The following is a 55,252-nucleotide window of genomic DNA, read 5'->3' on the forward strand; positions in this document are numbered from 1 at the left end:
TCCTGTGGAGGGTTGCTGCACAAGGCAAAGGGAGCTCACTCAAGAGGGATGTGGAAATCCTACAGTTGTCTAAGGACACAAAGTCCCTGTTTGCAGGTCATTTAGGAAATTGAGTCCTTGGAGGGTTATCAGAACTGGTTGAATTGAGTCTGAACCTCATCTGTTGCAACAACAGGCTAGGCTGATTTAGTAATAATGCCGCAGATTCAGTGGCACAGCTCTCCCCTTCTTGAGCCTGCTGCAAGGGACCTGACCTGACATCTCCAGAAAACCCCAGGTAACACGTCAACTCACCTCACCCAAGCCAGGGCAGATGTCAGAGAAAGGCCCCACTACACTTTGAGCCAAGATCTTAGATTGTGAAATAAAACAATTTGTTTGAAGTCAGTTCATAATTCCAAGATTCCCATCTGTCCTTCTTGCTACAGAAGTGTGCAAGCCAATTGTGCCAGTGGCGGGGCCCCAGGCCAGAGGCTCAGAGACTGAAGTCTTGCACCATGCTCAGTCTGGAAGGCTCTGTGGGTCTTCTAAAGATGAGGAGGGGTAGATGTGAAAGTTAGTGCTTCTTGCATTTCTGAATACAAGATTTCTGAATGACATAGCAAATTAATGAATAAGTGAATGCATGGGTAAATAAAGGTGGGAATGGTCGGTAAGTCAGGCGGGTGAGAGTGGGGTCAAGGAAGGCTTTGTAGAGAAGATGCTGGAGCTGAGTGTGAAAAAGCTCAGAGCAACGCCTGAAGCTGGTGAGGGCGCTGTGATCATAGCTAGATGCTTCTTTCTGAGATTTCTCCTGGTCCCCGCCTCTTCCTCCCACATGACCAAGCTCTGGCAAGTGCTAAAGCCACTCCCAGATGTGTCTTGCCAGGGCTATTTGCTATAACTTGCAGCAACAGGGCAAGGTCCGGAAAGACAGCTTTCCCGTCCCAACTTGTCAAGGCCTCCCAAAAGCTCCCTGGCATCCAGAGAACAGTGTGTCCAGAGCTTAAGCTGGAAGAGCACAGCCATGGTGCCCTGGGGTCCGGTGCTGGGAGCTCTGCTGGTGGCCATTGTGGGGTACCTGTGCCTGCTGAGGCTGCTCCGGCAACGCAGGCCCCAGGAACCGCCTCTGGACAAGGGCTCTGTGCCCTGGCTGGGTCATGCCATGGCTTTCCGGAAGAATATGTTTGAATTCCTGAAGCACATGCGAGCCAAGCATGGGGACGTGTTCACGGTGCAGCTAGGAGGTCAGTACTTCACCTTTGTCATGGACCCCCTCTCCTTTGGCCCCATCCTCAAGGATGCACAAAGAAAACTGGACTTTGTGGAGTATGCAGAAAAACTGGTGCTAAAGGTATTTGGATACCACTCAGGGCCAGGAGACCACCGGATGATACACTCAGCCAGCACCAAGCATCTCATGGGGGATGGCTTAGAGGATCTCAACAAAAGCATGCTGGACAGCCTTTCCTTGGTGATACTGGGGTCCATGGGCCAGAGTCCTGATGCCAGAAGCTGGCGCGAGGATGGCCTCTTTGACTTCTGCTACAATGCCTTGTTCAAGGCCGGCTACCTGAGCTTGTTTGGCTACACAAAGGACAAGCAACAGGACCTGCTACAGGCAGAGGAGATATTTGTGCAGTTCCGCAAATTTGACCGCCTGTTCCCCAGATTTGTTTACTCCTTGCTGGGGCCCCGGGAGTGGCTAGAAGTGGGCCGGCTCCAGCGTCTCTTCCACAAGACGCTCTCTGTGAAACATAACTTAGAGAAGGATGGAATAAGCAACTGGATATCCTACATGCTGCAGTTTCTGAGGGAGCAGGGAGTTGCCCCAGCCATGCAGGACAAGTTCAACTTCATGATGCTCTGGGCCTCCCAGGGGAACACAGGCCCTACCTCTTTCTGGGCCCTCTTGTTCCTCCTGAAGCACCCAGAAGCCATGCAGGCTTTGAGAGAAGAGGCTGCCCAGGTCCTGGGGGAGGCCAGGCTAGAGGCTGGGAAGTCTTTCAACTTGGAGGTCAGTGCCCTGCACCGCACCCCAGTGCTGGACAGCGTGATGGAGGAGACACTGCGGCTGGGGGCCGCGCCCACCCTCCTCAGGGTGGTGAAAAGCGACAACGTTCTGAAGATGGCCAGTGGGGAGGAGTACCGGCTCCGCGCTGGAGACATCGTGGCCCTCTTCCCGTATCTCTCAGTGCACATGGACCCTGAGATCCACCCCGAGCCCACTGCCTTCAAGTACGACCGCTTCCTCAACCCCAATGGCAGCCGAAAAATGGACTTCTACAAGGCAGGCAAAAAGGTCCACCACTACACCATGCCATGGGGCTCGGGCGTCTCTATCTGCCCCGGGAGATTCTTGGCCCTCAGCGAGATGAAGCTCTTTGTCCTGCTCATGATCATGCACTTCGACCTGGAGCTGGTGGACCCTGACACACCGGTGCCGCCCGTGGACCCCCATCGCTGGGGCTTTGGCACCACACAGCCCAGCTATGACGTGCGCTTCCGATACCGCCTGCGGTCTCCTGAGTGAACCCTACCAAGGGGGCCACAGCCTGGCCGGAGGGCCTCCTGTGGGGACTCCACCTCCTCTCACCCCTCTGAAGCCCCGGACACCCACCACTACTCCTGCCTCTGCTTCTGTGGGACCCCCTACCTCCATCCTGGTTGAACTCCTTGCTCTCTGGCCTCCTTCTGGTCACCTCTCAGGCTTATCATTCTCTCTTCAAAACACCGTCTCTCACAGTGGGTTCTATAAAACCCTCGTCTCACAGGAAGTCCAGGGGAAGAGGAAATATGTGTGGGCACGTCGGTTTGGGAGATACACGTGCCTGGGCAAATCTGGAAGCATGGAAACGCGTTACCATGAGTAGCGCAGCGTCCTGCAAATGTCAGCCTCCACCCCCACCCATGCTGCTTTACGTTTTCCTTCAATACCTACTCCACGGCCTGTGGGATTCACATTCTAGAACAGTGTTGTCCAATAGTAATACCGTGTTTCCCGGAAAACAAGACCTAACCAGAAAATAGTTCTAGCATGATTTTTCAGGATGACATCCCCTGAACATAAGCCCTAATGTGTCTTTTGTAGCAAGAATTAATATAAGACCTGGTCTTATTTTCGGGGAAACATGGTACAAAGCAAGCCACATGTGTAATTTTTTAATTTCCTAGTTGATATATTTTTTAAAAAGTAAAACAAGTAAAATGCATTTGTATAGTATATTTTACTTAACCCCCTATGTTCAAAGTATTAGCATTTCAACATGTAATCAATAAAAAAAAATTAACAAACTATTTTTACATTTCTTTTTTTGTGTTGTCTTCAAGATCCAGTGGCCTTTTTATCCTTGCAGCATGTCTCAATTCAGACAGCCACATTCCAAGTGCTCGAGGCCACGTGTGGCCAGTGGCTCCCATATTGGATAGAGCGGGTCTCGGGAAATGCTGCTTTTCATGTAGGTGTTAGTCAAGGGCGTCCTCAGTGCCCTCGTCTCCCTCTGCACAGCCACCTTGGGGTGGGCTCAACCCTCCCCTTGGTTTCCACAATCATTGCTGAGCTTAGAGCTCACCCCTACCCCGAGACGCCCCCCCGCCGAATCTCCCTATGGGGGGTGGGTCTCACAGCATCTCTGACTCCTTTGGCCCACGCAGAACTCAGCATCTGCGCCCCCATCCCCGACCTCTGCTCTGAACCACCCCTTCCCCCAATTTCCCTGCCTCTCTCTGCTCAGACCACCACCACCCACCCCATCCTCCCAGGCAGATAGGGAGGAGACACCCTCACCGCCTCCTTCTCCCTCATCCACATACTGTCAGGCACCAGTTCTGTCAGCTGGACCCCCTGTGGTGCCTCTGACACCGCACCCCCTCCTCCCCACCCATGCTGTGATTCTTAGACCTGAGAACTCAAGCGTTTCTCTCCACCCTGGGCCCACCAGGCTCTCTGTCTGCCCTGCTGCCAGAGACCTTTTTCCAAAAGTACCTCTAATTGTTACTCTTTTATTTTCGGGCTCCCTATCCCGTCCACTCACCTAACACTTAAGTTTTGCCACACTTGGTCCCCAAAGTTTTCATCCAGTGCAATTCAACTTGGCCAACCTTGTTGAACCTTCCCCAGTGGAACAGTTTGTAAAGCACAGTTGCTTGCTTTTACTGCCAACCCCAGTGCCAGCTATTCCCGGAAGATTTCTTCCATCTTATCCATTCCATCCTCTGGCCAGAAATGGCCTCCATCCCCCGGGGGCTCCCTTAGCACTGTTTTTATCACAGCACATCTGCTATGTACGTGCCCTTGCTTTCTGTGTCCTGGTTTCCTCCTCCTGCCCCTTCCCCAGACTGGAGCCCATAGGGCTTGTTATCTTATCCCTTCATCTCTGACCCCCAATTTCCTAAATGTAGATTAAATTATAGAACCTTGACTTCCAGTCTCGGCTAATTTACTTCGTGTCTTCAAATCATGATCCCTGGTACGTGAGGGAGCCAGCAAGCACAGAAGCAGAGGTGGGAACGTGCAGGAAACAGCCAGGGGTGCCTGGCATCCCGGAAATGAAACACGGAGTACGGCGGGTGTCAGGGTGAAACGATGTACAGCATTCTACTTGTGAAAGCGCCAGCTTTGAAGTTGGACAAAGATTTTGAACTTGATTGGGCAGACCCCAGGGAGCACTGAAGGGTCCTGAGAGGGGCCAGGGGAGGCAGAGGGAGACGGTGTCCAGGACTGCCAGGAACACGTGCTCACTCTGCCTCCCCCGCCCCCGAGACCTCCCATATTCCTGAGCCATTCCCAGGTGGACCGTCTCCAGCTCCTTCTGATTGCCAGACCGGAGTCACCACCATGGCTGGGATATTAAACAATATTTCCCTGGCTGAACTAGAGGGAAGGGAGCAGCCTGGCGGGTGGAGGGCCTCAGGCTTCTCTGCGGGAGACGGGAGTGGAGAGTGACGGATGAGGCGGTTGTGGTCACTCTGGCTGTTGGATGCAGATTAGATGATAGGGGAGAGTGACGACAGGAAACGCTGGGAAACTATTACAGCAACTCACGCAAGAGAAAGAAACAAGTAAAAAGTTCAGTTTTATATTATATTTTACTTAACCCTATATAACCAAAATACTAGCATTTCAACATGTAATTGATATAAAAAATATTAATGAAATATTTTTACAGTTCTTTTTTTGTGTTGTCTTCCAAATCTGGCATGTACTTTTACCCTTGCAGCATGTCTCAATTCCAAGTGCACGCGGGCCATGTGTGGCCAGTGGCTCCACACTGGATCGAGTGGGTCTAGAGAAACGCTGCCTTTCATGTAGGCGTTTTGGTCCTGCAAGGCAATAAAGAAAGTGGAGGAAGGAGGCAGGACTGAGCTAATGCTGGTCGGGGCTGAGAACTAAGAAGTCACCACTGAGGCCCTTGGAAAGGAAACCAGGCGGATGCCCACCTGAGCTGCATCCCCTCCACTCTCGCCAGCCTGATGTGGCCACTTAGGCTTCACTTTTCCCCACGTCCCTCTTGTTGGGGGCGTCCTCAGTCTGCCTCTCCCCAAGGTCATTCATGCCGGTCACTTCTTCTTGGGCAGTGAGGCTGCTATTCTCAGAACAGCTGGACAGTGGGGCCTGGGCAGGGCCGGGGGCTTGGTGCCGTCCAAGCGTCGTGGCCAGCAAAGCCTTCAGGTAGTGGCGGAAGCGGCGGCTGGAGAAGGCATAGAGGATTGGGGTGAAGCAGCAGTGAAGGAAGGCGACACTCTCCGTCACCTGCAGGGCATAGTCCAGGCGCTGGCTGATCCTGCAGTCCCCAAACACGCTCAGGTCCATCAATGAGTGCAAAAACAAGGTGAGATTGTACGGGAACCACAGCACGAAGAAGGCCAGCACGAGCGCTACGGTGATCCTTAGAGCCCGGCCCTGACCGGGGGTCTTCATCCGGACCAGGACAGAGCCAATGCGGGAGTAGAAGAAGAGCATGACCAGGAGTGGGAGGAGAAACCCCAGGAGGTTCTGCTGGAAGCGGAATACGAGTTTCCAGATGGTCGCATGCCCCCCGAAATCCGGATAGCAGCTCCACACACCCAGGGGGTGCTCATGTGTCTGCACAAAGACCATTTCAGGGATGGAGACAGCCAGGGCCGCCACCCATACCATGGCAGTGAGGTGCCAGCGCTTGGCCCGGGTCCTCAGCCTGTGGTGTGGCTGAGCGTGGACAACCTCCAGGTACTTGTCCAGGCTCATGCAGCTGATGAAGAAGATGCCACTGTAGAGGTTCGTGGTATAGAGGGTGCTCACCATCTTGCACAAGAAATTCCCAAAGACCCAGTGCCAGACCACGGAGATGCCCCAGAAGGGCAGCGTCACCACAAACAGGAGGTTGGACATGGCCAGGTTCAGCAGGTAGACCTCCGTCATGGGCCTGCGCGGCATGTATCGGAGCAAGACCACGAGCAGGAGGAGGTTCCCGCCCAGGCCCAGCACAAAGACCAGGCTGTAGAAGACGGGCAGGAAGACTTTGCCGAAGGAATGCACCTCGTCCTTCCTGCACAGCATGAAGGCCACCTGGTCCAGGTAGTACTCATAGTCGTAGAAGGAGCTGCTGTTCTCAGAAGTGGCCACCTCGGTGGTGAGCGGCACAGCAGAGGCGCTGGCGGCCATGTCGGGAGGAGCTCTGGGGACCAGAGAGTAAGTAGTGGGAGAGAAATCAGACAAAACCAGGCGTGCCCTACCTCTCTCCAAACCCACTTTTGCTACTGCTCTGGGATGTCCAACAGACTCTTCACATCGTCGTCACTATCTGCAGTCTAGCGAGTACGAGCACAAGCAAGGGGAACCCCAGTCTACCACTGAATAGTTATGTCCCCTTGGGTGGGTGACTTGTTTCATTATGGTTTCTCTTCCTTATTTCTCTCTCATCATTTATAAAGACTGATAATGTCTTTCTGATTTTTACTATTTAGTGCTACCAATTCACTTATTTGTTTTGTCTCCATCCTCTTACTCATGTGTGGCTTATAAATTATTCTTCTTTGTGTGGCTTAATGCTTTCTTTTTAATGAGAGTTTCTCTTCAGTGGGGCTTGTTTTATCTATAAATATCTAGTGGGTCCACTCTGGCTTTGAACTTTCTTTACTTCTATCACCTCAGGATTTCTTATTTTTGTTTAAAGTATTTTATTTATAAATATTTAGTTTTATATCAATATTTTCCCATAAATATTTAACATTTTAAAAGTATTTCATCCAGTAGTTCTAGGTTTGTAGGAGAAAGGTGTGATCCATCATGTTGACAGACTCAGGCCCTACGAAACCTTTCCACCCCTCAGACTCTCCATCTTTAAAATGATAATGACATAGTACCTATTTCACGGGGTTCTTGTTAAGCTTAAAGGTAGGCATTCATACGAAGCCCTCAAGCCCTAGGAAGACTGTCCAGAACACAGTAGGCACTCGATAAATGTAAGTTTAAATTATTGCTTTGCCCAGAACTGAGTCCATCACCTTCCACTGATTAAACACCAGCCTCTTTTCCGCTCCTGTTTCTATCTAACTGAATAGCACGACCACCTACTCAGTCACCTAAGACTAAAATGTGGGAGACATCCCAGATCCTTCCTCACCCCACTCACCATAACCCTGTGAGTCTCTACTTCCTACTGCCTTTTGAATATGTCCACTATCTCCAAGTTCCAAAAAATATATACACGATACTCTTAATAAAATTAAGAATACATGCGCGCGCGCACACACACACACACACACACACACACACATTGAAGGAGTTTGAAGAAATGAAAGGGAAAGCCAGTGAATGACAAGCACAGGATTCAAGATGGTGGCTGCCTGGGCAGGAGAAGGCCTGAGATGGGGGCAGGTCACTGTCCATGGTCAAGTTCCCTCTGGACAGTGGTTTCCCAAGTTTTAATTGTATTATTAAAAATACTTTTTAAAAGAGAGCCTCTCATGAACCAGTGATAAAAGACTGTCATGAACCAAGGATTATGTTCAATCTTGTTCTGTGTTCCAGAAGGAGAAAGACTTCACATTCAATATATTAGATTGTTCACCAGTGGGGACCAGGGTTTGGGAAGGGGAGAGGAAGGAGATAAAAAAGACTGTGGCCCAAGCAAGCGATCATGCACAGCCACCAGAGTGGAGGCTTGTAGGCTGGCCCCTATGATAATGGGCTACAAATAGAGAAATACAAATCAACTCCACTTTGTGCCTCTGAACTTTATTTTTTATTTGTTGATTCAAGTGAGATTGAACTTTTTAGGATATTCAGTGCCAGTATGCATTTCTTCTGTGAATGATTTATTGTTTTAATGGGTGGGATTTTATAAGAGGTTTTCATATAGTAAGGATTTTAGCTTTTTACATAGATGTTGCACACATTTTCCCCAGCCCTTGCTGGTAGAAGTTTATTTTTTTTCCAAGTAGAATTTTGACATAGATGTTGACTCAGGCCCTCATCTGACCCTTCTAGTATCCTTGACACTGATCTCACAGCTAATGGAAATATCCAGTCCTGCTGGGGTGGAAACTCTTCTAGGGAAGCCCTGGGGTCCTCTTACTCCTCGCACCTCTCTCCCACGCTTGGGTTCCCGTCATATGGCATCTGGCTATGTTAGGGGAAATCACACATACACCCTGTCCGCACCCCAAAAGCTCAGACTGGGCAGCTTAATTTGGGGCCAGACTCTACTCCTGACTGGCCTCAGGAGCTTGACCCTCTGTTTTCTTTTCCCGGTCCTCCATTCCATTCTTGTGCATCTGGGGTCTCCTCTCCCTGAGCCCGTCCATTTCTGGGGCAGCTGTGAGAACACCCCCAACACACATGGGCTGGTGTGGGAGTCTGTGAGCTACTGGGGTAGGGAGGAAAGAAATGCTCTTCTGGACCTGGGCCTGATTAAGGTTTACTGGTAAGGAGTTGCCACTAGTTAAACACCAGTAATTCCGGTCTGTCAGCATTGAATTTGATCCTGACCTGGTTTTACAAAATCCTTGACTTTTGCTTTAACAAACAAACCAGTCTGATGACAACATTGATCAAAGCAAGATATCAGGATCAGCAAGCCCCAGGTTGGACCCCGCCTCCTTTACATGTTCCCTCCACCTGGACACTCCACTGGCCCCTCCCGTCACTTTCACCCATAGTACCAACAGTGACAACAGCCACCAGCACCCCCACGTGCACGTGACAATTGGCCAGGCACCTTCATAGCCACTGTGGTAGTCCTGTAAGGCAAACCAGCAAGAACCTGCCAGGCCCATTTGACCCAGGGGCAAAGTAACTTTTTCACAATCACATGGAAAGTCACTGGCTGAGCTGCATCTGAACCCTGGGTCTTCAGACTCCAGGAACAGTGCCTTGTTCCCAGTGCCATCTCATCCTTGGCTTCTGTGCTGACACCTCCAGCAGTTACCTAAAGGGCCACCTGAGAGAGGTGTGATTTGGGCTCAGGAGACCTTAGTGGCCCAGGACGTCGCCCTCTGGCTGGCCCAGCCTCTGTAGGTCCCCATTAGTTCCTCCTTGGAGGACGCAGCCTCCCTGTGGGTAGCAGATAATGGCCTCCCAAAAACATCCACGCCCTAACCCCTGAAACCTATGAATATGTCACTTTATACATCAAAGGGATTTCACAGAGGTTGAAGTTTAAGGATCTTGAGATGGGGAGGAGATCCTGGATGGCCCAGGTGGGCCCAATGTGATCACAAGGGTCCTGATAAGGGGAGGCAGGTGACAGTGTCTGAATCAGAGAAGGTGTGACAATGGAAACAAAAGTCAGAGTAACACAGTTACAAGACAATGAGTGCAGGCATTCTCTAGAGGCTTCAAGAGGCGAGAAACAGATTCTCCCCTGACCCTCCAGAAGGAACGCATCCCTGCTGGCCCATTTTAGACTCCTTTCTAGAACACGAAGACAATAAATTTGTGTTTTTATAAGTCACTGAATTTGTGGTATTTGACACACTGCCAATAGGTAATATACTTCCTGTGACCCTGGGTGCCCTCAAAATCTCAGGCTGAGGGAGCAGGAGTGCATCACGTCTACCTTCTTCAACTTATAGGTGGGGAAACTGAGGCTCAAAGACGGGGAAAACTTGTGCAAAGCATACAGTGAGGAGTCAGTAGTTGTACTGAGTCATGAACCTCATTTTATTGGCTGCCCTTCAGGTCTGTTACCCCATCCCTGACTGTCCCTCTAGCTTGTTCTGTTTGTCCTTATTGCCTGAATTCATTTCGTTTATCCAGCAACACTTTGAGAGGAATGAATGGGGTTATTCTATCGTAGTATGAATCAGCAGGTGGTAAGGCAACCCCAGACAAAGCTCTGCAAAGGAACTTTTGGGGAATCCAGAGAACTATATAGAGGCTAGAGAGGCAAGCTTTAAAACGCAGGGATATCAAGGGCAAGGTCAGCTGGGATTCCCCTACAATGAAGCCCAGGGCCCAACGGCCAACCACAACTTATCCATAGGGCAGTTACATCATCCTGGTGGTGACTTCCCGAGGCTGCTTCCCTAGGCTGGCTCCAGCTTTGACTTAGCAAGAATCTCTGGCTCAAGAGTAATGTCTCCTCCTAAGGATCCAGGGCTCGCCTCCCAAGGCCTCTTACAGAAGTCTCAGTTGAGGCAATGAGAGAATATGGCTACGTGCATCTAGACAGGAAGGCAGCCGTGTTAGCTGAACTCCTTCTACGAGCCGAACACTCACGTACAATTTTCTCATTTAATCCTCACCATATTCTGGGAAGCAGTACTATTATGATCCCGTTTTCCGGATGAGGAAACTGAGGCTTGGAGACGTGAAGCCCAGTTGTTAACAGCTTCACATTAGCAAATGACAGCCAGGATTGGAATACAATGTAGAACTGGTGACCCTTTCTCCCCAGCTCCCCTTCTCAACATGGACCAAACTTGAGTTTAAAAGATGAGCCTCTGATAGTGGGACTTCCAGCCTCAGCAACAAGTGGCAGGGAAGATTCAAAGTCAGTCATGAGCTGGAGCCAGCTCCTATAAGCTTATGGAGCCAGTTGTGCAATATCTGGGAGGCATTCGGCAAACAGTCATATGGAGTTAACGGATTCAGAGATGTTCGGTTGGTAGCTTGAAATTGGTTTTGGTGGGAATGTTTACACCATAGCAAATGGTACAAACTAGAGCCCCCCCCCTTCCTGGGTGTGCCCCCCAACCCCCTACTGCTGACAGCTGGTTGTTAAACCTTTACCTGTATAACCCTGCTCAGCGCCTTGTGGAGCTTGACCAAACCCTGACTGTCTCGCTGTCTCCCTGTCTGTGTCTCCCGCCACCTTCCCTCTTCCACCTTCCACATCAATCCCACAGCTGCCCTCCTCCCCAGCCAAGAGCCCAAGGACAGGGTCACGTGTAGGTGCCCCTCAGGTGTCCATGGCACTCCCACGCTGGGTATGCTGCCAACAGTGTAGCTGAGACCAGTGAACAAATAAACAAGATCAACTGTGACTCCAAGAGGCCACACTAGCTTTCAAAATATAAAACGAAGAATAACATTTGAGGTCACTTCTAGCAGACAATCATTGCTGGCTTCCTTACAACTTCACAATCATATCCTGTAAAACGTAATCCACACCGTCCCCTCCCAGAAGCCTGCCCAGGCCACTGGCCTGGTGCAACCCCTCTCCCAGCCCGGCAAGCACTCACAGCAGGTCCTTACCTTCAGTGGTCACCTCCTGGAAGTAGTCACCTCGTGATAATCCACTTGCCTCCTGTGCTACACTGGCGTTTTCACAGACGTTGCGATTACCGTGCTAAAGTCCAGCTGCCAGCTGCTTGAAAAAGTTAAATATTGAGAGTCATGTCTGATAGAAAGAAAAGCAGATTTATTCATAACGCCAGCATTCGGGGAGAGCGGTGGACTCCTGTGCAAAGGCCATCTGCTTGTTCTTAGAACGGGCAGAAGCTTTTATAGGTACCTAAGAACAAAGGAAAGGGGGAGTCGGTGAGGCAGGTCCCAGGGCTGACGTGCTTCCTGGGGTCTGGTCAGTTTTAAGATAATGTTATCTCCAGACTGGCCATTGCGGCCTGGGGCTTTATGTGTCACCAGTAAATTCCAGTGTCCTGGTGCCTGAGGAGTAAGTTGCCCTTTTCAGGGTAGGATTCTGTTGATTAAATGGATTAATAAGGTCAGTGTAGCCTTAGGAAAGGGAACAAAACAGAGTTCTTAAGTCAATCAGTGAGGGGAGAAACAAAGAGAAAACAGCTGATTATCAGGGTGGATCAAACTGACAAGTGGTCAGACAGAAAGTTACTGTGTTTCCCCGGAAAATAAGACCTAGCCAGACTATCAGCTCTACTGCGTCTTTTGGAGCAAAAATTAATATAAGACCCGGTCTTATTTTACTATATAAGACCGGGTCTTATGATAATTTTTGCTCCAAAAGACGCATTAGAGCAGATAGTCTGGCTGGGTCTTATTTTGGGGGAAACATGGTATGTAGTGAGTCAAACTGCAAACTAGCTAAGTCTAATTACATTATTGATTTACCGAATTTCACCCTTACTTTCCCCCGTCATATGTTCATTTCATTTCTATAAAATCAGTAAGGTTAGATTAGAGAGGAACCAAAACAACTATAGTGTTTAAGACATTTTTTAAATTCAGGGCTACAGGCGACGTATCCCTACTTCCCTGCTACTTCCTGCTGAGAGTGGGCATAGTCCCTGCCGGTGGGCACCCGAGTTCTTTGCTATTCAGTTAAAGTGGGGAGGCGGATATGGAGGAACCACATGAGAACAAACCGGCCGCTTGGTCAAGCGGCTGCTGGATGACCATCTGTAGATGAAAACTGCTGTGTCCCAGATGACACAAACTGTCTGTTTGAAGAGGAGCGTAAGGTCTTCAACTGACTCAGAGGAACAGGGGCGACAGGCCTCCTTTCTGGGGAGTCCTGCGGAGACTTGAATGAAACAGGTTTGATTCGAGGGAAGTGGACCCAGCCACTGACCCTCTGAAGCCCGACAACCGTTGGGGTGCTTGGGAAAAACTGTAAAGGGTCCCTTGCATTTAGGAGCTAACTGGTCTGTCAGAGACCCCCTCCCCCTCTGGGCTTCTAATAGTCCTCGGTCCCCTGGCTTTCCGGGGCTATAATGTGTGGAGGGGCCGGTCTGGGGGAGGTGCCGGTCCCCCATATTTCCTAAGTGCCTGCTGAGCCTCTCCCACATGAACAACATAGGAAATAACAGAATTGAGGTCAGAATCCAAAGCAATGGGCAGCAATTAGAGCCAGGGCTTAGTGTCTCCTGACAAAACTTTTCCGGAGTCCTTCTGAAGTCTGATTTGCTCGTTTTACACTTCCTCTAAGGTATGGGCCAATGGAAGGAAGCCAAGCCTAATGTTTTCCCTATCCTGACTGAATAGTATAATGGTTCTGGCCCACTGTTACATCCCTGATAAAGAGGTTCCGATCCTAGAGAAGGCCAGGATATTTGTTTAAATGTCTTTAACAAGTGAGATAAGGAAAACGAGGAAAGAAACAGTGAGACTGTAGACGAGGCCAGAGGCAGGCCAGATTTGGGGCTGCAGTTAATAGGCAGGCCAAGTCCAGGGCCCCCTCGGAGTCAGCCCGACAGCTCCAGAAGAGAAAAAAGAGTCTGCTTTGGATGTGGAAGCCCAGACCATTGGAGTAAGAAGTATGCTCAGCTTCCAAAGCAGCCATGCCCCCTGTGCAAACTACAAGGGCACCGAAAGAGGGACTGTCCTCTGCTCTGAGGGGAGTGGGGACCAACTCCTTCCCCACAAAGGCTGTGATTGACTGCCCAGTGGCTCCTCAGAAGAAAAGAGGCCATTCTCATCACAGGGGAGGAACTGCGGGTGACCCTGACGTGGCAGGTGTTATGACGAGCCGGGAAAAGAAGGAGGAGGGACACAAGCTAGAGTGGGGCTAAGTAATGTATTTATTTAATATCTAATCAATTTATTTAGCAATATGCAGTAGCAAAAGACAAAGGCAATTAATAGAATGTGCTAATGACAGAAAGTAAAGGTGGTTAAGACTAAACTCTATACATTGATAACAATGTCATGAGAAAGGAGTACACTGTAAGTTTAAGAGATCCCAACACATGTTTACTATTGATCAAAAATCACTTGGCTAAATACACAAGTAACATCAGTAAGGAGTATCCAAAAGCAGTAATAAGCTTTATAGGATAGTAACTATTACAGTAGATGCCAAAAGCTCACCAAACAGGTGGGGCGGGGGGGGGGTAAGGAGAAAGAACAGCACTGGAAAAGTCATAAATCAAAACCTTGCCAGGTCTGTAGCTGAGAGAAACTTAGGCGTCTCCCACACCACTGCTTGCTAGTTCCCAAGAACGCTGCTGACATTGTCGTCGTTGTTGTTGGAAGTTAGGAAGTCTTCTGATACTGCAAGCTGCAACCTGCATACAAATTCCCAAAGATGCTAGATGATGACAATTCACCAACAAAAGAAGTCTCTACTGTCCATTGAGGCAAGTTCTGATCTCTTACTCCAAAACAATCCAATCCTGAAACAATCCAATCCTGAAAAGCAGTCCTGAAACAGCAAATCTGCATAGCAATCTCTTGAAACAGCAATCAATCAATCTCAACCCACCTGAGGTCTATCTTATATGTCTTTTTAGATGTACCCCAGAGCCAAGCTTTGTGTTCCTACCACCCCTCTCAAGGAATAGCCAGTTCGGGAGGGTCCGGCAGTCAATGATAAAAATAAAGAAAATATATTACTTATCCAGTTGAAGGGCTAGTTCATCCGGACAAGCAATATCTACTGTTCTTGCTTGGGACCATCAGCCCAAGGTCTTCCAAAGCCTGGCAACGTGCCTGTCACGTCGTCCTGATATAACTTCGCTACTTCTTCACTTTATCTGCTGATGTGGACGAAACAGACAGAACAAAGAGGGAATTCTCTCAACCCCTGATCTAGAATTTCTTTAACCCTAAGCTAACCATCACCTCACAGCACAGAAAGTACAGCAAACATTATCTCATGTCTCCCCTGCTTGGGAGGATGAGACCAAAGGGGGAATTTACTCAACCCCTGACAGTACAGAAATCACCTCACATACAGGAACAGACAAAAGCTGATAGATAAATGCTCACATCAACCAATGAAGGCGAATTTTCTTCAACCTCTTCCCTATAGCAGGTAAGCCTGTTAATTTCCTGATTGATTGTAGGAGTCATTTATTCTGTCTGGACTGCTCACTCTGGACCTGTTTCCTCTGAAACCTCCTCAGTGATGTAAACAAAGCTCCTAAATTTGGGCTCATACTCAAGCCTGTTCCTTACCATTGGCCCATACCTTAAAGGAAGTGTAAAACGAGCAAATCAGACTTCAAAAGGACTCCGGAAAAGTTTTGTCAGGAGACACTAAGCCCTGGCTCTAATTGCTGCCCATTGCTTTGGATTCTGACCTCAGTTCTGTTATTTCCTATGTTGTTCATGTGGGAGAGGCTCAGCAGGCACTTAGGAAATATGGGGGACCGGCACCTCCCCCAGACCGGCCCCTCCACACATTATAGCCCCGGAAAGCCAGGGGACCGAGGACTATTAGAAGCCCAGAGGGGGAGGGGGTCTCTGACAGACCAGTTAGCTCCTAAATGCAAGGGACCCTTTACAGTTTTTCCCAAGCACCCCAACGGTTGTCGGGCTTCAGAGGGTCAGTGGCTGGGTCCACTTCCCTCGAATCAAACCTGTTTCATTCAAGTCTCCGCAGGACTCCCCAGAAAGGAGGCCTGTCGCCCCTGTTCCTCTGAGTCAGTTGAAGACCTTACGCTCCTCTTCAAACAGACAGTTTGTGTCATCTGGGACACAGCAGTTTTCATCTACAGATGGTCATCCAGCAGCCGCTTGACCAAGCGGCCGGTTTGTTCTCATGTGGTTCCTCCATATCCGCCTCCCCACTTTAACTGAATAGCAAAGAACTCGGGTGCCCACCGGCAGGGACTATGCCCACTCTCAGCAGGAAGTAGCAGGGAAGTAGGGATACGTCGCCCGTATCCCTGAATTTAAAAAATGTCTTAAACACTATAGTTGTTTTGGTTCCTCTCTAACCTAACCTTACTGATTTTATAGAAATGAAATGAACATATGACGGGGGAAAGTAAGGGTGAAATTCGGTAAATCAATAATGTATTTGGACTTAGCTAGTTTGCAGTTTGACTCACCACATAGTTTTCTGTCTGACCACTTTGTCAGTTTGATCCACCCTGATAATCAGCTGTTTTCTCTTTGTTTCTCCCCTCACTGATTGACTTAAGAACTCTGTTTTGTTCCCTTTCCTAAGGCTACACTGACCTTATTAATCCATTTAATCAACAGAATCCTACCCTGAAAAGGGCAACTTACTCCTCAGGCACCAGGACACTGGAATTTACTGGTGACACATAAAGCCCCAGGCCGCAATGGCCAGTCTGGAGATAACATTATCTTAAAACTGACCAGACCCCAGGAAGCACGTCAGCCCTGGGACCTGCCTCACCGACTCCCCCTTTCCTTTGTTCTTAGGTACCTATAAAAGCTTCTGCCCGTTCTAAGAACAAGCAGATGGCCTTTGCACAGGAGTCCACGGCTCTCCCCGAATGCCGGCATTCTGCACGGGATCAGGTGGAACTTAGCAGCCCAGGGCTGGCATCGGAGACGCATTCAACCAGTGAATGGAACTGATCAGCAGTCAGCCCTCGCCGCCTTCTCTCATCTCATTTCTCCTTTGCCTGGTTTTCTGCCTCCCCCACTGGCAGCCAGGGCACAGCTGAGCCCAAACGCCCCTACCTCCAAGTTGTTTCCTCAGCCTGGGCCAGCTCTGTCCCAGCAGCCTTGACAGCCCGTGGCCGTGGAGCGTGACTGGCCCAAAGCCTCCACTGTTTGCACTTGAGTCACGTTCAAGTGCCACCTCCCGCTGGTGTAACCTCCCTGGACTAGGCGTCATGGGATGTGCCTTGTTATCACCCCGAATCCCTCCCTCAGGAGGCTCCCTTGACTGCTGTCCGGGGGACTAGGGCCCTTGTTCAGCTTGGGATGGGTCCCCCGCTGCCTGTAATTCTTGCATCCCAGCCCAGCTGGAAAAGTTGAGGCAAAAGTTGCGAAGTGACTCACTCCAACCACAGTCCCCAGCTGTGGAAAGCGCTCTGGGGTTAGGGCACACATGGCAGACAACCTGCCTTTGGGGGAACTGGTAATAGTGTTGGGACCTCTATTTTCCTCCTCCTGATTTTGGGAAAACACCAGATATTAAACTCTACTGTGTATATAACAATAAAAGCCACCACCACTACAGCAACAATAATAATAATACCCACCACTTACAAAGCACTTACTATGGGCCTGACTCTGGTCTCAGCACTTTACGTGTATCAATTCATGTCATCCTTGTAATAACACTCTGAGGCAGGTACTATTATTATCTCTATTTTACATATGAGGAAACTGAGTCACAGAGAGCCTAAGGAACTTGCCCAAGGCCACACAGCTAATAAGTAGCAGAGCTGGGTTTTGCACCAGGCCCAGAGTCCGGGCTAGCTTATTAACACACAGGGTGAAGGGTGGGGACAGAGATGGAGAAGTGACAGGAGACCGGCTGTCATCGCTCAGGATGCCTGAAGGGAAGGCTGGTTGGGAGGCTGATAGTGTGTGAACGGAACACAGGAAAAGGAACTGAGAACCACACGAGAAAGACACGGGTAACGAAGTGCAGTGCCACGGGAATGGCACGCGGCGAGAGAACTCATGAATGACTAACTCAGGGGGCAGAAGTCACATCTCTACTTCACCGCTCAGTTTGCGATGACCTTGGGCTTAAACCTTCAGGCCCTGCCAGCCCCGAGACAAAGTCAGGGCTTCCATCCTGGAGCCCTTGACTTCCACAAGCCTGTTTTCTCATCCATAAAATAAACAGCACTTCCAGTGAAGGCTTTGGTGAGGGTTAAATCGGGTGCAGTCATTGTAACAGCCCTGATGGTGCGCTGGCTAGGACGCCGGGGCAGGGGCTTTACACACACTACCCTATTTCTCCTCACATTTACCTTGCATGTGTTAAATACTATTATTTGCCCTGTTTTATAGCTGAGGCCACTGAGGCACAGAGAGGTTAAGGAACTGGCCCAATGCCACAGAGCAAGTGAGGAGTAGAGCCAGAAACTGAAAGCCAGAGTCCATGATCTTAAACACTAAGTTACATCACCTCTCAAAGAAAACAACAAGCCAGTTTTGGTCACCCTCTGCCAAGCTTGATGTGTATTGATGTCCTTGTTGCTCACAACAACCTTAGGAGACAAGCACTATTGTTATTCCCATTTTACAAATGAGGAACTGAGGCTCAGAGAGGGGGAGAAACGTGGCCAAGGACACACAGCAAATGAACTGCAGGATTGGACATCAGTCCCTGCCTTGGGCTCCAGAGCCTGAGCCCTGAACCACACCCTGGGAGCTGAGCCCTTCCTTCTGACTCACAGGACACACAGCTGCCCTCTGCATGGTGCCCCATGGGAAGCATCTCATTTGGATTCATTGTGATGCATAAAACCCAAGGAAAACCATCATAACCAGTCCTGACATTTACAGGCGGGCCCTGCCCATACTTCCTGAGGCTCTTTTATATCTCAGTCCTTGAAAGTCCTCCTGGCTTCCTTTTGGAGAGGCAGCAGATGTCACCTCCTTGGTTTCACAGGAAGCCCAGGGCTGCACCACAAGCCAGGCAGAGCTGACCCCAGAGCCCTGACCACTGAGTCCTGGACCACTGCACACAATACTCTTTCTCTACTGTTTTTTCCCCCACTTTCTTCCGCCTTCCCCACCCACTCCGGTTCAAGCCATTGTTTCTCAGTCTAGTTGTGCAGGACACAGCTCCCTGGCCCATGCTGGTGTTATGAGACTTGCGCTCCCCCCGCTGAGGCAGTCGGTCACCAGTCGTCGGTCGGCTGCTCACAGCAGCTCATGGCAACTCTCGCCGGCTGCCGGCCGCTCATGGTGGCAGCACAGCAGCCCGCAGCAGCACACAGCAGCCCACGCCAACCTCCGGCTGCTCACGGGAGCCCAGCTCCCAGGAAGAGCTGCTGCTCACAATCTTAGCTGTACAGGGTGCAGCTCACTGGCCCATGTGGGAATCGAACCTGCGACCTCAGTGTTAGGAGCACGGCGCTCCAACTACCTGAGCCATCATGCTGGTCCCACTTTCTCGACTTTTTTAACATGTATTTTTCCTGATTACAACAGTAACATATGCTTAATGAAAAATGGGCAAATACAAGAAAAAAACAGAAAAGAGGCTAAAAGAAAAAAATGCCCCATAATCCTTCACCGACCCCTAAATAACCCCTGGGAACATCTCGGTGCATCTTGTCTATTTTCATGCCCAGAGCCCCTTCTGCTGCACCAAACCTCCCTGGATTTGTAGAATCACAGAGTCTGACCACAGAGCGTGGCCTTGTCCAGCCTCCAGAAGGGCAGGGTCCTCTGGAAGCCTCCTGGTTGACATGCCACCTCTTGCTCCCTGGAGATGTGAGGCCCACCTGCTCCCTACACTCCCTGGGCCCCCATATTACTCATTGTTTTCTGGCTCTTATCGGAAAATGGGATGTCTGTGACGTTGAGAGTCACAAGGCAGCCCCTCCCTTCAAGGCATATTTTGGTTAATGAACAAACACTAAGCCGTTTAGAGCAGGACCCTTCAAGAGGCTGTCGCCACCAAGAAAGTGTGATTTGTCGCATCTTTCCTGAATTATTCCTGCTTTTTTCCTTTTTGGCCTGTGGTTGTTGCCTGAAATTCCACCACTAGAGCTCCTTGCATTGGGGTTTCATTGCTATGCTGGTTCAAAATCAAACACCACCACCACCCCGGCACCCTGGGGAGGGTGGTACACTCAGCGTGGTACAGTGTGGAAGAATAGACAGAACAGATTGGTCTGCTCCTTAATGGCGGAGTAACCCTGGGAAAATTACTTAACCTCTCTGAGCTTTAGTCTTCTCACCTATAAAATGCCTCCTTCGTGGAGTTTTTATAATAATTAAATGAGTGCCTGGCCTACAACTATTGGTTCCCTTCCAGGCCCTAAAATGACTCTTGGCTCAGGCTGGGATGGATATGGGGGAATCCTGGAAGAGTTTGGGGGCAGAAGGAGGGGGCTGAGAACTTGGGGGAGGCGGTGGGTGGTTGGGGGTGGTGGGGGGTGGGGGTAACAAGAGGGATTGGGGGCACAAGAGAGAGTGTGGAATTGTGCAAAAGAAGAACACGAGCTGGGGAACCTCATTCCTGGAAAGGGGGACCCTTAAAGACCGTCTCCCATCATAGTACAGCTGAGGAAAACTGAGGCCCAGAAAAGAAAGGGAATGGCTGAGGTCACCCAGTCACATCTGTTACCAACTCTCAGGGATTTTCAGAATCCACAAAGCAGACTCTCAAGGCTGAGTCAAGAGGGGAAGGACCGGCAGACCACCTTACACCCAACAACAGTTGTGTAGAGAGAAATCTCCACAGGGACCGTTAGCACCTCCCTCTCCCCACACCTGTCGCCTTTTCTAGGCCCCTGGATCTTGTATCGCTCCCTGTAGTCCCTGGGCAGACCCCTCCCCACTCCCGCCCAGAGAGTGGCCACAACCCTACCAGAGCCAGACCCACTTGCTGGGGGTGACCCACCCCGTGTGCAGGAGAGCAGCCGCGCCTGGGTCCTCCTCCTCAGGGAAGTGCCGAGGGAGCGATTCTCTTTATAAGCACTTCCCCTCTCTGGACAGCATCCTACACACATCCTGTTTAAGGCTGAAAAGTAACCCCTCTGCACGTGCCCCAGACTAACCTCAGCTGCACAGCCACAACATGTCACCCTCAATGAAAATGAGTCAAGCTCAAATGACCACCCTCTACCCAGTAAGGAGCACCCCCACCCAAAATAATGTCATTACTCAGGAAAACATGTGGTGTCCCAACCGCACCTCTGGAACGATTTCCCAGCAGCTGAGCCAAGGCACTGAAGCCAGCCCAGTTCAACCATCCAGGCTCTCACTTACCCTATCCAGGCAGCCTCCGCAGCCTCCAGCTTCGCTGATCCTGGCCGTCTCTCCAGCAGGCTCTCTCCACGGCCCTCCTTTGCTGACTGACCACCGTAACTCCCTTCAAGCAGTGCGGTGTCTGCTTCACCCACAATGTGTCAGCAATCTTCTCATCTCCTAGACTTTCTAAACCATCTTCCCTTTCCCACTTCTCCCCCTGCCATCTCCATCACGGCGTGTATCTCTGCAGGGCATCTGCCTATTCACTTGTCTGCTCCCCGATTGGGTCAGGAGCTCCCGGGGCAAGGACACTACCTGACCATCAGCTTGAGCCCAGGGCTGGACAAGAGCAGAGACTGAATGGACAAATGTATGTGTGTGACACACTGCCTGCCTTATGCTGGGAAGCATGAGGGTACCATTCCACCAGGACAGCACCTGTGGCCAGGGTGAATGTCTCAGCCACCTTCACCTCCAGCCACACCACCAGCCTGACGCACAGCAGGTGATTGGTGAACGCCCGTTGCCTCTACCTGAATCATGCAGTTACCAAATAATGCCAAGTGGTTAGAGGTCCTGGCATTGGGTACCAAGCCTGAATCTGACTCTGTGTGTACCTGCTCTGTGACCTAGAGATGGTGGCTTTACCTCTCTGAGCTTTGGTTTTCAGATTGCATTGGGGGTGGTGATGGTGCCTCCCTCAGACAGGCATGACGAGAGCTGCACGCTCCTGGACAGGTGGACATGGACTTAGACATATGCCTTTCTCTGGGGTCCACAGGCCACCCAGAGTTGAGGCCACACCTGTGATGGGTTCTCATTCCAACAAGGAGAGGAGGGGACCTTCCAAGTGGGTGGGTCTCCAAATCTCTCCAGTCCAAATGCTATATTACCAGTAGGGAGAAGAAGGCCCAGGGAGCTGCCCAACAAAAGCCACAGAGGCCTGGGTCCATCCTGGGGAACAGCTAAGTTCTAGAACCTGGGCTCCTTCCTCATCCCTTCCCCTCTTTTAAAAACTTTTTTATTTTAAAATAATTTTTAGACTTGCAGAACTAGTACACAGAATTCCTGTATACCTGGAGCCAGCTTCCCCTAAGGCTAACATCTTACAAACAACAGTGCAACAATGTGAGCCAGGAAATCAACGCTGACACAATACTACTGACTTGTGTGCACATCTCCTTCAAATGTCATAAATTGTCCCGCTTATGTCCAGGATCTGAAGCAGAATCCCTCGTTGCATTTGGTTGTTGGGTCTCCTTAATCTCTCCAATCAGGGATAGTTCCTCAGTCTTGCTCTCTTTCATGACCTTGACAGTTTTGAAGAGAACTATAGCGTGTCCCCAAATTTTGTTTTGATGCTTCTTCATAATTGGATTGAGGTTATACATTTGGGGCAGAAACACCACTGACGCGATACTGTGTCCTTCTCAGTGCATCATACCAGAGGTACATGATTTCAATATGGGTCATCACTGAAGAATCATGGGTATTAATTTTATTCCATTACCATCATTATTTATTTTGCTGTTCTAATTGGCTCATCCTCTTTTGAAATCTCAACCCATCTGCTTCCTGTTAAGCTGACTTTCCAGCCACCGCTCATCAAAAACGCCTATGTACTCCCTGGCATACAGGGCAGGTTGTGGGGGTGAGCTTACAGCCTTTGCAGGGACAGACAGGTTTCACGGGAACTTACGGAGGCATCTTTTCAGCAAGGGCTGGGCCTTTTCCTGGAATCGGGCAGGTTCCAGTCAAGGAAAGTCAGTCCAACTCCAGGGGCAGAGGCTTCCAGGAAAGGCTGAGCCTAGCCAGGTAGGCCCAGGCCCCCCCACTGCTCTCCCGTCGCTCATCCTGCCCTCCACAGATCCATCCCAATCTTGACTTCACCCGTATCAGCACCAGACAACCTCACGTGGAGTTTTTGTTTGCTGACTGCCCCTTCTCACCTTGCTGCAGAGTCAGTTGCTGAGGAGCCCAAGTGGCAGACAGCAGGACAGCCCTTGACCAAATTCCTTCTCGCACAGGAAGTGCTCTCCACCCAGGGGACAGTGCCAGCTCTCCCAGCCCCAAGGGCAGCCAAAGCAGACAGAGCACTGAAGTAAGAAAAACTAGTTGAGGAGAAGGGAGACTTAGGGGAGAAGGCTCTGAACTCAACATCTTATTTGCTCTCTTTAAGATGCGTGAGGAGTGTCTGCCCCGGGAAGGGAGTGGACCCCGGCTGGGAAGCCAGGCAGCCAGGATGCACAGGCCCCACTGCTGCTTCAACCTCAGAGTACAGGCCTGCAAATTTTCACTATGCTGACATACTCATAACACACTGACATTTTTAACACGCTGGACACATCTACGACGTAAAAAGTGGCATCACATTCCAAAACACCTGCTTTTCTCTCCAGCCAAGTACTGATTGTACCTGAACATTTTGCCTACAGCCTGATCTTTCCTGTCCTCTGTGACCCAGCTCCAGGCCCATTTTCTCACAGAAGCCCCCCAAGTCTCCCCCAGCCTCTCTAAGCCTCCCTGATACCCTGCTCTGAGCTTCCCAAGTCAGCAGTCATTACTGTGCAGGGCCAAATTTGGCTCCTTACAAGAGTGCTAATTCCTCACGGTCAGAGGCCTTGTCCATCCGGCAGGGTACCTGACGCCACCACCCACACAGAGCAGGGACAGCAGGGATGGTGGCTGATGTGCTGACGTAGCCCAACAGCACTTGACCAAGTGGTTTTTGGATGGAAGAGCCCCAGTTTGGTCCCCTTCTCATCCTCTGTCTCACTCTCTGTCTCTCTTCATTTCGGTCTTCCTTGGGCCAAGTTCACCCCCTTCTGGGCTGAGCCCACAAGAGAGTCAGTCTGGTCCATCTCTAAGGTCTTAACGCTGGAATTTCTACAGCGCAAGCTCGCCCTTGAATTTAGAAGTTCTGTTCGCGCCCATGTGTGCTCACGTTGATTAGCTGTTGTGCCAGAACCTCAGGCCGGCTTCTTCCCATCATGGTCCACTGACGCACAGCAGGAAGGAAATGTTGCTCCTCTCACCTCTCCCATTTCCTCTTTCTGTGCCACCCCCCCACCAGCCGGCCCCCTCCAGCCACCCAACGTGTGTCTCTCTCCTTTGGTACATCTGCCCAAGGTCTGGTGCACAGAGCCTTGGCACGGGGCTGCTTTCAGCTAAGGGGGTGGAGAGGGTATGTAACCTCTTTACTATTTTGCCTTGGTACAAACATATTGATTTGAAATCACTATATTCACTCATTTGTCAAAATAGTTTCTCACCACATATCACGTGTTAGAGGTAATGTAGTAGATCTCCAGATGTTTCCTCTGTGGATCAGACCAAGCTGAGGTTATCACACCCATTTTGCAGACAGGGTTGCCAGGGCTCAGAGACGAACAGTCACTTGCCCAGAAGCACACAGTTGATAGGCGCCAACTAGATTTTCTGACTCCCATCCCAGTGCTCTCTTGCCCACAAAGCATGTGAATATTCTGTTTAATTCTTTGCTCCTTCCTTCTCCCCAGCCCCTCCAACTCAGATCTAGTTAGCTATTCCAGGAAAGAAATTATTTCTTACTCATCTGGGGATCCCTCAGTAGTTGACAAGCAGTAGACACGCAATAAAAGCCTGTTGGGTGACACAGCTTCTATGTAGAAAGCCTTCCCATATTACCTACTCCTAGCAAAGCCTTGTCCCAGTACCTTTTGGACACAAAGACTCCTCTCCCTGGGGCTCCTCTGGGGCCCAGTTTCCTGACCGGAGAGCAGTTGTAGATGGTTGGACTTGATTATGTCCATATTTCACCAGCTGTGACACCCTGTTGTTGGCTCTGGAACTTGGCCCAGGAGAACTGCTGTCCGTCCTTCTGGGAGCAAATGACTGGAAACCAGGATGCTCGGTCAGCCCAAGGTCAGGAAAGGCAAGCAGCAGCAGCTGGGCATCCCCTCAGGCAGGTACCAAGCAAAGAAGACAACATCGTGGAGGGCTTTGGGAACTGGTGCTGCTAAAATAAAAAACAGACAGAGACCAGCCTTGAAAACTCTCTGAGCAGACAAAATCAGTTTTGTCATACAAGCAGAGTTTAATTTAGCTCGTTTTGTGAGATTAACTTGACCTTGGTCATTTCTTGCTTTTGCCTCTGAAAATCATGAGCAAAACTTGAACTGTTTCCTAAGGTTGATAAGAGGCGACCACTAACCAATTCCCTGTCATTTAAGAAAATTCTAATACTAAGCCAATCACTGTAAGGGAGAAAGTCACTGCTTTTCTCACTATATAAGATGCTTTAGAACAGCTCACCCCTCAGCCTCGTTCCATGTTTTGGTTTGAGCGCTCCCGGTTTGCAAACTGTCTTTTTTGGGTGTGCACGATACATTTTTACTAATTACTACTTCGATGATTCATTGGTTTTACTTTGGCTATTTATGAATCTTTGACAGTGTTCACAGCTGAGCCTGGAAGTGGGTGGGAAGCACAGGCGGACTGAACTGCCAGCTTACGGTAGCCAATTTCATTTCTCCGAAATTCTTTTCAACACTTTCAAGGGCATGGAAAGCTGACTGCCAATCAACAGCTGAGAACTGGAAGCCTTACCTGACCACTCCTTCACCTTTCCACCCCATCTGTTCATCCAGGGGACCCTCCCTAAGTGTCTGTCCCTGGCCCAGGGGGCCTGACTACCCCACTTCCATCCTCCACCCCCAGCCAGTTGGCTGACTGCACCTCTCTTCCAAATCCAGATGTTTCCCCTCCTCAACAGATAAGTTCTGTAGTTTTATTAAGTTGTTGACTATGGCAATTTTCAGACATATATCCCCCCAAAGTGCCAGAATAATATAATGAACTCCCCTGTGCTCCTCAACCAGCTTCAACAATTATCAACTAGTGGCCAATCTTTGGCACCTATACTCCCACCCACTTACCCCTTCCTATATGATTTTGAAGCAAATACCAGATATCATATCTGTAAATATCTGCGTATGTACCTTTAAAAGATGGTCACACCTAAAAAAGTTAACACTAATTCCTTAATATCATCAACTATCCAGTCACTGGCCTCATACATTTTCCCCTTAAGTTTGTTTATTCTAATCAGGATCCAAATGAGGTCCACACGCTGCGAGTGGTTGATATATACTTTAAATCTTTTAAAATCTATAGGTTCCCTCTTCACCGCCATCATGTTGTTTTTCCTCCCAACTTACTTATTGAAGAAAGTGGTTGTTTATCTTGTATGTAAAGTTCCCCCAGTCTGGATCATGCTGACTGTATCCCGGGTGTTGTTTTGGTGGACTCCCCCCCGCCCCAGCCTGTTCTCCTCCCATCGCCCAGAACACCCTCCATCCCATTCTCCTCCCGCTCACCCGCCCCCCATCTGCACACCCAGTCCTTGCCGTCCTTCCTCAGGGCACCCCGGGCCCGACCCCAGCCTCTTCCCTCTCGGGGAAGGAAGTATCTGGCTATAAAAGAATAATATTAATAGCATGAGGGATCCTCGTGGTGATGAAACTATTCTGGTGGTCACACAAATCCGCACATGTGCTAAAACTGTGTGGAACTAAATACACACATATGCACACAAATGAGCACATAGAAAACCGGTAAAATCTGAACAAGGTCCATGGATTTTATCAGTGTGAATTTCCTGGCTGTGGTGTTATACTATAGTTTTACAAGATGATACCATTGGGGGAAACTGGGTTAAATGTATATAGGATCTCTCTGTATTATTTCTTGCAATTGCATGTCTATAATTAGGATAATTTTATTTTTAAATAAAAAGCTAAAAATTATTACGAAATATTGAACTATTTGTAAAACACATTTATGATATAGTAATATATGCATTTCATTATTAACACATTTAAAATTATCTAGCAATGGATCTTACAACTACCATGACAGTGATGAGTATAAATGCTATTTCAAGATAACCTGTGACAAGGTCCTACTACTACTCTGTGTTTTATTGCCTACATTCATAATTGAAGGAGATGCTAATTTTGTTAAAGGTTAATGAAAATAAAAATGCAAAATTCTTCCTATCCAAGTTCAGGGTTCTTCAAATTATATCATGGACCTCCAAGTTAAGAACCCCTGCCGTGTTGAAAAAGACAACTTTCCCTCCTCCGTTACACAAACTGTAACGAACATAAAGGGCAAAAAGAGAGCGAAGTAGAGGGAGCGTCTGTGGACAAGAAAGCGATAGCACTGCGTTGGTCACGCACGGTGAGGCATTTGTGAATTTTTAATTGATGGTTCCCCATACTGACCCTCCCTCCACTCAAACAGCCTGATCTCAGGAAAGGTTCTCGAATTTCTCTTTGTCTTTTGAGTACAGGAGTTTGAGGACATTAAGGTTCTCTATCTTGTATCAAACTGAAAAATTATTAGCGGGTTGGGAAGCAGACGAGAGGCTAAGGGAAGCAAGTCGATAAAGACAGTAGTGAGACCCTGGACTGTGCCTCCTGGGTCTTGTGGGAGTCCTGGGATTTGTGGGATCCAGGGACAGAGGGATATGGCACATGGTGAATCTAAGGTGAATAGGGCCACAGGCAGCCCCATCCCATGCCTCAGCCTGGCACAGAAGCAACCAAATGAAGCATTCAATGAACTGCCAGGCGTGAAAGTGCTGGTGGACCATACTGAGTGTGGAGGGATGGAACTGGTCACCAACAGGGAGGCAGGAAATGATGTCCAAGTGGAGGCCCACATGGACAGAGCCATCAAGAACCAGGTGGCACCATGATGTCCTGGGCCTCGGCACTGACTGCATCTCCTGGAACTGATGCAAATTTAGGCAAGGCGTGACCCTCACAGTGACTGAGATTTATTTTTGCAATATCCTGAGGGTTGGGTCTCAAAGTAGAAAATAAACTGTCCTAGAAAAAGCCGATCATACTTAAGTTTGTGACCAAGGGCTAGCAGCACTTTCAGAAGCCAGGGCATAGCTTCCACAGCAGGTACTGTTGGTGATCCTGCTATACCCTGCCTTCCCCTACTGAGGCTGACTTACAACCCACACTGCTTTGTCTGAGGGCTTGCCGTGGCTAACAAAGCCTGATTTACCCCCCAGCCAATGCAGCATGCCAGAAGTTCCCGGGAAACAATACTCCTGCCCATCAAGAGCCCTCCACCAAAGACTGGGGTGAGTTGGTACGAAAACACCCCACCTCCCTTACCCCTCAGGTGGAATAACTCTGAGGTGTGTGTTCTGTACTGTCTCCTTGAATTTCTCCAGTGGGTTCAGCTCCAGCTACGCTTACTGGTTTGATAACACATCCTGTACTAGGGGCCTTCCCTTCCCTGCCTCACTTCCCCCTCCCTCGCCTGTGTCTCCTTCATCTCCCAAATAAACTACTACTTCAACTACATGACCTTACCAATAGCTGGTGTTGTCTGACTTATAAAAACAGCAATTTCTTATACAGTAGTCCCCCCTTATCCACGATTTCCCTTTCTGCGGTTTTAGTTACCCGGGTCAACTGCAGTCTGAAAATATTAAATAGTAAATTCCAGAAATAAACAATTCATAAATTTTAAATTGTGTGCCATTTTGAGTAGTGTGATGAAATCTCACACCACCCTGCTCCATCCCACCTCGGACATCAGTCATCCCTTTGTCCAGTGTATCCATGCCATACACGCTACCTGCCCCTTTGTCACTTAGCAGCCGTCTCAGTTATCAGCTCGCCTGTCTCAGTATCACAGCACCTGCAGTCAGGTAACCCTAACAGTATGTCATACTGTCTCTGTCACTCACCTCACTCCATCTCATCACACAGACACTGTGTCATCTCACGTCATCACAACAAGTACAGTCCAATATTTTGAGAGCACAGTCACATAACTTTTAGTACAGTATATTGTTATAATTGTTCTCTTTGATGATTACTGTTGTTAAGCTCTTGCTGTGACCAATTTATCAATTAAACTTTATCATAGCTATGTATGTATAGGGGAAAAAAACAGTATATAAAGGGTTTGGTACTATCTGTGGTTTCAGGTATCCACTGGGGGTTCTTGGAACATATCCCCCAGAGATAAGGGGGGACTTCTGTAACTCAAACAGAAATTTCCACTTAAATCTTTGCCTCGGGGTCTGTTAAGATAGTTATCTACATACTCTATCCAAGGATTGTCCCCCCTGGGGAAAGTCGATGGGAGTAAACTGCTGAACCAAATCCACGGGCTGAACCTCTGAGATCTACAGAGGACCACTGTGCCTCCTCCATTTCCAAAGGGCAGAGGGTCCCAGGACAGGGGGGCAGAACCAAACAGGCTGCCTCAGGCTGAGCACATGCTTCACTCACATACCACCGTGGGAAGTATGGCCCAAAATGAGGAAACCAGGAAAGATAAAGAAATGCTGTAACTGAAAAATGTGAAGGAAGATTTGGAAGCAGACTGGGTGTGGATTGAAATATGGAAAAAGAACATTTGATGAGATAAGGAAGGAGCCTGTGACAGCGCCAGGGGCCTCTTTGGCCTGCTCCCAGCCTTCCCTCCTCTGGGTATTTAAATAGACTCAAGAACACTGGCTGCATCAGACCTCTGAACGTAAACATACCAGTTGAATATCTCAGTTAGCCACCCAGCAAAATTAATTTGCCTTCATGGCTCGTAGACTACGGGGACCACCCCACAAGATAGCAAGGCAGGAGCAGAACTTAGACTAGAACTTGGACTTTTACCTGTAACTCACAGTAAGAAAAGCACTTTACTTGGTGGTCTGTTTTCACCAAGTAATAATTATTCTAACTACTCACAATGCACTTTTATTTTTTCTGTTCTATTTTATTTCATGTTTTATAAATGCTGGACATGGCCTATTAGCTGATTTCATAACCAGCTTCTGGGTGGTGACCTACCATTTAAAAATACTGTCATGGAGTGTATCCAAAGATGAAAGGGTGTGAACAGTACTTCTGAGCTTTTCCTCAATACTGTGTATTTGCTGCCAGCTTCAGTGTCCCATTAAGGACCGCAAGGATCACTGGGCTGAGCCAGGAGAACCTCTAAAATAACATGAAGTGAAGGTGGTTCCTGTCTCCTGATCAAGTCATTCAAACCTGGCATTGCCACCACTTTTACATTTTTTGCCACATCTCCACACCACCTGTGTTATGTATTATTGTATGAAGATTCTGTCTAAATCAACTAATCACTTTAAAACATAAATACACTAACACTGTCTTATAAATACTCTTGGTGAAATCAAAGGTTTTCTTGTTATTCCCCAAAGTAAAATAAAACAAAAACATAACGATGAAAATAAAACATGCTTTCTGTGTTCCACCTTAAATCTTTGAGCCAGTGGCCCTTCCTTCCCTGCTACTTTCACAAGAAAACGATCCAGCCTCTGTAGCTCTAGTTGTCCCTAACCTCTACAAGTCTTCATCTTTCTGTCTGTCCTCCTCTCCAATAATAATCAGCACCATTATCATGGCTAGCGGCATTTAAACTCATTTAATTTTCACACCAAGCCTATGAAGTGTTAAGAATCACCCCATTTTACAGATGAGGAAACTGAGATATGGAGAAATCTGGTAGCCTTGCCCATAGTTAGGAAGTGATGGAGCCGTCTGAAAACGGAGCCTGTGTAACTACATTGTACTGCCCGCCTTGGAAGCTGCCCACCTGCAATCTCAGCCCTAGTGTTGTCTCTTATAGGACATCTTCCTGGACTGCTCAGCCCATTGGATTGTTCCTCCTCTGTTCCCAAAGCACTCACTTCTTGCCTGTTTAATTCCTTTGGAGATTAATCATAAATTATCTGGAGAACATGCCTCTACCCAGCTGGGGGCTTCTTGAAGGGAAGGCTGCGTCTTATTCCTCTGTGTATCTCTGGGTCCAAAGCCTGTCTGAGGCATCGGGGGGGCTTTCAGTAAGTGCCTCTTGAGCCCTGGGATCTTCCCTTGTTGTTTAACAAATACCCGGTACTCTTTGCTGAGTTATCAGCTCACAGGCTGGTTCCCAATGAAGCCCTGGAATAGTGAGGAGAAAGGGGAGATGAGTCAGAGGCAACAGAATCAAGGAGTCTTAACCTAGGGTCCACAGATCCCCTGTGGACCCACACCTAATATGCAGGAGGTCTGTAAACTTAGATGGGAACAACATCACATCCTTATTTTCACTGACCTGTGCTGGAAATTCAACATTTCCTTCAAGTGGAATGTGACCCATGACTTTGTCACCAGTAAAAACACTGATAGTTTCATTTCACATCACCGTTGAAACAAAAATATTTATACTCATCATTTCCTGGAAATTCTGGTTGTTTTCAAACCTACTGCTAGATCTTGTATTCAAGACATCGATAAAGAGGGACATATAGCACTTACCATGCCACAACTGAAAAAACACCTAGGTATCTGTATATTTATAGGACTAGCATTTCTTGGCAATTTCAATAGGATTGGTAATCTTATGCATTTTGTTTAATGCTTTTAAAAAAGATTATTATAAGATGGGCCCATAGACTTCACCAGACTGCCTGGGGGAACCACGACACAAAAAAGGTTAAGACACTACATAGAGAATCATGGTTCAGATCCAGGTTGGGAGCCAGGCAGACCCGAATTCAAAACTTAATTCTGCCATTTACGAGTATAAACCAAATTACCCAGGCCTCAGTTCCCTCACCTGTAGAAAGGGGATTACTACCTACCTTACTGGATTAGCATCTAGTACCTGGGTAAAGGTGATGTCCAAACCCAGTCTAGACTGCCTGGTGAGGTAGATAAAGCCTGGGGATAGTGGAGCCCTTCGCTGGAATACAGTCCACATTTCCCTTGGCTTCCTACCTCTCCTATCAGAGAAGTCATTTGTCCCCTCAGCCTGGCTGGACCCAGTTCCCTGTAGCTGGACACAAAGGCTAACTTCATACCCTTCTTAGAAATTCTATCCCATTTTTGAGCCCCAAATACGCACCCCACTCCCCAAAATGGCCGACACATCATGCTCCCAGGAAAGCCAGTCACCCTCCCTAAGCATTGGCATGCGCTTCCACATTTGTCCACTGGGTGGGGCTGGTACGCACTCTTAATCTGTCAGCCCAACCAGGGGCAGAACCAGAACTCTTCACTCAAAAGAGTTGCCCCCTCCGCCTTACACTGCTCATTTTATTATTTTTTTCCCTTTAATTGATCCCAGCATAAAGTGCCTCCTTTGTTCTCCTTTCCAGTAACTTACTACTCTAATAAGAATGGTGGTGACTATCCTGACTTTTGATATCATAGGTTAGCTTCACCTTTATTTAAATGTACTCACACAAAATATAGTCTTTTTTTTGTTTCTTTTGTTCAACATTATGTTTGTGAGATTACATGCAATTGTAATTCATTCATTCTCATTGCCCTATGGGTTCCCTTGGGTGAATATGCAATAATTCATTTGTCTATTTATCTGTTGACTCAGTCTTTGAATAGTTTCCAGTTTGGGGGTTACTTTGTGGTTGCTCCTCCAAGAGGCTGGTATCCAGGCCTCCACACATCCAACATTGGTTCAGAGCTGGAAACTGACGATGCAACACACTCAAGAGGGTTTAAAAGATTTATTACTCACATAGTGAGGCTTTCTGGGAGAGCAGGGACCACACTCGAGCCAGTCTAGTCTGTTTGGCTTGAGCAGAAGGGTTAGTGGATCTAGTGTTTATACTGGCTGTGGGTGGGGGGTCCAGGAGGAAGCCTCCGTCTCCCACAGGCTGGAGTTTGTGTGGTTTGAACTTCCCTCCCATGCCAAGGAAAGAAGCACCTGGGTTTTCTGATCAGCATGTATAGGTGGGGGACAAAAAGGAAAAGGGGACTGACAGGGCTTGAAGGCTGTCAGTGGTCTAACATCAAAAATGGAGTCAGACTATTACAGGGTTATTACAAGCAGTACTGCTATGCACTTTCTTGTTCATAAGCCTTTGGGCAAACGTATTACACATTTCTATTGGCTATGTCTCTAGGAGTGCAGTTGGTGAGGTACATGCTTGACTTTGGTAAATCCTGCTAGGTAAAAAGTTTTTCAAAGTGATTGGACCAAATTAATTTCCTTCAACAACTTTTATGGATGTATCAGTTTGTTTATCCACTCTGCACTTGAGGGGCATTTGGTGTTTCGTTTTTTGTGATTGCAAATAAAGCTGCTATCAACATTCATGTACAGATTTTTGCATGAATATAGGTTTTCGTTTTACTTGGGTAAATAAATACTTGGAATGGAATGGCTAGGTTGGATAGTAAGGTTTACCTGTGTGAGAAATGAGGCAAACTGTTTTCCAGAAGTGGCTGCACCATTTTGCATCCCTACCAGCAAAATGTGAAAGTTCCAATTACTCCACATCTTTCTAAGTGCTTGGTCAGTCTTTATTTTTAGCCATTCTAGTAAGTGTGAAATAGTATTTCATTGTGGTTTTAATTTGCAATTCCTTAAGATCTAATGATGTTGAACACATTTTTCATGTTTACTTGCCATCCACCTTATTTGGGGAAGTGTCTTTGCACATATTTTGCCCTTTTTTAAAAAAAATGGGCTGTTTGTTTTCTTCTGTTGAGTACAGAGGGCTCTATATGTATCTTGGAAACAAGTCCTTTATCGGATATATGATTTGCAAATATTTTCTCCTAGTCTGCGACTATGTTTTTATTGTCTTAACAGTGTCTTTTGAAGAGCAGAGATTCCTAATTTTGGTAAAGTCCAAACAATTCATTTTTTTTCTTTTATGGACTGTACTTTTTGTGCCTTATTTAAGAAATCTTTGCTCACCCTAAGGTCACAAAGACTATCTCCTACGTTTTCTTCTAGAAATTTTATGTTAGGTTTTACATTTAGGCCTATGATCAATGAACCTGTATTAGCAAACTTCAGAAGGCTACTGAAAGGGGGTTCTGATAATGTACATTTTGAAAGAGGCCAGAGTGTATGTCCAATAAAACACTGAAGATATATAAGGAGGGTTACAGTTTCTGTGCATAGAGTCAAACGTTAAGGATTCCAGCTAATTCCAGAGTTTATCTTCCCGAATAAATGACATGAAGTTTTAGGGATTATAGGGGGCTCTTTCCCTCTTTTTATTCTCCCTTTGATAGATGTACCATCTATATCTAATAGGCAGTAAATATGCCCTTTCAGGCTATAAATAATTTCACATAGTCTTGGCTTTGTTTTTCTCTCCTCAGAGGCTCGCTTGTTTGGCCTTTCATGAAGTTCAGAGTTGGGAGGGAGGATTGTTTAATGTAACCTAACAAGCAAACCCTAAATAGCATAACAAATACACAGAGCGCTCATCTTGCAATCAGGATAATTAATTTGTAATTAGTAACTTTTAATAACTGTTCACCAATGTCCAGGGTCTACCTGAACCAGCTGAAGAATTTATTCCTCTCTTCCAGAGTGAAGAACCCGGGATACTTCTTTGATTTTATAGGTGTCTTTTTTCATCTACCTGGAGCCACAGTCAAAGTTCATGAGTTACCTTATTCCTTACAGAGGCAAGAGACAACCCCTCAGTTTGTGGAGCCCCAGTGACATCCCTAGTTGCACTGGGCCTTGTTCTAGAATCCCCACAGGTTTTACAACGGGCCTCTCAAGTTCAAAAATCCCTGTTCCAAGGATCAGAGCTAGAAAAAAGACATAAAACCAAATGTTCTTAAAAGTGAGGAGTTCTCCATATTCCAAAGCATCTGACCCACACACACACTATGTCAGGGAGGATCCATGTCTTGGGTGGTCTTTAGGTGGGGGAATTTTTACAGCATCTAATACACTGTCCCAGAGGTGGAATACGCAACCATCAGAGAATGTGAGAGACAATGCTAAAGTCTGCTGTGCACTAACTATTGGATGGTCAGAGTCACTGCTGCAAAAGACATTTGAAGGAGAGAGCTCTGGTGGAAAGGGGCAGGGAAGAAGGACCGTCCTGAGGTACAGAAGTAAACTGTGGTGGTGAGCAGGGTAAATACTTAAGAATCCTACAGTATCAGTCCAGCAGTCTTCCCTTTTCACACACTGGCCTTGAGGTTATTAATCTGGCATCTCTACACAATCCTACGAACTTCTTTGTGACCTTCATTCAGTCCATATTAAATACCACACAGTAACCCCACTTTCCTTTCTACGCTACAGCTGCCACAGGGCTTTGGCACTCTGTGAATTGCATCCAGATTCCCCTTGTTTGTTATCAGTTTTGCTGTAGTTGTAGCTTGTCACCCTGTATCCTCAAGGATGATGTAGAGCCCGAGTCATGGGGATGGCCAAGAGAGCATCACAGGGCTCCTTCCACCTGGTTCTTTCTTGACATTTCCTTTTCACAGAGCCTGTATCCTGCTGGATCATATGTGCTGTCTGGAGTCTAGGGTGGCCTGGGCTGCAAAGGAACCCAGGACATAAGTGAGTTCTTGACAACAAGATAGTAACAGACAAGAAAGTTCTCAGGGTGAGAGTGACACTACTGAAATACCAGCTACATAACGACGTTGTTATGGCCTGAGTTCCAAGATCTGACGGATTGTAGGTTTTGCAACATTAGAGTTCATCTTGATCCTCGGAAGAGCTTCACGCCATGGAAAGCCTGCTTGTTTCCAAGTTTTAGTGCTAGGTTTTGCTTGGTGCCATGGTCTTGATTCTGTCTCACCAGAGCTTTGGATGTTGGAAGGGATGTGTGGTTTGTAATTTATACACATGTTGGAAAAGCTGTCCCATAAAATGAGAACATCATTCTCAGTTTAGATATGAGTCTTTCTTTTTCCGAAGAGGAACACATTTTTGGAGCAATTTTTCTTCTGTGGTAGCATGTGCCTTCCAGTAGGGGTCGCCTTAGGCTACCCAGAGAATAAGCATGACAACTGCTGAGACCCAGTGGATGGCTTCTAATGCTGGGATCATCTCTTACAGAGTGCCTTCCCCGCGTTAGCAATGACAGAAGAAAGTCAGTGCCCACAACAAAAAAAAAAACAATAAATTGGAAAACCCAGGGGCAGGCCTAGCATTTTTTAATTCTATCATGCTCCTTCATCCAACTGTGCTAAGATGCTGGCTCTGACAGGCAGGGAGAGGAAGGAGGGACCTGGGGACAGCAGGTTGCCCATCTTGGTGGAGGTTATGAATAGATACGGCAGGATAGCAACCTGCTAGTGTCCAGAAGCCTTTTCTATCCTGGGCCCCACTTGGTAGGCTCTGTGGTTGTTCTTCCATTGGAAAGTGACTAGGGGCTAGGGATTGGAACGGGAAGGGTGCTTATAAATATTTATACAGCGGACTGCTTCATCTCAAGCATTTCCCTTTATGTACCTCAACTGCTTTAACTTAATGAGCAAAGCTTTCCTGGGCAGAAATTCAAACTTACAAATCTAATATACTAAACTTACAAATATTAGGAATCTAAAGTTGTGTTAGATGTTTCTATATTACAAATAATTTAGTAAGATTTCACCTTAAAATAAAAAATCTATATTGCTCAAATATTTCAAATCAGTTACAAAGAAGTCATGCTACCAAACCAAACCCACCCTCCTGTGACAAATATATAAAAAACATCAAATATGAACAGCTACTCTCTTAACACAAAAAATTATTAATACTAGTGGGTCTCTTCTCTTCAATGTTTCTATGCTATATTCTAAAGCTTCTCAGGTTAAGAGATGTTTACCCACCTAAAGAAGGCGTACCATACCTGTGAAGTGGAGCTATTTACTAGCAGACACTTGGGCTGGGAGTCTGAGAATCTTGAGACCCCGTGGGCAACTGTGTGTGTGTGTGTGTATATATATATATATATATAGTTTGAAATATATACATCTTTCAAAACAAAAGTTGTGACTGATAAGGATTCTGACAGGGGAAATGGAAGTAAGAGAGAAAACAGGCACTGGCAGGGAAAAGAAAGCACAGAGAGGGACTGGAGCGTTCTAGAAAGAGTATGAGCTAAACAGGACTGGGTTCAAGTCCTGTCTCTGACTCTATGGAAACCTAAGCAAGTTATTTAACCGTGCTGAATATTTCCTCGTGTGTAGAATGCAGATAATAATATTTACTTCATGGAGCTCTTTTAACGATCAAACACTTTACTGTTTCAAGTGTGTAGCAGTGTGCCTAGAGAATGGCAGGCTCTGAGCACACGTTAGTGTACAGCAGGCTGCTTGGATAGCTGCATGTGGTTCCGCTTGCTTCTGGTATAAGATTCTTGCAGGTAACAGAGAGGCCAGGAACAACTCACTCACTACAGCCTATGGATCACAGGGATTCCAGATCCCAGCTAACTGTAAGAGCAAATGCGCAAAACGTGGTAGTAGGTCCTTTTAAACTCTTGGTGAATGGCCCTTCAGCAACAGCCCACCCAGTTTCTAGAGAAATCACAATGTGCACAGTACACTTAACACTTGGCCGTCTCACCGCCTGCGATTTCCGTCTAATCAGCCATACTGTCCTAGGCAACAGGCCCAGGTTACTAGCTCACTTTTTTAATGGTTACTTTAATACTCATCATCCTTGAAAGACTTTTCTGGTCTTTATAAAGCAAAGTAGCAGAGGGATTTGATGGCCAGCACTTGACTGCTGTCTCACTGAGTGAACTTGGGTCAGGCAGATAATTTTTCTTTTCCGGTTTTCCCTGAAAGGGGGCAGACAGGTTGCTGTCCCTGAGCAAAAGCCATCAGCCACTCAGGGCCACCAATTTGGGTGAAGTAGCTGTCTGCATAATCCATTTTTCTTCCAGAGCTATCAAAGTAATTTGTCCATTCATCTCTGGCGAAAGAGACCATTATCCTGTCCTTAGTGTGATTTGGATCTAATTTAGATGTCAGCTATATTTATAAGCCCTCAATTCATTAAGCCATCAAGATAAACAGATGGTGCCTCGCACTCAGTGTGAGGGCGAAATGACTTGGAGAGCCTGGCGATCAGTCAATAAAAACCTATTTGCAGTGCCATCGAGTGTGGCCATGTCTCCCAGAAGAGGCATCTCCTTCTCAGAGAATTAGCAGACTGTAAAAAGAGCCCTAAATCGTTGTGGAGAAAGACAGAGTGGGAGAAAGCAGAGAGGCAATCAATATCTGAGGCAGTGGAGGAGAAGTGAGGGGGGTTCTTTTCCAAAGCTTGTAAATGATGGGTGATCAAGAGAATTAAGCTGCCACAGGAGCCCACAGGCCCTGAGCAGCCTGTGTTACTGAACTCAGGTACTCAACTCTGCAATTACACAGCCTGAGTCATTCAATCAGTATTTACTGGAGGCCTCCTACGTGCAGAACACCAGGTGCCATGGGTGAAAAGGTAACAGAGGTGCTTGGTGCATAACCACAGAGCTCCACACCGTACCAGGTGGCAGGAACCAGCGAGGGAGCCAGGTGAAAAATCATGTCTATCCTTTCCGGCGGAAAGAGCTGTTTGCCTGTGGTAAACAGAAAGCTATTACTTCTAGTAATCAATTCTGTTTCTATGTAATCTAGTCTCATACCTGCATAAACACAGATTATAAAATTAAGTCAACCTTTTTAGTTATGTAGATATGACAAATTTTCTCATTTTTAAAATGATATAAACCACGTAAAACCGAATATTAAAAAGACTAAATTCTGCCTACTCATTCTCTACTGAAAGACATTTATTAATAAAATATATGAGATTTAAAATTATGTAAATTTTGGGCGGCCGGTTAGCTCAGTTTGTTAGAGCGCGATACTCTAACACCAGGGTTGCCAGTTCGATCCCCACGTGGGCCAGTGTGAGCTGCACCCTCCACAACTTGGTTGAAACAACTACTTGACTTGCAGCTGATGGGTCCTGGAAAAACACACTTAAAATAAATAAAAGTTAAAACAAAATAAGAAAATAAAATAAAATTATGTAAATTTTTAAGAATAGATGGTTTTGTTAATCCCAAAACTAAATGCCTTCAAAACAAGGCAAAGAGGCAAAAAGCCTTCTGCTAAGTTAGGAAAGTTCTGTGCCCACCACTCCACGTGCCCAGCCCCTCAACCCCAGCCCCAAATAACTAAGAGGAAGAACAAAAAGGAATTTTGAGGAGCTGCAATAAATCCAAGATCCATTTGTCAGTGACAACCTCACAGCTTTTTATTTGAAAACATTGTCAGTGAAAACAATCTTGTGTCAAGTCTAAAATGATGCAAATGTATTTCCATATTTGATCTGCCGAAGTGCTATCCTGTGTAAAGGATCCTCTCAACATCACTGCATACAGGAGTCAGGCAAATCTGGGCCGGTCTGGTCAGAGCACAGTAGGATGAGAGTGAAGTCTCGTCTCTACCAAAGATCTTCCCCTAGATCATAGGACTGGCCCCTCGTCATTCAGTTCTCTGCTCAGATGTCACTGGCACCAGGGATTTGCCTAAGTTTCACGTTTGGTTAATGGCATGGATAGCAGTTCCATCAGCCAAGTCAAGGAGTTTAGGAAAAATTACAGGAGGTGGGTGTCCAGATCGGGGGAAGGAGAGGAGAGAGATGGTTAATTCCGTTCAATATGGACATGCTGTGGAATCTGTGATGTCCAACATACAATTGAGTATATAGTTCTGGCGCTCGGCAAAAAATATGGCAGATAGAGAACATCAATAGACAGATGAGGGTAAAAAACGATTAGGGTACATGAGATTACCCCAAGAGAGTAAGAAGGAAAGAGAGTTAGCATAGAATCCTGGAAAACACCAATATTTAAGGGACAGAGGAAGTGAATTCAGTGACAGCAGGGAAGAAAGTATGGCCAAACTCGAGGGAGAACCAAAAGAAAGGTATCAAGGAAAGATGCATGGTGTCAAATAAGATAGAGGAGTCAAGTAAGGTGTGGGCTGAGAAACTGAATTATGTCCATTGAATTATGTCCTTCACTATTGTAGTTTCGGTAGGGTGATAGAAATAGAAATCAGTAGGTCAAGTGAACGGGGGGGTGGGAAAATGTGGAGATAATATGAACACTTTTTACCTCCTAAGTCAGGGAGAAAGAAAATAGAGCAACAATTAGAGGAAGGATGAAGAAGCTAGGAAGGGATTTTTTATAAGCAGAAGAGTCTTGAGTATGATAAGCCTGTAGCAAGCGAGCTAGTGAGAGCACAACATTACAGGTGGGAGAGCAAACAACTGATACATTAGGTGGAAAGAAATGATGGAATCCAGAGCACAGGAGTTGATTGGTGTTCAGTAGGAGGAGGGTACCCAAGACCAGAAGAAACGACTGATATGGATGCAGGCAAGTCTAGAGGTGGGGGCAAGAAGGGAGAAAGGCGCCAGAATTTCTCAATGCTCTCAGTGAAAAGGGTTAGTGGGGGTATCAGGGGAATGGAAGGTGAACCTGAGCAAAGATAAATGAAAGGATACCTTAGAGCAGGGTTCAGGAAACCCTAGAGAAGAAAAGTGATGTGTTTGAGGTTGCATTGCTCGTTAGTGCTTAGGAATATGGCAGTAAGAGGAAGGGGGCTGGTTTGGAAAGCAGAACTAACATACTAGTGTCTCTTCTGTCCCAAGCACTATTTTTGGTGTTTTATATAAGGTTATTTAGATCACACAATGCCAAACCTATATAAGGTACTTACTAATATCCCCATTTTGTTGATTGAAAGAAGTTGAGGTTCCAAGAGGCTAAAGAACATGTTCAAGGTCATAATGCTAATAAGCATTCAAATCCATGTCTTCTGACTTCATGCATGGTAGCAATCCTGGGGCCCCAGGCCAGTCCCCCTTCCACTCAACCACAGTTTTGCTCCTTGGCATTTGTTAAGAAGAATGCTGCTGCCTCAAACAACAATAACAAATAATACTGAGTTATCAGTGGAAAATCAATTCAAGACTAAAATATTTAAAGTATAATATTTTTGTTCACTAAAGAAAATATCACTACATAGACACACAAATCCTACTGCCACATTGGTTACTAATGGGAAAAACATTTCACATGGTTGACCTAAACCAATGATATAAAAGTAGGAGACAGTGTAGACTAGAGATGAAAGGTGCCTGACAGTTCCTTGCTTCTTCTCTGCTAAAATATTGGTCGTAAGCATCTTATATTTATGGTTTTTATGGAATTCCTCTGTAACCAAAAGACTTACAATGCAAAGCACACACACACACACACACACACACACACGTAACTATCAGTTGTGTTTATAGGTTAGCTAAGTAGGACCTACAGGAATTCATACACACATATTCACCATGGAAATACCATAATTATTCATACATGTAGCACTTACTATGTGTCAGGCAATGCTGGGGCTTTACATACCGTTTAACCTTGCCAAGAGCCTAAAAGGTAGGTCCTATTATTGTACAAATGAAGAAACTGAGGCACAGAGTGATTAACTTACTCGTTATCACATTGCTAGCAAGCAGCAAAGTCCCGAGTCTGTGGTCTTAAACACTATTGTATTGCCTCTCATAAAATGTAAAAGGTGGTAGTGGCTTTTCCCCTCTAAAGAGCTCCGACACGGCGTTTTAGAACTAACTATTCCTCCTAAAGGGCAGAGGGATGGAGCAGGCACCTTCAGACTTAATGTTCTGGCATTTATAAACTGTGAAAAACAAACACTGTCTTAAACCTGAGCAGAACATGATGGTCTGATCTGGTTATCTGCTGCTCCTTCTGCTGGGGGAAATAAAAAAAAGCATTTCTTATAAAACACTTGAATGAGCAGTCCAGGGAGGGGCCCAATTATTTTTTGCCAAGAATCTTTTGTTTGCTTAAAAGCTCCTACCTTTCAGGCAAGTTTTAAACAACATTTTAAACCATGCTATTAACATGCCTGGAAGTTAACACACAGCGTGAGTACTATTCCATGATTCTGCAAAGTGTGAAAGGTACACAGGTGTAACATTTTGAGTAGCCCTTCAGGGCAGTACGCTAACATGGAACTTGACGATGGTCTGGACCCTAATCAATTCTCCCTGGGGACTGGTCTGTAAGGACTATTGCTGCTTCAAAGCAGGGGTCGTTGTCAAAGTGGTAGACAGACCACACTACGGCCTATAGTATATAGCAGCCTTCCATATCCTTCAGACCAAGGATACAGCCTCAATACAGAGTATAATGAGCTACATACTGAACAGTTTTTTTTTTATTTTCTGACTGATATTCCTTCTAATCCATTCTACTTCACTACCAAGTACCTCAAAAGCATTCTGCCTGTCAACATCCTGCTCCAAAACCTTCAAGAGCCACCTGATAGCATATTGTTCAAGTTCTTTAATTAGCATTAGTTATCTCGTGTAGCTTAAACCCTACTTTCCGTTACTCTTACTCTGCTTTAGTCACAAACTTTTGCCTTTGCCCCACGCACTACCCTCCATGTCGGAATGACAATCCCCAACACTACCTCTATTCCTCTGACCAGTTTCCTTTCTGTAATTCTCCCAATTTATTTACACGCCAATCATCCTTCAAAGCCCACTCACACAAGCCTCAGCCCCTAGAATCCTTCTTTGAAACTGTTCACTCCTTGTATCTACCGAATTTCCATTCAAAGCACTTATCATAGACTTATCTTGCATGTTTTTCTATACCTGTTCCTTCTACCTTATCAGATTATAAATTATTTCAGGAAAGGTACTGAGTCTTTAATTCCTGAGTCCAGTACAGTCGCAGGCACAAAATACACACCCAGTAATTGCTGAAAGTGACTCCGAACTCTAGTTTTAAAATGTCCACATGGGATGGCCGAATGGTTAGAGCGTGAGCTCTGAACAACAGGGTTGCTGGTTCGATTCCCACAGGGGCCAGTGAGCTGAGCCGTCCACAACTAGATTGAAGACAATGCAAGCTGCCGCTGAGCTTCTGGTTCAATTCCCACATGGGATGGTGGGCTGCGCCCCTGGTAACTAAAGATTGAAAACGGCAACTGGACTTGGAGCTGAGCTACACCCTTCAAAATTAGATTGAAGGATGACTTAGAGCTGATGGGCCATGGAGAAACACACTGTTCCCCAATTTAAAAAAATTTTTTTAAAATATCCACAGATATTACCAATTTTCTTGAAAGGTTTAACACTTTAGACAAAATTCCACAAAGATCACACAGCATTTTTAACACAGGGTAATGCAGCTTTAAGCTGGGTCTCTCCTACGTAGATATCTGAGTTTAGAAGTCCATTTCCCTTAGATATGGGACAACTACTTGGAACGTGAGAAGTTAGAGGCTCTCTAAAGAGGGGAAATTAGCAAAGCAGGCAGATAGATGCTTCTTGTGCTGCCTTTTTTCTATAAACTACTGATGGGTTAATTTAATACATAACTCAAATAATTTTTTAGTCTTCTGCATCAATTACACTTCAAAATGATAAAGTAAGGAGAATGGAATAACACATGTGTATTTGTTACCAATTATGTCTGTATTACGTATGAGACACGTAAGTTTGTCGGTGGCCACTGTTTTCTTGTAGCATAATATGGAATAAAGTGTAGCAGAATGATCTCCATAAAATAATCTGCATTATCTGATTGTTTCAGATATTTATCATCATCATTTATCAAGACTTTAGTTTCTACATACTGATCAGAGATTTCTCGCACAAATAGGGCAGGGCCTGGTTTTTTCCACACTGTATGACACAGGAAATGTTTAAAGCAACAGCCAACACTTTTCAATAACACCCTACATGTATTCCCTCATTAACCATCACTACTATCATGCCCATTTTACAAATGGAGAAAGTGGTTTGGAGAGGTAAAGCCCAAGGTCATGGCTGGTATGTGGTCAACATGGGATTTAGGTCGGCCTGACCCCAAGTCTCATTCTCCAGAAATGTGCAAATTAGCTAACATTATTTTGATTTGTATAAATCCCTCAGGAATAAACATGCTGTGGTCACTGCTGCTATTAGCCTTTGTATTTCCAGAATAGAGCCTTAATGACTTCTGGTTGACCTTCAGATTCAAGTGTGCCACGCTCTTTCATCGCTTGAATGATCCGAAATGAGTCCTTGATTATCCCTAATTATCTTTGAAGCCCTCCAGTTACTGCATCGGTTATGTCTTTTCTTCATTTAACGTTATTGGGCTCCTACTGAACCCAAAGTGTTCCAGGAGATCCTGGCATGAACCAGACAAAATATGTGCCTTTCAACAGCTGAAGGCCGACCGCTTATCAAGGTACGGGGTTTTACATTTATCAAACATAACATAAATATTTCCTCAACTCAATTACGAGACAAAAAGATTTTCAAAGTCCTAAGCTCATGGCACTTAGTTTCTACTTGTATGATAGCACTGGGCGATCTGCCTCGTTTTGTGGTTATATTAGGAGATTCTAATTTAGTCACCGACATACGGTACAGTCGTTGAAGCGTTACATCAATTCGCCCAATAGTTACTGATTATCTTAGTCCACGAACAAATAAGGGGCTCCGTTCCCGGAAGTTCACTGTCACAAGGGGCCCTGACACCTCTTTCCTCAAAAAAACCTCCCCTGATCTGGTTGAGGTCACAGCTCCAGCGCCTCGGTGCGGGCAATTAATGGCTGTCCCCAACTGTGTAAGCTCCACGAAGCGTTCCACCCGAGGCCCGGCAGGGCGTGTTTGTGACAGACACCCACCAGGGGAGCGGAATGGATCGAAGAAAGCTCCGTCGCCCCCGCGGTCGGTGCCCCTGAAGGCAGGACCGGGCTCCCACCTCACCCGCAGCCTCCCAAGGACTGGCCGCGGTCGAAACCCCGCACCCCCGGACCCGCCCGGCCCGCGCTCCGGACCCGACGTTCACGTTGATCGCCGCCGCCGCCCCAGGCGAAAAGAACTAGAGAAATCTGAAGGACTACACAGCCAGGGGCCAGGAGCGCCCAAACACCCTCACGGACACCACGCACGCCGACCTCTCACCTCTGACGCGATAGCTACGCGAGATCCGGGGTTGAGGAGCCGCGGCGCGTCGACCCAGCCAATCCGGGACCCGCTCCGGGCCGCCCCACCCACCGCGGACGGGCACGCACCCACCCTGTCGGCCCCGGCCCCCGCGTGCCGCTCCCTGGCTTCTGATTGGCCGGAGCCGGCTGTGGGCGGGACGGGGAGAAGCCGGCCAGACGGCGCGCGCGGGCGGGGGTCAGAAGCCGGTTGAAGTTTGACGGAGTCTGTGATTCTTTGTAAGTGGAGTGTGAAGGGGTATTGAGAGCGGGGGGCGCCCTACCGTGAGGTGGAAGGAAGTGGGGCCGCTCTTGGCTGGGCCGAGAGCGTCTTAGGAGGGTTGGGGGCCGCGGGGCTGAGAGTGGACCGCGGCCTGGAAGGAAGGGGGTGGTGAGCTACGTGTATAGTTGGCGGGGGTCAGGCCGGACCTCGTGGTTCAGGGAGATTGGGGGTCCAAAGACATGGCTTGACGCCCTGTCGGGTGAGAGGATACGAAGCCAGGGAGCTGAAGCGAACGTTTGTAGATTGAACTGTGGCTGAAAGGGAAGACTGACGGATGGGGCGATAATGAGGGATAATGAGTGACCGCGTCGGGGGCTGGGGCCGACTCCCGGGAACCGGTAGCATGGAGCGTACCCCGAGCGCGGAGCCGAGCGGTGGACGAGGAGGGGTGGGGAGGGCGAGCGCTGCGGCCGTGGAGTCCTGACAAGGTCACGGGGAGAGAGAGGGGAGGGAGGGGAAAGGTTGAGGGCAGGGCGTAAAACCACACTGCGTTCCTGTTCTCCCCGACCCCCTGTTTGCCACCCTCGGCGACCCCCTCTCGCCCCAGGAAGGTGAGAAGGCCTCAGGCTCTGTCAAAGCATCTGTGATGGAATTTAAATTTCTTCTGGTTAGAGATTACAAAACATACGTAGCATGGATTTAGAACTGGGAGCAGCCGAATGATTCGGCAGTGTTACTCGCCCTTCTCTTTTTATTACCGGTATGGGAAGCAGTTGCTTCCCTCTTCGGGGTAGTTCCTACCAAAGGCATCCAGGCTTCCGGAAGTACCCAGGCACTTGAGTAGGGACGGTTGGGATGAGAAATTCTGACGGATTGAGGTGGTACCAGGCCCCGGCATGACAAACATATTTGAGTCCTGTACACCAGGGCCTCTCTTACTTCTCGTGTGGACCAGAATCAGTAGAGGGGACTTCTTAAAATACACATTCCTTGGGCCCTGCCCCAGACCATCTGAATCAATTTCTTTATAATGGGACCTTGGCAGCCATTTTTAAAGAAGCTGATGGGTAACTGATGCAAAATCAAAATTGCAGACCACTGTTCGATAGTAGTTCCTGAGACCAAAATGACAGGCCGTGAAGATCCTTCAGTCTGTTGCATCACCTGATGGCGGGCAGGTCATCCTCCCTTAGGTCTCTTGTAGGTTCTTAAGCATTTTAAAAGGTCTTCGGTAGTAGCTCACTCCTTGTACAGAATAATTTGTGTTTTCCAAGTTGCCTTTGAATATCTGGTTACTGGTGCCTCTTTTTGCACCTGTTCAACTTTCTGACAGATACCGGTCAATTGCTGTGGGTGGATGAGAAAAAGATAAAGGAAAATCTAGTGCTAGTGGAAAAAATAATCCTTTGAAATTATTAGATAAGTCTCTGGAGGATAAGGCTCCATTTAATTTTAGGCATGATTTGCATATTTTTTACAATTCAAGGGAGGAGAAGTGTTAGAGGAATCAGCTTGTGCAAAGGCTTGGAGGTATAGAGAGCATCTATAAGAAGTTTAATTGATTAGAATGTGGGTTTGGCAAGGGAGGTGGAAGGAGAATTTGTAATAAAAATTATGCCTTTGAGAAGCTTATGATTAGTTATGAAGGCAACTAATAAACATATACTAACCTAAAATAAATACAATGTTTAATCTCCATCTTGTCAGTTTATGTAGTTTCTTAAAGGCCAATTTCAAATATTTTTCTGTGAAACTTCCCAAACCTACTTTAGCTAAAAAACATCACACTCTAAATTCAGTTCTCATTCTCTCTGTTATGCTATTGGCAAGTAATCACACTATGTTATGTCTCTTTTTTAAAAAAATTTACTTTTTGAACCATTACTTATTTCAGTGTTTGTTTAATCTTTTCAGCTGTGTAGTGAGCGTTCTGAACCTTGAGCTTCTTGAACCTTGTATATAATAAAAGCTCAGTAAGTAGAGGTTTATTCAATTAGGTAATAGAGTACAAAGAGAGAGACAGACAGGCACTAGTTCTAATCTGTTTTCTCCAATTGAGATGTGTGATACTGCACAATTGCTCTGGATTAAGGTTGTCTTCTCTGTCAGATGACAGAATTAGACTCTTCCCAGTGGGGATGGGGACTTGAAGGGACGATTTTACTTTTCAAACTAAGTACTAAGCCTCACCTCTAGAGTTGGATTTTATTTGAGGGCCTTAACCACTACTAACACCGCTTGAATAGCAAAGTGTTGAATGAGACATATTGTTAGAGAAGGGAGTAGGATTGATGCCCATGAAAAACCCAGAAGTAAAGGTACTGAGATTTTATTTGGGAAGTGGGATGGGCAGTTGACTTTTGAGTTTATTGTAATTGATACCAGTCAGAGACTTGTACACTTACATACTATGTTTGACAGCTCACATCAGCTCAGTGAAAAAGGAAGTATATACACAATTACTGTGACTAAGGTGAAATTGAATTTGTTATTGCATCATTGTGATGAAACGCCTGCTAGCTTCCTGTGTAAAGAAAGATGACCGAAAAGGGAGAATGAAGCCTTTGGTCCCTGTGATAATGGAAATGACATTTTTTTCCTGCCCCCTTATTCATATAATGATCGGGCCAATATCTTGCCTTTTTTGGTACCACTTAAAGGAATAATATAAAAGAAAGTAGATAATTTTTTAAGAGGGAAGCCCAGGGAATATATGATGTGTAAAGGAAGACAGCTAAAGCTTAGGCGATCTTCATTAAGGAGACCCTGAAGGTAGTTCAGTTTTATGTTATAGTGATGTTAAAAATGATAACCCTAAGTCAAAAAACTAAGAGTTCAATCGAACATAAGTCATGTTTAAAAGGAGACATTTTTAGCAATAGTATTTAAAATAAAAGCTTTGTCCTTAAAAGGAGTAAATAATGAGCTAAGTGGAAATCTCAGCTATTCTGAATAATCTTCCCCAAAGACAGCCACCATCAATAATAGAGATTAGTGTAATAGGTTGGAAACTATTCAGAGGTGAGAACTGAAGCCTGGTAGCATGTTGGAATAAATAAGTCAGTTGCAGTTGAAAGCAGTAAAGACTACACTTAACTACTCAAAAGTATTTAGTAGGATTTTCAACATGCTATTGAAGAGGCATGTTGAATAGTCCTACTATATCAGGACTATTCGTTTGTTGAGTAATTTAAAGTTGTCAAGTTGAAGTTGACTAAGGATGAAGATAGTCATAAAATTAATAGCAACTATTTTAATTGACACAAGTAATTTTTTTTTAAATTCACTGTTATTAACAACGTGGTACTAAAAAGGAATTGATTGTATGGGAGAAACATCAAAACAGTAGGGGGTGATAAAAACATATAACCCTCCCTAAAGGTGGCTATGGATTAAAAATGCAGTTGATTTCTAAAAATATTTTTTAAAGTTCATGGATAGCATATACTAGCATTATTTTAAGTACATCCATTTATTATTCTAGTTGGTTTTGATTGCAGAACCTCATGGAAATTCTCTTTCAGGAAGATTCTTCAATCACTATGTCAACCAACTCAGATGTTTCTCTTTCTTCATACGATGAAGATCAGGGATCTAAACTTATCCGAAAAGCTAAAGAGGCACCATTTGTCCCCATTGGTAAGTTTGCCTTTGATGGTCTAATAATGTGTTGTATGCTTTAACACAGTTGAAGTGTGATCTACTTGTTCATCAAGCATATCCATAAATCATTTATTTTCAAATATTTTTCATATGTTGTTAAAATATGCTGAGATTGGCATGATATAGGTCTTATTATAAAACTTCTGTGTGTATTTAGACTTATTGTTTTATTGAATGTGTTGGGGGACCCCCAAGACCACCCTGTCTCAATGATTTGCTGGAAGGACTCATAGGACTTTAAAAAAAGCTGTTGTAATCACAGTTATGGTTTATTACCATTTCTGTTATGTTAACTGGTTCCTTTCAGAGAGGGAAGTAGGACAGATAGGAAGCGTTCCCCTGGTGCTCTTAAAGGAATTTATCTACTGGCTTCACAAGCCCACATTTTGAAGATCTTAACTTTTTGGATCAGCTATTGTTTGCTACCAATTTTGGATCTGGAGTTCTGTTCTGAGGGAGAAAATTAAAAATTTGATGTGTATGTTAGCTAATTAATGATGTCATAAAGCATCCTTGTAAAAATAGTAGAAAGTACATTGATTGATGATAAAATCATCTTGGTTCCCTGCCCCCATGTATCTGACATACTTGTGACTGTTTGTTTTACAGGAATGGCAGGTTTTGCAGCAATTGTTGCATATGGATTATATAAATTGAAGAGCAGGGGAAATACCAAAATGTCCATTCACTTGATCCACATGCGTGTGGCAGCCCAAGGCTTTGTTGTGGGAGCAATGACTCTTGGTAGGTTCCTGCAGGAAATTTTCATATTTGTGGTTCCCCATTCATGGATTTTTTTGTAAATAAAAGAAGGTAGATACTTTTAGCTAACTTTGAAGCAGTTTGCAAATATCACATATTTATTCTCATTGAAAAAGTGAATTAATAAAAATAGTTCAAGTAGTGACATAATTTTATTTCTGTATGAAATATCTTACTAAGATTTGGAAGGAAGGAAGGAAGAAGACAATCCTGTCCACTGAGTTTATTATTTCCTTATGAGTCCAGACATGCAAATAGGGTTGGAAGTAAGATCCATTATCTAGGAAAGACATGATTACTGTTTTATTGAGGTTTTGAAGGTGGAAAATATTTTTTTTTAATGTAGGTATTACATGCTTTTATGGGCTTTATAATTAATTGACTTTATCTGGTGTTGTGTAGCAAGAGTGACTCCTTTTAAAGGTTCCAGATAAATATTGATTGTCCTTGAAAACAATTTTTTTTTTTTTTTAATTTTATTGGGAAATATTGGAGTACATTGTGTTTCTCCAGGGCCCATCAGCTCTAAGTAGTTGTCCTTCAATCTAGTTGTGGAGGGCACAGCTCAGCTCCAAGTCCAGTCATCATTTTCACTCTTTAGTTGAAGGGGGCGCAGCCCACCATTCCATTTGGGAATTGAACCAGCAACCATGTTGTTCAGAGCCCGCTCTCCAACCAGCTGAGCCATCCGACCGCCCCTAAAACAAGTATTTTAACCATCTGAGCTAGTCACACTAACCTCAGTCTACTTGGGAGACTGAAAAGAATATTAGAAATTTAAATTGTTTAAGAAGGCAAAAGCAGCCTAAGGTCTTGTTCCCCTTATAAACATCGCACGCTAGCAAGGATGCTACTTTTAGCCTGTTTGTGAACTGTTTTTAATTGTCTTAATATTGAAAAAATACTGATATGCTTAACTAGCATTCTTTTTCTTTAGGTATGGGCTATTCTATGTACCAGGAATTCTGGGCAAAACCTAAGCCTTAGAGGAGATGCTGTCTTATCTGGTTGGTGATGCTTGCTGTAGTAAGACATCTCATATTGAGGTTATATGTTTGTGTTGAAAATAAATTGTTTGAGTGGGTCAGACAATAACATGGTAACTTGCATATTGGCGTCCTTTCTTGCAGGCTTGTTTTGCCTGCTGACTAAATTACTAGTGACTAGAGTTCACTAACTACGTTGTTCAGAGGAATCAAGTTAGCACCTAAGAAACATGTCACTTTCAAATGCACTGGATAGTGGTAAAATGTCCACTTTGTTAAACCCTTCTGATGAAATTAGTTCTAAAGAAGACAACATGCCAATCCCGAAGTACTCCCAGTTGCTGCAGAATATCACATGCTTTTGATGTTATGTAGGAATCCCGTTTGCCCCTGTTAATTTAACTTTTTTCTGCCTGCCTCATGGACTGAAAGAGTGCTTCAGTTTTTAGGGCTGGTTGGCTCTTGAAGAACGCTTTCAGAACAGTGCATGGCATGCAACGTTACAAGCCTCCCCACAGCTGAAAATGTGTGTGTGTGTGTGTGTGTGTGTGTAGCCAAACCTAAAATGCCGATAGTAGGCCTGCTGGAAGGTAGTATTTATTTCAGAATCCTACTTGTAAACATAAGAATAACTTAATTATGGATCCCAGATTAGCTCTTTTGTAATTACATAACTATATTTTTGTTGCTGTTATATTAGAATAATTTTTTTAATGTCATCTTGAAATAGAAACATGTATTTTAAGTGCTAATGCAATGAAAAACACTTTTTAAATGTGTGCAGTATGTTTATTTTCTCTGTACGAATTATAAAGATTAAATTGAACAAATTACCTGTAATGGAAGTGATTAATGATTTATGAGCAATCTGGTCAGACATACACAAACTTTGGTATACAGAAGACTTTACTGTACTTGTGAAATTCTCTTGTCTAACCTGAATTTACATTCCATGGTGACAACATGGTAAATGTAGTGTTATTAAAGTAAGTAAACACATCAAATGTCTTGTATTTATTTCAGTTTGGAAAAATAAATCGTTCCTCAAAGTAGCATAAAAAAGAAAAAAGAGAACATTTTGTACCTTTGATAAGAACCAGGGTTAAAGAATATTTACCAAATAGGAACGATGGCTAACATTTATGGAGCTTTAACTGTGTGCCACACACTGCTCTAAGCACTTTTCAGGTATATTGTCATTTAAGTTTCCTAACAACCCTAAGAGATAGGAGCTGTGATCCTCATTTCACAGAGGAGGAGACTGAGGCATGAATAGTTTAAATAACTAACTCAAGGTCACATAGCAAGGAAAGTTGTAGGTTTGGGACGAACCTGAGTAGTCAAGTGGTAGATGCCAGCAGGTGTTAAATAGACTTGAAATGTTGGCCTTTGTGAAAGAAATGCCAGAGTAGCAGTAGTTAAAATTAGACAAGATGTTATATTATAGCATGATCTTGGCTCACCACTGACTATAGAAGCTGGACCAGATCTTTTCCTAGCTATGGAATGAGAGATTGGTCTAGGTAATTTCTGTGGTCCTATATACCTTATAGATCATTATATGGGTCTATGAGAAAATGCTTTAAAAATATATGCTATTACTAAGAACTTCAATCAGTTTCCAATAGACGTTACAGGAAATACTTGTAGGCAGTCCTAACAATTGTTTCATGAAGGATAAGCCTTCTGCAGAAGAACAATTGGGGAACAAGTTTCAAAAAAACTGTCCTTCTAACAGATGAGTATATTACTGATTCTGTGAAACTAAATACACTGTAGTTTCACAAAATCAGTAATATACTCATCTGTTAGAGTGACAATTTGTCTAGATCAATTTCTCAAATTAGTATTTACTAATTTGTATTAATATTTACTAGTTAGTATTAGTAAATTTACTAATACTAATTTGAGAAATTGATCTAGACAAATGCCATAGGATAGAAGAACAAAGTGAAATGTTGAGATGGTGGTGATCATTATGTGATCAAGAGAAAATGAGTGGGCTTGCTTGCCTGAAGAAGAGAATGGTAAATAAGGGTGGATGAATAGGCTGGCATCAGATTATGGAAATTCTTAAAAGTGGCTCTAGTGGCTATGATACTACTTTTTATTGAGTCAGACCTGGGTTCATGGTTCTGCCACCTACTAGCCAAGTAGCCGTGGTTTCCTCATCTGTATAATGGGGACCATATCAGTGGTCTAGGGTTTTTGGGAAGATTAAATGCAATGGCGAATGTAAAGGGCTTAGCATAGCACCTGACGTATTAGCAAACTCAGGAAATGCTTGCTGTTACCTTGTCACTGTGTTAAGCTTGGGAATGCAACAGCACAAGATGCATGGGCCCTGCCCTCTCACAACTTACAGTCTAGCAGGAAAGGATGGCACTAAGTAAGTGGTTACAAAAAGCATAATGAATCCTAGGAATAGGATGCAATAGGCTGGGGGGCCTAACCCAGGGTTGCCTCAGAGAAGGTCTCCCTGAGGAAGCGATGTTCTGCCTTACGTAGATGGTACGCCGATTTTTCACTGCGAGTTCGATTCCTTGCCTGAATGTTGCCTGTTATTGGAGCATTGGTGTATGATTGCTTCCATACCTCTCTCCACTAGTCTGTTTGATGATTTTCCATCCAGAGCACCTGGCGTTAGTGCTTGCTTCATACACGAATAGGTGTTCAATAAGTCTTTGAATTAATTAGAACAAGTACGTTTTGTTTCTTTCACATTCAGGATCCTGCTGTCCCCAGAGAAGTTACCTATTTCTAGTAAGCGACAGTGACATCTGGTGGTGACAGTTGGAATTTAACTCCACACCTATGTAAAACCTCGAAGTACCCTCCACTTCCCGATCCGCTGAGTCAGGATTTTGGAGTACAGAGTTGGTCGTGTAGGCCACGCCTCGGGCCTCAGATGAGGAAATGCCCAGAGAGTTTCAAGAACTTGAAATGTAGGATCCATCCCTATGTAAATGTACAGCCTGTGGCAACATAACCTACTAGGCCAGAACTAAGCTGAATGAACATAAGGTATTTTAAAGTTCTGAGGAACTGCCAAATAGTGGAGCTGACAGTTATGTACTTGGTCCTGTTTGAAAGCTCTTCAAACAAAAATAGGGAAATTTGAGAAAGGAAACCGAACATGCACCAGCCTTGATATAAAGAGCCTACTTTCCCCTTAGTCACTGAAATGAGGCAAAAGATTTTGTTTTTAGCAAGACAAAACTTAGGAAAATTTCTCCTAACTTCAGTAGTGCTAAATAGAGTGGAGGCCAGCGTCCACTTGGTCCCCTCAGAGGAACTTAGGAACAGATCCTCTCTGTAGTATTCTGAGCTTCTTACAACATTGGTGTTAGGTCTTTTTCCTGCCCCCGGTGTAATTCTGACGTGTCACAGAGTGACTAAAATTTTGCAATGTGAGGTGGAAATGCCACCATACCTTTCAGCTAGAGCCTTATTACCTAAACGCAGCCTGTCTACAGCCATACTTAGTGTCTTTCTCACTACGCTCCTTCCTGCCTTACCCATTTCTGTCACCCTCCATCTCCCTGTCACATTCTGGGCTCAGACTCTTAGAAGTGTCTCTCCTTCCTCCTGTCATTTATCTCTAGTAAATCAGTCACCAACTCCTGCCACTTTTTCGTAAGCAATGTCTCTCCTCACTCAAACTTGTCCTTTTCCTTTCCCTGTCGCCACCACTAAACCTGGGTCCTTCACCTGCTGAACAGGAGGTGCCACCTGGCTCCAGCGGTTACACTGATGCCGAAGCCCTGTGCTCACTACTGCCCCTGACACCATTGCTTACACTCTGCTCCTTTCCTGAATGTTCCCCTTCTCCACTCCCAGTGAATTCAGTGCTCTCTTTAAAGAGCCAACCCAACTTCTACTTTCGATACAGCTTCTTTGTACTCTTCTAGGCCACAGTGAACTTGATCTTTTTTCAGATTGTGCCATATTCGAGTTTAAAACAGTGCATGCTCCACAATGATAATTATGTACAGTGCTTTGCTGTATATAAAATGCCATAATACTCTTTTCCATTAGTTCCTCACAAAAATTCTGAAGCACGTATTACCCTGACTTTTTCCATGAGGAAAGCTGTCATTGATTCAAGGCCATACAGTTGAAAAGTGACAGAGCTGGGGCACAAATGCAGAACTTGAGACCCTTGGTCACACGGAGAGACTGCATCATGGAAGGGAAGGCAGGTACATAAAGTGATGCCTGTGTAAGAACTACCTGTCCTTCCCTTCCCTTCGTGCCCCACCGCCCATACACCTGCATGCTCATCCAGGTCCCAAGTCCAGTATCATTTCCAATATATCGGAGCTACTTTATCCTCAGATTGTTTCATATGTGAAAATCCTCAGGATTTGTTTCTGCCTTTATAAGAAAGAAGATGAGATTCCCATATATACTAATAAATGCTCTTGACTGTTGTGGAGGTGGAAAATTAAAAACTAGAAAGTACACAAGGCATTGGGGAACCTAATCAAACTGATTTTCACTGACACCAGGTGACTTTCATCCAAGTGTTTTAAAAGGTCAAAATATGAAACAAGAGTGGGAATGAGAAATTTGGGAGGAAAATATAAAATATATTGCCAATCCATTGTGCTGAGGGCTTGGCGGAGAGCCAGAGTACATCTCATCCGTCATAGAGGTCCCTAAGAACCCAGGACTAACGACTCTTGGCAGAACATTGCGTTTTCTAACACAGTCAACATGATGAATGAGATCACCATATATACAAACACATCTTAGACAAAATAGCTCCATGGATAAAATAAGACTTCACCGTAGCCAAAATGGTGTTAAACTAAAACACAAAATGTACTGAGGG

General features: G+C 45.8%; 3 protein-coding genes across 3 annotated transcripts; 2 read left to right on the forward strand and 1 right to left on the reverse strand.

Annotated features, from left to right (window-relative positions):
* The first annotated feature begins 869 nt into the window (after positions 1 to 869).
* On the forward strand, positions 870 to 3,065 carry LOC117036539 (5-beta-cholestane-3-alpha,7-alpha-diol 12-alpha-hydroxylase). The gene has a single exon (XM_033131440.1). It carries the CDS (start codon positions 1,007 to 1,009, stop codon positions 2,510 to 2,512), a length of 1,506 nt encoding a protein of 501 aa, XP_032987331.1. The 5' UTR covers positions 870 to 1,006; the 3' UTR covers positions 2,513 to 3,065.
* Positions 3,066 to 4,773: 1,708 nt separating this feature from the next.
* Positions 4,774 to 20,652, reverse strand: ACKR2 (atypical chemokine receptor 2). Its single transcript, XM_033132125.1, has 3 exons — positions 20,586 to 20,652; positions 11,660 to 11,771; positions 4,774 to 6,635 (listed from the first exon to the last, which is right to left on the reverse strand). The coding sequence occupies exon 3, from the start codon at positions 6,620 to 6,622 to the stop codon at positions 5,462 to 5,464; it is 1,161 nt and encodes a 386-aa protein (XP_032988016.1). The 5' UTR covers positions 6,623 to 6,635; positions 11,660 to 11,771; positions 20,586 to 20,652; the 3' UTR covers positions 4,774 to 5,461.
* Positions 20,653 to 44,869: 24,217 nt separating this feature from the next.
* On the forward strand, positions 44,870 to 51,419 carry HIGD1A (HIG1 hypoxia inducible domain family member 1A). The gene is made up of 4 exons (XM_033132126.1): positions 44,870 to 45,021; positions 48,529 to 48,643; positions 49,277 to 49,411; positions 50,367 to 51,419. The coding sequence occupies exons 2-4, from the start codon at positions 48,547 to 48,549 to the stop codon at positions 50,414 to 50,416; spliced, it is 282 nt and encodes a 93-aa protein (XP_032988017.1). The 5' UTR covers positions 44,870 to 45,021; positions 48,529 to 48,546; the 3' UTR covers positions 50,417 to 51,419.
* The last annotated feature ends 3,833 nt before the right edge of the window (positions 51,420 to 55,252 follow it).

The sequence above is a fragment of the Rhinolophus ferrumequinum genome, chromosome 17 (assembly GCF_004115265.2).
Source record: "Rhinolophus ferrumequinum isolate MPI-CBG mRhiFer1 chromosome 17, mRhiFer1_v1.p, whole genome shotgun sequence".
In the NCBI taxonomy this organism is placed as follows: Eukaryota; Metazoa; Chordata; class Mammalia; order Chiroptera; family Rhinolophidae; genus Rhinolophus; species Rhinolophus ferrumequinum.

Bases quoted from the DNA above. Each gene is read 5' to 3' on its own strand.
- LOC117036539 (XM_033131440.1), top strand. From the start codon at position 1,007: ATGGTGCCCTGGGGTCCGGTGCTGGGAGCTCTGCTGGTGGCCATTGTG.
- ACKR2 (XM_033132125.1), bottom strand. From the start codon at position 6,622: ATGGCCGCCAGCGCCTCTGCTGTGCCGCTCACCACCGAGGTGGCCACT.
- HIGD1A (XM_033132126.1), top strand. From the start codon at position 48,547: ATGTCAACCAACTCAGATGTTTCTCTTTCTTCATACGATGAAGATCAG. The intron at 48,644-49,276 runs GTAAGTTTGCCT...TTTGTTTTACAG, and splicing joins GGCACCATTTGTCCCCATTG to GAATGGCAGGTTTTGCAGCA. The intron at 49,412-50,366 runs GTAGGTTCCTGC...CTTTTTCTTTAG, and splicing joins TGTGGGAGCAATGACTCTTG to GTATGGGCTATTCTATGTAC.